The sequence below is a fragment of the Pseudonaja textilis genome, chromosome 2 (genome assembly GCF_049901715.1).
Source record: "Pseudonaja textilis isolate UNSWEBS1 chromosome 2, rPseTex1.2, whole genome shotgun sequence".
In the NCBI taxonomy this organism is placed as follows: domain Eukaryota; kingdom Metazoa; phylum Chordata; class Lepidosauria; order Squamata; family Elapidae; genus Pseudonaja; species Pseudonaja textilis.
This window is the reverse complement of record NC_141991.1, coordinates 67,289,448-67,361,536: the sequence shown is the minus strand read 5'-3', so window position 1 is coordinate 67,361,536 and position 72,089 is coordinate 67,289,448. Positions and strand designations below refer to the sequence as shown.

General features: G+C 37.8%; 1 protein-coding gene across 5 annotated transcripts; it reads right to left on the bottom strand.

Annotated features, from left to right (window-relative positions):
- Nucleotides 1-35,742: 35,742 nt before the first annotated feature.
- On the bottom strand, nucleotides 35,743-67,173 carry LOC113433855 (serine protease inhibitor Kazal-type 5-like). 5 transcript variants are annotated; one of them, XM_087924215.1, is made up of 16 exons: nucleotides 67,044-67,165; nucleotides 65,595-65,658; nucleotides 65,260-65,285; nucleotides 64,138-64,268; nucleotides 62,375-62,438; nucleotides 55,102-55,232; nucleotides 54,952-55,012; nucleotides 51,283-51,419; nucleotides 49,965-50,082; nucleotides 44,308-44,417; nucleotides 42,008-42,092; nucleotides 40,011-40,138; nucleotides 38,459-38,522; nucleotides 37,416-37,537; nucleotides 36,452-36,500; nucleotides 35,743-36,024 (listed from the first exon to the last, which is right to left on the bottom strand). In XM_087924215.1, the coding sequence occupies exons 4-16, from the start codon at nucleotides 64,260-64,262 to the stop codon at nucleotides 36,013-36,015; spliced, it is 1,206 nt and encodes a 401-aa protein (XP_087780341.1). In that variant the 5' UTR covers nucleotides 64,263-64,268; nucleotides 65,260-65,285; nucleotides 65,595-65,658; nucleotides 67,044-67,165; the 3' UTR covers nucleotides 35,743-36,012. The 5 variants fall into 5 exon arrangements, with proteins under 5 accessions (XP_087780341.1, XP_026552475.1, XP_087780343.1 ...); XM_026696690.2 differs by lacking the exon at nucleotides 65,595-65,658 and having other exon boundaries at nucleotides 67,044-67,173; XM_087924217.1 differs by lacking the exons at nucleotides 62,375-62,438; nucleotides 64,138-64,268 and having other exon boundaries at nucleotides 67,044-67,071.
- Nucleotides 67,174-72,089: the final 4,916 nt, after the last annotated feature.

Sequence of the window (72,089 nt, the reverse complement as noted above, 5' to 3'; positions counted from 1 at the left end):
TAATTTTTAATCACTTTTTCATCAGTACCTGTCAAAATCTTATCTAAGTCAGTCAATTTATCATAAAATCCCTCTGCTTTAGAATCTTTGACATACCTTGAATGTATTTGCGCATATGAAAACCAATTCATCTTTATACCTTGTTCTTCTAAATTTTGCATCATTTTAAGTTCACCCTTTTCATCCAATATTTCCCCATATCTAACTGTTTGTTCCTTCTTATATGTTATAGGATAAAAAAAGCTTCAATAGTTGATAACCAAATTGGGATTTTCAAATAGCATTGTCTCTTAATTTTCTCCCAGTTTAACCATAAAGACTCCCATATATAATGCCTTCTAAAATAGCCCTGCGATTTAGTTCCTTTATACCACAGAAAAGCATGCCAGCCCAGTAATAGATCATGTCCTTCTAGTGTCAACAATCTAGTTTTTCTTAATGTTATCCATTCCTTGACCCACATCAGATTTGCAGCTTGATAATACAACTCCCAATTAGGAAGGCCAAATCCTCCTCTAATTCTAGCATCTCGTAAAAGTTTTAATTCTAGCATCTCGTAAAAGTTTTAATTTTATTCTTGCCATATATATTTCAACACAATTTTATTTAGATCTTCAAAGTAGTCTTCAACTGTCATTGAAATTCTGCCTATCAATGACAGTTGTAGGTTTTCCCATTTCTTCAGATCAAATGCTATTTGCTGTTTGAGTTTAATATAATTATTCTCTTTCAATGTAGTGCATCTTGACGTCAAGTATATCCCCAAATACTTAACCTTATTCGTGACTTGAATTTTCAATAGGTCTGCCAGTTCTTCTCTTTGTCTTAATAATATGTTCTTTGTCAGAATCTTTGTTTTATCTTTATTTATTTTCAAACCAGCCATCTCACCATATGTCTCTGTCTTTTCCAATAGTTTTAAAGCTGTCTCTAGAGGATCTTCCAGAATAAAAACCAAATCATCCGCAAAGGCTTGTAGTTTAAATTCCTCCTTTTTAATTTTCATTCCTTTTATATTTTGGTCCTCTCTAATATTTCTATTCAACACTTCCAAAGTCAATACAAATAGCAAAGGTGATAATGGGCATCCTTGTCTTGTGCCTTTTCTTGTGTTAATAGAGTCTGTAAGTTTTCCCTCTATCATTACTTTTGCCGTTTGCTTATAGTATATGGCTTCTATTGCTTGGATAAATTTTCTGGCAAAACCCATCTGTTCCAGTAGTAGTAACATAAATCTCCAGTTCATATTATCAAATGCCTTTTGGGCATCTAGGAATATCAAAGCCATTTGTTTTTCAGGGTGCACCTCATAATATTCCAAAGTGTCCAGAATTACCCTCGAAATAGGTCTATAGTTCTTGATTTGTAATGGATCGGCCCCTTCTTTTGAAATAAGTGTAATGTAAGCTTCTGACCATGTTTTAGGTATCTTCTTATTTGACATAACTTCATTCATGACTTCTAGCAATGGAATGCTCAACGATTCTTGTAATGTTTTATAAAATTCTGCCAGTAGCCCATCTGGACCTGGTGCTTTTCCATTATTCTGTCTGTTAAGTGCTTCGGTTAGTTCCATCATTGTTATAGTACTTTCTAACATTTTTTCAGTCTCATCAGGTATCTTAGGTAGGTTAGCATTTTGTAAATACTGTTTAATTTTTTCCTCATCAATATCCTCTTGTTTATATAGTAGTCCATAAAAGTCTCGGATAATTGCCTTTTTCTCCTTATTACCATAGCACATTTGGCCTTGATCGTCTATTAACTGTAATATTTTCCTTGATTCTTTCTCCTTTCTCAGTTTATATGCTAACCATCTACCTGGCCTATTTGCATCTTCAAAATAGTTCTGTTTAGCACTTCTAATTTTTTGTGCCAGTTCTTCTTTCTCTATCTGACCCATTTTATGTTTAATTATGTCCATTTTAAGTTTAATATCTTTTTCTGTGGCATTTTCTGTAATTCTTTTTCCAGTTTTTTGTGGTCATCTTCTAAAGCTTTGATAGTTCCTAATGTTCCTAATGTTCTTTTTCTTTGTATAGTCTATTATTAATCCTCTCGCATATGCCTTCATTGTATCCCAAACATTCTGTATTGAAGTATCTTCTTTTTTATTTTCACTAAAGAAGAAGGCCAATTCTTTCTCCATCCATTGTGTGAAGTCTTTTTCCTTTAAAATAGTATTATTTAATGTCCATCTAGATCTTTTTTTTTGTCCTTTCCATTTAATTGTCATTGGATTATGATCTGCCCATGTACTTGTTTCAATATTTATTTCTTGAATATTAGATATTAATTCTGTTGAGGTCCAAATCATATCTATTCTGGACCATGATAAATGTCTATTTGAGTAAAAAGTATATTGTTGAATTTTAGCATTTCTTTCTCTCCATATATCTTTTAAGTTTAATTCATCTATCATTCTGAAAAAGGATTTAGGGAGAGTCTTTCTATTTTGTCTTGTTGCTGTTGCTGTATAGTCCAGTTTATTGTCTACAATTCCATTGAAATCTCCCATTATAACTATATTAATATAGTCCAGTCCCATTATTTTCATATGTAATTTTTTATAAAATTCTTCTTGTTTATCATTCGGGGCATAAATTGCAACCAGGAGTGTTTTTGTATTATTATCCACTATTTCAACCATTAATACTCTTCCCTCTTCATCAGTATGAATCAGTTTTGCTGGGATAGTTTCTTTAATATATAAAACCACTCCTCTTTTCTTAAAGTGGGTCAGAGAGGTAAATATTTTCCCTAATTTTGGTCGTGCCAGTAATTGTTCATGTTGTTTTTTAATATGTACTTTTTGTAAGCAAATTATATCAAATTCGAACTTCTCTAATTTGTGAAAGGTTTGTCTTCTTTTGGTAGCTGAGTTCAGTCCATTTATATTCATAGAAATCAGTTTTTTTTCCTCCATGATTATGTTTTGTATTTAGGTCTAGCAGCTCTTGTAGATCTTACTTCACGTTGTTCTTTGGTCTCCACTTGTCCACCTACTGCTCCTTCTTCTTTTCCCATCCCCATTTGGTCCTCTTGAAATTCAGTTGAGGTGGTCTCTTTTTCCGTCCCTATTTCTCTTTTTTCAAAAAATTCATTGTAGACTATTTCTGCTTTCTCAATTGAGTCAATTCTGTGTCTCTGTTCTTGGCATGTAAACATTAATCCTTCTGGAATCAGCCATCTATAATTCACCTCTTTTTTCAATAACATTTTAGTCAGGAATCGATATTGTCTTCTCATCTCTCTCACTTTTCTGGGTACTTGTTTTAAGACCACAATCTCATTGTCTTTATATTTCAACGTCTTCTCTCTTGCCACTTGTAGTATTTGTGTTTTAATCGTTTTTTTTTTTTTTTTTTGTAAATCTGACGTGAACCTCTCTTGGTAGATTGTTCCTCATCGCATATTTTGTGAAAACTCGGTATATCTCATCTACTCCATCAATCATCTTTTCCTCTGTTATTCCCAGAGCTCCAGCCAGGATTTCTATCATTTTTACAGCCAAATTTTGTCCTTTTTCTTCCTCTATATTTTGAAATCTGAGATAGAATTCTGACCTGTCCATCTCCCACTTTTACATCCCACTTTTGTCTTGTTCAACCATTGTTAATCTGCTATCAATATTTCCAATTGTCTCATCTCTTTGCTTATCTTTCTCTTCAATTTTTTGGAGTCTCTCATCATATTTCACCATCATTTGTTGAATATTTTCAATTTTTTCATCGGTCTTCCCAATTCTTTGTTCAATACTCTCTGTCCTTTGTTCAATACTCTCTGTTCTTTGTTCAATATTCTAAGCTCTTTGTTCAATGCTTTCTATTTTCTTTTCAATGATATCTGATTTTGTTTTAAGTTCTTGAATTCCTTGCATAATCATCTTTAAATCCACTTGTCCTTTATCTTGCTTTGACATTATCTGGGTTAAACATTGTCCTCCAGCTGTTGGTGAAGCAGGAGCAGAAGTTGAAATGCCAGAAGGTATGGATTTCTTACTCATTTAGGTAACTCAGGGTCTTCAAGCTCTTTTAATCCAATTAGTAGAGTGGTCAATTATAATCCAATTAGGAAAATAGAAAAATAAGAAAAAGACAATAAAGAAAAAAGCCCAAAATTAAAAAGAAAAAGTTCTTCAGGTTCTTCTAGGCCTTAATCCTATTGTGAGATAGTCAATATGATTCAAAATAAAAATTAAAAATGAAGAGAAAAAGAATAAAACCCAATATTATTAAAAAATAGTAAAAAGAAAAAAAGAATTCTTCAAGTTTTTCACACCTTAATCCAATTGGAAAATCTCAAAAATAAAAAATAGCCATAAAAATGGATCAAAAATGAAAATGGAAAGGGCAAAAATCCCAATAAGAAAAAGAAAAAGATATTCTGAGGCTTTCCCTTTATAAAGAAAAAAAAGTAAATGAATAAAAAATAAATATACAATTATTACAAAATACTATGGGATTGAAGAGGAGGGATAAGACAGCTAAGAAAAAAAAAAGAGCACACTGCATTTTATTTAATTGTCCAAGGCTCTTATTATGGCTTCTCCACAAATTTCAAAGCCAAGCTTCAAATATTCAATTGTTGATAGAAGTTCCAAAGAACACCTGTAAAAACATTCTCCAGTGTTCTTCCCTCTATCTTATCAAATTCCAGTGTCCTTGAGAAAGAGTTTTCCACAATTCTCTCAGCTTCAAGTAAAGTATTTTCAAGCCTCTAGTTGGCAGTGTTACCATGTTTCTTTAATCCACTCCCCCTTCTTTCCCAGAAAAAGCATAATAGAAAAAGAAGATATATATGTATGTGTGTATATATGTGTGTGTGTGTGTGTGTGTGTGTGTGTGTGTGTGTGTGTATCCTTGGTTATTCGGGTTTTCTCCCGCGTAAGATTCGAAGTATCTAGGCAACGTTTCGATGAAGTCTCATTCATCATCTTCAGGCTTCTGTCTTCGGCTCTGTGCTTCTCAGAGTGAGAAGCACAGAACTGAGAAGCACAGAGCCGAAGACAGAAGCCTGAAGATGATGAATGAGTCTGTTTTCTACATGGAAGTGTGGTGGTGGCATCTTGTGTGGCTCTCATGGGTGTGGGTCTGGTGTCATTCTTCATGTTAGGTACTCATCTGTTCATGAGGGCGGGTTTCCAAATGGCTGGAAGGCGGGAGGTGTCATCTCGTTTGTTCATGCCGTGTGGGCGTTTTTCTATCTCTATGGCTTCTCTGATTATTCTGCTGTTGAAGTGTTCGGTTTTGGCGATAGTTCTGGTATTTTTGAAGTCAATTTCATGTCCTGTTGCTTTGAGGTGTTGGACCAGGGAAGAGGTCGTTTCTTCTTTTTTGATTGTGTTCTTGTGTTCTTCAATGCGTGCACTTATTCTTCTGTTAGTTTGTCCAATGTATGTGGTAGGGCAGGCAGTGCAGGGGATTTCGTATATTCCTTGGTTTTCTAATTCGATTTTGTCTTTGGGGTTTCTTAGGATGGTGGATATTTTTCTGTTTGTACAGAATGCTGTTTTAATGTTGTGTTTTTGGAGGATCTTGCTGATTTTGTGTGTAGTGCCTTTTATATATGGGAGGAGGGCTTTGCCGTTTTCTTGTTCTCTGTCTTGGATTTTGGTTGGGGTTTCTTTTTGGATTAGGTGGGTGATCTTCTTTCTTTGGAATCCATTGGCTGTAAGTACGTTGGTGAGAGTGTGTAGTTCGTTTTTTTGGTGTTGTTCATTGGCTAAGCATTTTGTTCTGGAGATGAGTGTCTTGGCTACGGAATTGATCTGTGCTGGGTGGTGGTGTGAGCGTGCATGTAGATAGCGGTTTGTATGTGTTTTCTTCTGGTAGATGGTGTGTCCTAGGGAGCCATTGGATCTTTTGTATACCAAGACATCTAGGAAGGGAAGTTGATTGTTGGCTTCTGTTTCCATGGTGAATTGTATTTTGGGGTGTAGGCTGTTGAGGTGTGTGAGGAAGTTGTTCAGTTTTTCTTTCCCGTGTGGCCAGATTATGAAGGTGTCATCTACATATCTGAGCCAGAGTTTGGGTTTGTGGTCGTATTTTTCTAGAGCTTGTGTTTCAAAGTGTTCCATGTAGAGGTTTGCGATGACAGGTGAGAGGGGTGATCCCATGGGTGCTCCTTCTATGTCGCGTTGAGCGACCGGTCTGTTGTTTCGCCTTTCTGGTTGATTGCTGTATTCCTCTCAGAGAATAACCCTCGCAAGGGTGAGATTTAAAGTAGCCCTCGCAAGGGCGAGATTAGTCCTCGCAAGGACGAAGTTTAAAGTAACCCTTGCAAGGGTGAGAAAATAGCCCTCGCAAGGGCGAGGCTAGGCAAGACTCTCGCAAGAGTGACTGCCAAGCAAGCTCAAGAAATAAAACACACAAAACACAAAATCTTCAAAATGAGGCAGCACTTTGAGCCTGGGGGAGATGGGATTCCCCGGCTGCCCTGGAACAGATGGAAAATGTCCGGGCTTCTCTGCTTCTCCTCCTCTCTCCCCCCCAGGCTTTTTGCTGTCCTCTTTTATTGTGCTAATTCAAGGGAGGAGGTGAGAGAGGAATTTTACAGGAAGATAAAGAGATACAATGTAAATCTTTTAGACCAGTCTACGTGACATGAGCCACATACTCTGTAGCTGCTATTTTGTAACTGCTATAGACAGGCATATCTTATTTGAATACACATTCTTTGTCTGCGGTTAATCTTTTATTAACTCCCTTCCTGTCAGTGCTTTCCTTCTATAATGTTCTGAACTGAATACGTGCTTTTTAGCAAGATTTCTTCCTGTGGAAAAATACAGGACAGAACCAAGATAAAATAGTCACAATTCCTCCTTTTCTTTATTTTTTTGTGCTCATGACTCTAGGTAGAGTTCTTTCTCTTCCAGAGTAGTCTCACAAGATGGCAACAAGCCCTTCGGTTTGTTGATGCCTTGCAGAACCAGCTCATACGAGGAGAAGTCCTCATCCCCCGAGTCGTGGCTGGACCGAGTTAAGAAATTTTCTTTGGGAGAAAAGAAGTTATTAATGTCTATTTCCTCCTCTGGCTCTTGGTCAGAGTACCATTCTAACAGCAGTTTTTTGACCAGATCTTTTGATTCAATGCTGGATGTAAGAAAGCTAACTGTTTTTTTGAGTATTGTTAATTTCATTGTCAAGTGTTTTCAAACGATCCCTCAATAATTTTAGTAAACGTCCTATTACACATGGACCAATAGTACATGCAAGAAGCAATAACACAAGAGGACCTATTAAGGCTGATAATAGTGTTGTTAACCAGGGAGAAAAATTAAACATGCTTTGATACCATGACTGTCCTTGTTGTCTTTCATTCTCTCTATCCTTCAATCGTTTACGTAATTCAGCCATGGAATCTTTAACAATTCCTGAATGATCAGCATAAAAACAACATTCTTCTTTTATTGCTACACACTTCTATTTGTTTGTATTTTTGTCCACTGTAGGCGAAGTATGTATTGGATAGGCAGTGGTTGGTCAGATCTAGGATGTGCTTGGGGGGGTTGTATTTTTTTTGGATGGCTGTCAAGGCTTCTTTTATTGGCACTTGGGTGAAGAGGGATATGACATCGAAACTTACTAGTAGGTCGCTAGGTTGTAAGTTTTGTTTCTTTATGATCTCGATGAACTGGAATGAGTTTCTTACGTGTGAGTTGATGGATTCTGCATAGGGTTGTAGTTGTTTGGCGAGAAATTTGGCCAGGTTTTGTAGAGGTGAGCCTATGGAGCTGACTATTGGTCTGAGTGGGGTTCCTTCTTTGTGTATCTTGGGGAGACCGTAAAGCTTAGGGAATCTGGATGATTTCTCTCTGGGTATGATTATTTGCTGGATTTCTTCACTGATGGGGGAGGCTTTTATTTTGGATTTGGTAGTTTTTTCTAGGTAGGTGGTGGGGTCTGTCTTTAGGGGTTTGTATGTGGGGTCTTGGAGTAGGTTAGTTAACTTGGTTTGGTAGTCAGATGTGTTCATAACCACTGTCGCGTTGCCCTTGTCTGCTGGTAGGATTATTATGCTGGTGTCTTCTTTCAGGTTAAGTAGTGCAGTTTGTTCTTCTTTGGATAAGTTGCTTTTGGGTGGTTTGCTAGTGCAGAGGATGTTGGTGATTTCAAGTCTGATTTTGTTAGCATCATCAGGGTTGGTTTTGGTCAGGCTGGTTTCAACTCCGCATATGATGGTTTCTGTGGGGATGTGTTTGGGAGCGACAGCAAAGTTGAATCCTTTTGAAAGGACCTTGGTTTCAGCTTCAGTGAGGATCTTGTCTGAGATGTTGTGCACTGTTTGTTTCATGTGTGGCTGTGGGGGGGGAGGAGTTGGTTTCTGGCGTTGTTGTAGTTTCCTGAGTTTGTTGGTGTGTGTGTCTGTCTTGAGGGTGGTCTGTGTTTCGGCTCTCCAGACAGCGAGTTGTTTGGATTTGTCCCAAAGTAGTGGGTGAATCTTGTTGCTGAGTCTGAGGTGGAGTGTGAGGAGATCTTTGTTGATTTGGTCTAGGAGAAACCTTTTTGTGTGAAGTTCATTTCTAATTAGGGCCAATTCTGTTCTTTTTAGGATGCGTTTGGTGGCTGCTGTGTTGGTGTGGAATTTCAATTGGAAGCTTGTGGGAATTAAATTTTGATCTCGGCAGTTGCATAGGAATGCAAGGTCACATAAAATGGAAGCTCCTTGGACTTCAAGTTTTTCATAAGTCCTGGTCAGATGGTGAGTTTCCTCCCCGTAGAGGTGCAATATTTGTTTTCTGAGGTTCTCGCGGGTATTTGTATGTGGATCTTTGGTTGTTCGGGTTGTTTTGGTTGTTCATCAACGAACACAATACAGAAGCCTGATGATGGCAGATGAGATTCTGCTGAAACGTTGCTACAACTTTAAAAGCACAACTATAATGACGTGGGAAAATACCTGAACAAAGCTGAAACACACACACACACACACACACACACACACACACACACACACATATATATATATATATACACACACACACACACACACACATATATATATATATATATATATATATATATATATATATATATATATATATCCACTCATGGAAGAAGAAACTGATATTATTGTGATCTGCAGAACATGTTCCATGTATATACTTATGCTCATAGAATATCCAAACTATATATGTACCAAATGTAAATTAATTGAGTTACTAGAAGAAAAAGTAAAAGGTCTAGGGGAAACTCTAACCACTCTGAAACTCAACCCACGAAATGAGAAACCCCAAACCTTGAAAAAGAATATGCCCAAATTGAACATAATAATGATCAAACAACTTCTAAAAGTATTGACTCCTTAGAGGAAGAAGAAGACAGATGGAAACATGTCAACCACTGAAAAAAACACAAGCCTAGTACAAAACCCCTGTCCAAACCAACCCACTCTGATGCAGCCCCACTGGTGCTAAGCAATCAATTTCATAGACTTTCACTAGAAGAAAATATGCAGACACATAGAAAAGAAGCACAATTAAATGTTTCTTTTAAAAATACACCATCAAATGCTTCTTTGACAGATAGAAAAACACCCCAAACCTCCCTAGGAAAAACAAAGACGAGTGCTGGTGACAGGAGATTCAATTCTCAAGGGAACAGAACTTGCCATCCATAGACCAGACAGTCTATTCAAAGAGGTATGTTGTCTCCCTGGAACTAAAATCAAAGATGTGGCTGAGAATCTAACCAAAATAATAAAACCCACAGAGTACTTCCCCTTTCTATTACTATATGTAGGGACAAATGACACAAAAAGGACTTGAAAACAATATTAAATGATTATGAGCAGCTAGGCAAGAAAGTCAGGGACTTAGGTGCACACATGTTTTTTCATCTATACTGCCAATGAAAGGACAACATCTGGTAAGAGAACAAAGAATTCTAGAAGTGAACCACTGGCAAAAGAGTTGGTGTCACCCAAAAAACTTTGGATTCCTGGACCATAATCTGTACTATCTCCATGATGGGCTTCTGGCAAGGGATGGGTTGCATCTCACACAGATTGAGAAGAATGTTTTTGGAAAATGACTGGCTCAATTGATCAGGAGGGCTTTAAACTAAAATTGAGTGGGGGGAGGGTGACCAATCTTTAGGATCTCCAGGACCTAATTCCAAGCAAAAACCTCTAGAAAGCAAGTCAATAATGAATTAAAGAAGGATGGGAAGGAAGACAAACTTAAACACCAAATAAGAGACATAGGAAGCGCCAGACATAAAGATCTCAAGTGCCTATATACAAATGTGCAAAGTCTGGAGAACAAACAGGGTGAACTCGAACTACTAAGACATGAAGGCAGATATGATCTAGTTGGAATGGCAGAAACTTGGTGGGATGAAACCCATGACTGGAACATACTGATAGAAGGATATAAATTGTTCAAAAAAACCAGACCCCATAAAAGAGGAGGTGGAGTTGCACTGTATATAAAGGACTACTATATTGCTACAGAAATGCATGAAACCAAAGATGAAAACTTCCTAGAATGCATATGGGTCAATATATATATATAAAAAAGAATGACATGGCCATACGTGTGTACTATAGGCCACCCAGAAAAAAATAGATGTCCTTTTTGCCAATCAACTAATAAATATATGTAGGAAACACACTACAATAGTAATGGGGGACTTCAAGCACCCTGATATCAATTGGAAAACTAATTCTGCATCAAGTGAGAATCAAATAGGTTCCTAACCAATGTAGTTGACAACATTGTTGTCCAAAAGATAGAGGGTGAAACTAGAGGGACAGCCATACTGGACTTAATTCTTACAAACAGAGAAGAAGTGATAGAGGGAGTTGAAACTGCAGGAACCTTGGGTGAGAGTGACCATGTCATACTAAAATTCAACATAATGCAAACACAAGCAGTAGAACATAATGACACCAGAGTCCTAGATTTTAAAAGAGCTGATTTTAATAAACTCAGAGAGAACTTGGGAAAGATTCCATGGATGAAAATCTTAAAAGGGAAAACAACTCAAGAATCTTGGGAAATTCTGAAAAGTGTGATCATAAAAGCCCAGTCTAGCAAATTACCACTGAGAAAGAAAAACAAGAAATCCAATAAGAAACCAGCATGGCTGCACAAAGGTCTCTGACAAATTGAAAGACAAAAAGGACAAGTACAAAAAATGGAAACAGGGACACACAACTAAGGCAGAATATCATCAGATAGCCAGAATCTGCAAAGACGAAGTCAGGAAAGCAAAGACTCAGAACGAACGAAGACTTGCAACAAAAGTCAAAGATAATAAAAAAAATGTTTCCTCCAACATATAAATAACAAGAAAAAATCAAGGAAACAGTCAGTCCACTAAAGAGAGAAGACGGCAAGGAAGTAACAAATAACAGAGAGAAAGCAGAGCTGCTTAACTCATTCTTTGCATCAGTCTTCATACAAAAATAAACTATAGCCCAACCTACCAAAAACATAACTGTAAAAGACAGACTAGAAATAAAAGTTAAAATAATGAAAATGTCTGGAGCACATTTTTCAAAAATCAAATTCTAAAGGAGTATAACTTTCTGTATTGGTTTCTGTGAAATGTGTCATAGTTGTTCACTCTTACCACCCTAGTTTTCCTGCCAACTTTGTGTCATTCAACTAACACAAACTCTCTCGAAGATTTTTTGTACATGATAAGAAATGGAAGGGAGACCTGGAAGTTCCTGAATAGAATGTTGGTTTTAGGGACATAGTCAGATTGGACTATTCTGAAGAGATCTAAATCAAATGGGTCATTTATAGATTTCTGGATCAAGTACTCCATACAGATTTCTATCTAATCCAAATTAAAATCTTCCTCATCTATACATTGCAACTCAATTTCCTCCTGTCACATATATTTTTTTAAAAAACAACAACCTTCAACTGCAACAATACATTTAATACATATGGCATCTTTCTCCATTTCTTTACTGCATTCTCTCCTGGTATTTACAGAGTATCAGTCTGAAGTTTGTTTGAATAGATTGGGTGGCCATTTCTGCACAGAGAACCTTCTGCACAGGGGGTACCTTCTGAGCAGTGGTGGGATTCAAATTTTTTTACTACCGGTTCTGTGGGTGGGGCAGGGGAAGGACACTGTAAAATCTCCAGTCAGAGGTGGGATTTGCTGGTTCTCTGAACAACTCAAAATTTCCACTACCGGTTCTCCAGAACTGGTTAGAACCCGCTGAATACCACCTCTGCTTCTGAGATTCCCCAAATAGTTTGTTAGGTTTTATTTCCTGTTGAAGAAAAAATGGGATTGTTTGATGAACTGTGATTCTATAATACAATCCCATGGGAAAAAAAGTGGGCTAGCTTCATTTTGAGGAGATTTCAACATGGGAAGAATTTGAGGATGAGCAGGAGTAGGCCATCTTTTTAGTAAACTATTTAACTGGCATTCTTTCTCAATGAGAACTGGCTGCCTGGTCTGTAAACAGGCCAAGATAGTGAGATATACATTCATAAACAGACACACGTGTGCAAATACACAAGTTTAATTATATTCCCCACCCACAAGTTATGTTTTGATGGGAAATTTTGAAATTATGGGAAGCTGTGGTTTTGATTTATAATATTTGGTACCCTTTAAACCTATGGAGCACAGAGCACACATGACAATCAGCTTCTTAAGTGCTGTTCACTGAGAACAACACAATGTGACAGCACTTAGTAAAACATGATTTAAGCCAGAACAGGAAGAAAACTTTAGAAACAAACTCAATCTTGCTCTGTCTTAACTTTCTGGAGCATAAGCACCTCATAACCTTCTGATCAAAAAACGGTATTAATGTGTAAGTAGAGAATGAATTGGCATTGACTCTTCAGCATTTGATGATCTACTGAAAAATAAAAGGAAAAAGAAAGACAGGTTTGTGGACAAGAGGATATGTGTCTGATTTCTAATTTATTCCTTTATACTCTGACTGATCTAGAATATTTATAAAGATTTAGATCCTTTAGAAACCATGTGGTAAACATTTACGTTTGCATTATATGACGTATTGTATATAGGTAAACTATTTTTCTTTTAATGTAATTAACATCTGTTCGGGGTTTGACACAGTGGTAATATTCAAATTTTTTTACTACTGGTTCTGTGGGCATGTCTTGGTGGGTGTGGTATGTCTTGGTGGGTGTGGAATGGCTTGGTGGGTATGGCTTGGTGGGCATGGCAGGGGAAGGGTAATGTAAAATCCCCACTTCTACCCCACTCCACTAAACTGCTCCTTTTTCCGGTTCAGTGCAACAAAAGAAGACCAAGCCAATCAGATGGGACTCCAATCAGCTGGGACTCGGAAGGCAGCAAGTAGATGGGGGCAGGGCCAACCAGAGATGGTATTTACTGGTTCTCCGAACTACTCAAAATTTCTGCTACCGGTTCTCCAGAACCTGTCAGAAGTGGCTGAGTACCACCTCTGGTTTGACAGTCTTTCATTCCCAGTATGGCAGCTGGGTTGTGCAAGTTCTTGGTCCAATGACTGGAAGGGCTGTATATGAAAGGACCTTCAGATTAGAGCAGGGGTGTCCAACCTTGGAAACTTTAATATCTATGGACTTCAACTCTCAGAATTCCCCAGCCAGCATGTTAAAGTCCACAAGTTTTAAAGTTGCCAAGATTGGACACCCCTGTATTTTTGCCATCTGGATTGCTCTTCACTTCCTCCTTGCAGAACTGCAAGGCATATTTTGCAATGTTAAGTGAAGACTTAAGGTGGGATTAACTAGACCCCCTGCAAATCCTTTTAGTGCAAAGGTCTGCAGTCTGCTACTTTATGATTGCCCTGCTGAAATTTCAGCCTCAGCTGAAATTGGTGACGCTCCCCTACAGACTTCCACTTCCACTCACTCCCTTATAATCCCCACAGGTAGAAGCTACTCCCAATATCTGTTCCTTCAGTGTGGCTCTCATTATCAGCCAAAAACTTTCAGCAGCTTTCTATAAAGTAAGGCATCTCCCTTGTAACCCACAACCCTTCCTAAGACATCTCTCAGGAAAATTGCAATCTTGTTTGCAAGAGGGCTCTTCATCCAGGTTGAAGAAAAACCCGAACAACCAAAGATCCACATACAAATACCCACGAGAACCTCAGAAAACACACACACACACACACACACACACACACACACACACATATATATATATATACACCACACTTCCATGTAGAAAACAGACTCACACCCACTCAGAAGATGAGACACGACCATGGACCAGAAGCTGCACTGCAGCTGCATCACTACCCACTTCAAACCCCTTCGAGCCATACATGAAGCAAACCGACACCCACTATGAAGATGCAGCACGACCACGAACTCGAAGCCAAACAGCAAGATCACAGCTCATCAACTCAAATCCCCCAGCAACTAAGACTAACCTGAGCACAACCAAGCCCCCACCTGAACAGAACACGCCTCCAACCAATCAGAACACGGCCAACCCCAACCAATCAGAACACAGCCAACCCCCCACCAATGAGAACACACCCCCACCCAATCAGAACACAGCCAAGCCCCCACCCAATCAAGTCCCACCCCACTAGCAGTTAAAAGGAAGAAGCAGCTGCAATCTCACATCACTCTGAGAAGCAAGAGCCGAAGACAGAAGCCTGAAGATGATGAATGAGACTTCATCGAAATGTTGCCTAGATACTTGAATCTTATGCGGGAGAAAACCCGAACAACCAAAGATCCACATACAAATACCCGAGAACCTCAGAAAACACACACACACACACACACACACACACACACACACACACACACACACACACACATATATATATATATATATATATATATATATATATATATATATATATATATATTTTTTACTTATTTATTTATTTTGTCATGTCCAAGTGGTGTATATTAGAGGTGGTGACTCTTTGAGAGCAACGAAATTTCATTTTAATGTATGCCAATCAGTGTACATTCAAAGTGACAATAAAGTTATTATTCTGTTCTATTTATGCTATGAAAGTCAAATATCTTCAGAAGCTGTATGAGCTGAGATACTTTGAAAAGAAGATAAAACTGCTTCTTTTTCCCCAAGATGGAAATCAAACCACTTTATATTAAATTTTGAAAATAACTACAAATCCCTCGCATCCTGGACATAAACTGTTTCAACCTCTACCCTCAAAACGATGCTATAGGGCACTGCATGTCAGAACAGCTAGACACAAAGACAGTTTTACCCCAGCCCATCACTCTGCTATATAACTAATTCCCACAATACTCTTTCCGAGTGGTATACTGTCTCTGAGTGTTGGATCAAGGGTAAAACTTCTGAACATTGTGATGAGCAGAGGTTCTGACTCAGTTTACCTTCCCAATAAGCAACTGAGTAAGAAGATCATTTAAAAGCAGTTTATCAGGATACTCTGATAAAATGGGATCTCTCTATGAAAAAAGAAAGAGAGAACCTCAAGCCCCATGTTTGACTCTTTTTTATAGTTAGCACAACAAAGAAAATACAAGAGAAAAGTTGATCGGACAGGATAAAAGTAACCTCCCCTTTGCATAGGAAACCAATTAACATCTTTGGGACTTAATTCCACGCACAAACCCCAAGACATCCAATCAAACAATGAGATAGAAAGTGATGGGAAGATAGAAAAATAAGATATAAAGCAGGATGTCAAATAAAAACACTTCTTTAGTCTTTTTAGTTGTCAGCAGAAAGGAAGGGGAAAGCAGTGCATTCCTTAAATGCTTCAGATAATCTCTTTGACAACCGAAGCTTCTGGCTTCTGGTCTCATTGGAGAATATACATCCAGGGGGTGGGGGGAAGACCAGGGTCAAGGCTGAAATGAATGATGTGTCAGAGTCGGCCACAACCGGGAAATGCCAACATGTCAACTCCTAATAAATCAATCTTTTTTACTCTGAGAAATGCAGCTAGAGGCTTCTGATGTGAATGAGGGTGCATGTTGAAGTCTTGACACAGGAGACATAGGAAGCATAACTAGGTTCATCCATAAAGGACTCAAATGCCTATAAACAAATGCTCATAGTTTAGAGAACAAACAAGGTGAACTTGAATTACTAGTACATGAAGGCAAGTATGATATAGTTGTCATTACTGAAACATGATTGGATGGAACTCAAGACTGGAATGTACTGATGGAAGGATACAATCTGTTCAAAAGAAACAGACCCAACAGAAGAGCTGGAACTGTAGTATACATAAGAGATACTACAACTCTGCAGAAATGTATAACACCAAGAATGAAAGTCCTCTTGAATGCATATCGATCAATATAAAAGGAAAAAAGAATGATATTACCATAGGTATGTACTATAGGCCACTCAACCAAACAGAAGAAATATATAAATCTTTTGCTAACCTGTTAATGAACATATGTAGAAAACACGCCACAGTAGTAATGGGGGACTTTAACTACCCTGATGTCAACTGGGAAACAAATGCTGCATCAAATGGGAGATCGAACAGGTTCCTGCCCAACCTAGCTGACAACTTTGTTAGGAGGGGACAAGAAGGACTGCAATTCTGGACTTAATTCTTACTAGCAAAGAAGAAATAATAGAGCAGGTTAGTTGTAGGAATTTGGGGGTGGATAGTAGAATTCAATATAATGCAGACACAAGCAATAGAACATAATCAAACCAGAGTCCTAGACTTTAAAAGAGCTGATTTCAACAAATTTAGGCAAAGGGAAGCTCTAAAGAATATGATTATAAAAGCCTAGTCCACCACAAAATCACTGAAAAATAAAAATAAGTAATCCAAGAAAAAAAAAAACCATGTTTACACAAAGCACTCTGACAAACTGAAAGACAAAAAGATAACTACAAAAAAATGGAAAAAAGTACATATAACTAAAGTTAGAATACCACCAAAAAGTCCAAACTTGCAAAGATGAAATCAAGAAAGTTAAGGCTCAGAATGAAGTAAGACTTGCAATAAATATAAAAAATAAAAAAAAGTTTCTTTCAACATACAATATAAGAAAAAAGTTAAGGAAATAATTGGTAATAGGAGATGATTGGAAAAATAGTGGGCAGTAGAGAAAAAGCAGATCTACTTAAGTCATTGTTTCAAACAATGTTCATGGAAAAAGAAATTAGAGCCCAACCTACCAAAAACATAATGGTAAAAGATAGTTTAGAAATAAAACTTAAAATAAGAAAGTAAATGGTGAGAGAACACTTATCTGATCTATCTGAGTTCCAATCATCAGGTCCTGATGAATTATATCCTCGAGTTCTGAAGAGCTGACAATTATTATTTAAGAACCAATGTAACATCTTTCAAAGATCCTGGAGAATCAGGGAACTACATGAGGACTGGAAAATTGTGGTCCCCATTTTCAAAAAATGGAGAAAAAAACCAATTCAGGAAATTACAGACCTATCAGCCTGACATCAGTACCTGGAAAGATCCTGAAAAATATAACCAAGCAAAAGATTTGCAAGTACCTAGAAACAAAGTTATAAACAAAAGCCAGCACAGGTTTATCAAAAACAGATCATATCAAACAAATCTTATTTCATTTTTTGACAAAGTGACTAAATTATTGGACCAGAGAAATGCTGTGGACATAGTATATGTAGACTTCTATAAGGCATTTGACAAAGTAGACCACAATCTACTTCTTAGTAAAGTAGAAAAATATGTGACAGACAGTATCACTACCAGATGGATTTGTAACTGGTTGACTCAATTTATAGTCCTTAATGGAACTACATCTACATGGAAGGGAAGAAGCAGTGGGATGCCACAAGGTTCTTTTTTAGGCCCAGTACTTTTTAATAACTTCATAAACGATTTAGATGAAAGAATAGAAGGAAAACACATCAAATTTGCAGATGACACCAAACCAGCAGGAATAGCCAACACTCCAGAAGATAAGCTCAAAAACTAGATGGATCTTGATACATTTGAACACTTGGCTCTATCTAACAAAATGAAATTCAGCATAAGTAAGGTTTTGCACTTAGGCAAGAAAAACAAAATGTGCCAGTAGAGATTAGGTGAAACTTGGTTCAACAGCAGTAACTGTGAGAGGGATCTTGGAGTCCTAATGGACAATCACTTAAATATGAGCCAATAGTGTGTAGCGTCAGACAAAAAAGCCAATGCAATCCTAAATTGCACTAACAGAGGGATTCAATCAAGATCACGAGAAGTGATACCACCACTTTATAATGTCTTGGAAAGACCACCTTAGAATACTATATCCAATATAGGTCACTACATTATTAAAAAAAAATGTTGAGACTCTCAAAGAGTGCAGAAAAAAGCAACAATTGGGTAACTGACTGGGGACTGTAGGCTAAACCATATGAAGAAGAATATTTTCAGAAATTGAGTATGTCTAGTCTAGTGAAAAGAAGAATTAGGAGTATTATGATAACAGTGTTCCAACGTTTGAGGGGCTGCCACAAAGAGGGAGTCAAACTATTTTCCAAAGCACCAGAAGACAAGACAAGGAGCAATGGATGGAAACTGAACAAAGAGAGAAGCAACCTAGAACTAAAGAGAAACTTCCCAACTGTAACAACAACACACTAGTGGAATAACTTGCCTTTAGAAGTTGTGGGTGCTCCAAAACTCTAAGAATGGACTGGACAATCATTTGTCAAAAATGGTATAGAGCAGGGGTGTCAAACTGGTGGCCCATGGCCCAGATGTGTTATGTGCAGGCCATGCCCACCCCAACCTCATGAATGGAAAAAAACATTGCAATACATCATATGACAGCAACGTGATGCGGTGATGCAGTGAGTTTGACACCTGCAGTATAGTAGTCTACTGCTTAAGAAGTGGGTTGGACCACTAGAGACCCTTCCAATTCTGTTATTCTGTTATTCTTATCATAGAGTTTAATATTATCCACATGGAGGAGGTGACTGATGGTACTTCTACTCTTAAACTTGTATCTCAACTCAGTCGTTGTGATTATCTGGCTGAAGGACTTCAAGTCTATGCAGAACAGAAGGGGGACAGTGTATCATCTTGGTTTGTGCCTCATCTGATGGCCATTTGTTTGAGATGTCAATTCAATCTCTTGAATTGACTTCCAGTTTCCTTAGCCAGTAGGTCTTGCCTATATCTGGGCCAAGTGCTGGCCATATTCTTGATCTGCTGTTGGATGTCTACTACTGTGATGTGACTGGTTCCTGTTCTGAGTGATTGTTATGGTGTGCTCTCAGGTCCTGCAGCAACTTTGCATTGGTGTTATTTGCCCTCTCTTTTTCCCATGCAGATATAGGATTGTATTGTATTGTATTGACTCATTAAGCAAATTTGTATACTTCTGCAATGAGATGATCATCATCATTAGTACCCTGTTTCTCCAACAATATGGCCTCCCCCAATAGGAAGTCCCAGCATGTTTTATAGGCATGAAATGAAATTAAGCCCCTCTCCCCAAATTAAGGCCTATATTAAAAAATGCGAAATGAGGGGGGAATGGTGGGGGGGCTTGCCATTAGGAAGTACTTTTGTTGCACACCCAGATATGGTGCTGCCTGCGTTGACCCCGATACGAAGTTCCCCACCAACACCGAGGTCAACATCCAAGCTGTCACCACCTGCCCGAAGATGCAAGGGGGGTGGAATTAAGACGGCCTAGCCATTTTTTCGGGGCTCAAAAAAAAAAAAAAAAAAGACCCGGCCTTATTATATGAGAAACACGGTACATCATTCTTCCTCATGATGTACTTTCACTTTTTATTTGTGAAACACACACATTGTCCAGAGGACTAGTGCACTATTTTCCAAAACTCAGTAAAGATATCTGCTGCGATTAACTCAGACTCCTCCCAAACTATGTTAACTGTATGTACCAATTCTAGTCCGTGGATAGCATGTACCAATTCTAATCCATGGATGTGTTTCCCAGCACAGCAATTTCAGTTGTTCTGTAACTGTTTTGTGGAAAGTTCACCAGTTCAGGCCTTTTGGAGGAAGGCTGGGTGTATCCAGAATGGGCAGGAATCTTCTCAGTAGCCTCCATCTTCTGCCTCCAGTTCTAAGTCTGCCCTCTCGCCTCAGTGAAGAAGCTAGTTCAAGAATTCAGATATATCCTCTCTAAACTCACCATTTATTTGGCTTCTGGAAGCAGGAGAGATCCCTTAGGATTCCCTCAATCCTTTATGATGCCACCCAGCTGATAAAGAAATTATCAAGCCACATTGCTTTCCCTTTTCTTCCTTCACTGTTGTAAAGGAGCACTTTCATTTGCTCCCTTTTAATAGGCTGGGGGAGGGAGACAAGTTGCTGGCAAAATTTAAAGTGTTTCCTTGCAGAAGGCAGTTTGTCATGAAGAAGTTCATTGGACACAATTTGTATTATGCAAAAGCCCTGCAGAAGCCCAGATGCAGTTTGCAAGGCTATCCAATGACAGATGAATGAGAAGGAAGAAAGAGCAACCAGATTTCATTCTCACATTCCACTTCCTTATTCTCATGTGCCTCAAATCAAAGCAGCCAATCCCAATTAGTATGGAAGGTGTTGAGGTAATTCCCCGTTAGGAGAATGAGTGCACACAGGGCGGATGTTTACACTCAACATCAGCCAATTTTAGCATCGTTTGGAATCTATTGTTAACAAACTCAGTCCCATTATCAGTAACTAAAGTAATCACTTTACTCCTCATTTTTCTCTCAGCAAATCTTAGCCAGTTAAAGAAATGTTGGAATGTTTCTGTATTGTTTTTCATGAGATAGCAGAACCGTATCGTGAGTAATGGTCCATTATACTCAAAACATAGCAGGCACCTCCCAAACTGGGTTTCTTAGGACCAATTATGTCAGCAAACACAACCTCTAAAGGTTCTTTGGTCTTGCTTTTCTCCTGACTACAGGCATTACAGTGCATTGCTACAGGGTTTTAATTTTACTCCCTCTGACAATTCAACAGTTTGTCTGAGCATTTTGAAATTAATGTGCTCCAGATGTCTATGCAGCAAATGTATACATTCATCATGTGTCTTAACATTGTTATAAACTGAGTTAGCCTTCTTCAGCTGGTCATCATGCATCACATATAAATCATTTTCTAATGTCGCAGTAACATTTTTACCCTCTTTCTCTATTATACATTTATCTCCCCTAAAGGTTACTACATAACCAATATTAACTAAAGCCCTTACTGATAACAAATTAAATTTCAGTTTAGGTACATATAACATAGTTAAATTCTTGTTTATACAAGAACAATGTACAGTACCTTCACCAGACACTTTCATCTTCCATCCATTTGCCAATGATACATGTTGCTTACTTGTAGACATCTTTACAAACCTCTCTCTATTTTTAGTAATGCACTGCAATGCTCCACTATCAACAACCCACAAATCATGGTTTACAGTTGAATTGCTAGACATAGCTAAACTAACATTCTTCTTAGCCTTCTGGTGATTACCAGTATTCTGTCATTTTCCCTTCTTATAGAATCTAGCTGTATGTCCCCTAGCCCCACAAGAAAAACATTTCCTAACAGTATAGGCAGTTGAAGACAAATCCTCTTCTTGTGGTTGTTCCTTCCTCAGTTGGTCCCTATCCAGTCGTCTTCTTGCTTCTTCTAACAACCTTCTGGTTATGTCAGTCAATGTCAGTTTATCTCTGGGCAGGACTTCCAGTGAAGATACGTAATCATCATAACTTTCATCCAATGAGGAAAGAATGATATAAACTTGATGCAGCTCTGAAAATATCAGTTCTTTTCATGTAGCTTTTGAAAAGTTCTTTTCATGAAGTTCAAATGAGCTAACATATCTCCACCTTTCAGAAGACGTGCTCTAAACAGTTTATGTGTAAGATGTATGTGTGCACCTACACTGTCATGAACATAAATCCTCTTCAAATTCTCCCAACACCTAGCAGCAGACTCTTCTCCATGAATATGGACTAGCTGCTGGTCACTCAGTGTTAGTCCAATTATACAAAGAGCTCTTTCGTTGTTCCATTTAAAGTCAGCTAACTTCTTGGCATCATCCTCATTATCTGGATCCCAAGCATTTACATCCAGTGGATCTTGAACTGTATTCCATAACCCTTCTCTATGCAGAAGTAGACTGCACTTCATAGACCAGGAAACATAGTTTGTTCCATCCAACTGGGTTACCAGTGATAGACTTGTTGATGGGTTTTGTGCCATCTTTACCAGGACAGTAACCCACAATTAAACAGTAAACAGCAGTTCTGTGCATTCACACCAACTCTCAGTTATCTGAGCCTGGTATGGCCTGGGCCCATAACCAGTGTTAAGGTAATTCTGAGTTAGGAGAATGAGCGCACACAGGGAGACGTAGTGAGAGTAGTGAAGAATAACACACACACAGCACACAGCTACACTGTACAGTAAAGTGTAGGTTTTTACTTCCAGTAAAATGATTAAGCAAAGTTCAACAAACAGTCCAAGTCATTCACAGTTAAATCAGTCAGTGTTCAGTTCAGGGATAATCCAATAAGAAAGTCCAGTATCAAAAACAGTTTACTAACAGACTTACATCAAATCCAAGAATAACGATGATCAGTAACAGTCAATAGGGAAAAATGCAGGAATACACAATCAGCAACAACAGAACAGAACAGCCCAGCTTTCTGGCTCCATCTTATGGCCATTTGAGGAACCACACCCAATTACAATTTTAGCATTTAGCAAAGAAACAGTATTAAAATGCCTGGTTTATATATTTTCCAACCCAACTGTTAGGTGACTTACATTTCTAACAGAAGGGAACTTAAAGCAAGAGCTAAGCCTAAAGTGATGAAATTTAACCTTCTCCTCTCCTCACCACATTCTGGATTCTCTCACAAAACATTTCCTTACCTCTTACTCCAATACTTGGTCTCTTAAACACTGAAGCAGAATCTGTCAAGATACATTAGTTGCTGTCAATTTTGCAATGTTGCATTTAACAAGGCAATCATATGGCAATCCAGAGAGTGTGGCAGGGAAAGTATTATGGGACATTTTCACTTTCAATGTGGGCCTGTACTGTTGATACATGAAATGAAGAATGGGCTGTTTGAGCTTTGGGAGATTTCACATTTTCTGCATGCAATCTCTGTGCCTATACAGTTGCAGTTGTATTCCTGATGTTCTCCAGCCTCTGTTTTAGAGATTAATGCCATCAAATGTGCAATCATTTTCAGAAGAATACATGATTATATTCTTATGAGGGGATGATGAAGCAATATCATATCTGAATGCTTCTGAATAGAAAACATTTCCTCCTTATCAATATTCAGGAAAATAATGAAAAGGTTCTACCTAGAGGTAATGTAATTTATGGAGAACTTCTTTTTTTGTCATTAGGAAAGCTCACCTGAATTATGGTACATCGGTAACCAACTTTCAATCATTGTCACTTGCCAAACTCCATTAATATTCATTTCAAAAATAATTGTATTGCTTCGAAAATAATAACAGAAAGACAAATCAATAAATACAAAACAGAATTTGTATCAAATTGTGCAAATTTGAAGCTAGTGTGCATTTTAAAACACAGTAAAACTAGCAATGCTTAGTTGTAGTCCTGCTTAGGCATTAAGTCAGGTGGGTGATCTTGGGCTACTCAATCTCTTCCATCTCTAGGAAGGACAGAAGGGAAAACCCAGTGGTAGGATTCAGCTGGTTCACACAGTTCAATAGAACCGGTAACTTTTTCTTTTTTAGTTTGGCGAACCATTTATCCACTTGAGCAGGGAAGATGAGGAAGAGGAGGAGAAGACGAACATTGAGGCTGTCAGGCTTGCCTCTATTCAAAACCCAAGAAAGAGCCCCTCCCCCGACTCCACTGAAGTAGAGAAGAGGTATTTGTACTGAATTTGAAATGATACCAGAGAAAGAAAAGCAAGATCTGAGCCAAAAGGCATGAAAGTTACATATTGAAAGTTTTCCTAAATTCCTCCTCCCAGGGACCCAGGCTGAATGTCCAATCCACATCCCATGTAGTGTCATGTGGGGCACATCTTCAGGTGTTTTCATCCATCTGGAGTTCTAGGACGGTTGGCCTTGGCTGGGTGTAAACAACCCCACTCAGCAGTGCAGTTAATCTTGAGAGCAAACCTCCCTTTTAGTTCACACGGGTATTCCTCACATGAGTACACTTCCCAAACCCCAGTGATATGCCCCCCTCCCCATTACTATGGCAGCTGATAGCAAGCAAGCATCAAAGGGAAAACCCAGGCTGGAGATCCGGCTGACATTTGGCCCTCCTGCAGTAGAGGCATTAGCCCTAATGAAAAAACATAAGACAAAATAGACAGGATAGAAGCAATCTACCATACAGGGGAGCAAAATAACATTATGGCTTGTCAGGATATTTAGTGTGAAACTGTTGTAGGAGTTTAGGGACATCACAAGCATTCACCCATTCAGACTGTGAGGGAGGGAAATGTTTGCAGGCCACCAAATACTGTACTTTCCCCTTATACTTCTGAAATACAGGATTTCTTTGACCTCAAATTGTTGTTCACCTTTGATGAGGAGGAGAATTAGAGGGGCAGGTTGGCCTGGTCAAAGAGGAGATACATGCTCAGGTTTCAACAAGCTAATATGAAACACAGGGTGGATCTGCCTAAGGGTTGGGGCAGCTTTAGCTGTACTGTGACTGTATTTACTATCCTAACAATGGGAAAGGACCTACATACTTGGGCCCCAGTTTCTTTGATTTCTGGGTGGTCTGTAAGTACTTTGTAGATAGGAAGATCCTGTCCCCTACTTGGAACTCTTTCGGTTTTGCTCTTTTCTTATCGGCCTGTCTTTTATGAACTTGATGTGCCTGGTCTAGTGCCTTACTAGACGGGCCAAATACATTGAAGCTGTTCAATCCATTCCACTAAGGAAGGGATATGGGGCTTCCCCTGGGGCAGTTCTGGTATAGGTATGAAATCCTGACAAGAAGCAACTTTAAACAGGGTAAAGCCGGTGCTACTATAGATGGAGTTATTATAAGCAACCTCTGCAAAAGGCAGCAAGTTGGCCCAATTGTCCTTCTGGTAGTTTACATAACACCTGAGGTACTGTTCCAGCACCAAGTTCATATGTTCCAGCACCAAGTTTGGACATTCATAGGCTCTGTTAGTTTGAAGGTGATGGGCAGAACTTAGACCCTGGGCAGAGCCTGACAAGTTCAGCAACTCCCTCCAGAAGTGGGAAGTGAATTGTACCCCCCATCCAAAAAGATGTGGTCAGGAACCCCATGTAACCTTTACACATGTTGGATAAACAGGCAAGCGTTTTTGCAGAGGGGATCTTGGAGAGGGTACAAAGTGCACCTGCTTGAAAAATAAGTCTATGATCACCCAAATGATTGTGTTCCCTCTGCTCTCAGGTAGTTCAACAGTGAAGTCCATGGATATTTCCTTCTATGGTACACTAGGACTGGCTATGCTCATCAAGCTTCCTGGGGAGCTTCTTAGCAGAAGCGCACACAGGACAACTGGCCATGTAGGTTTCTACATCCTTTTTCAGTGAGGGCCCCCAGAACTGCTGTTTGACTAGGTGTAAAGTTTTTATGAAACCAAAGTGTCCAGCAGTTTTTGAATTATGGGCCCATTGCAGCACAGTTCCCCTAAGACTGGCAAGGACATAGAGTTTAGTGCCAATCCATGCTAGGCCATTTCTCATGGTGCACTTGTTTGAGCGGGACAGGAACCAGTCATCACTCTTCAATGCTCCTTTCAGCTCCTCGTTTAAGTCACTAAGAAAGTAGAGGTCTGCTTTCTCCTGTGTTCTGGTGACCACTGGAGCAGCCAGTTGCTTGGAGGGGATAACTGGGCTGATTACTTCTGGCCAAGCACTATTGTACTGGGGCAACCTAAATAAAGCATCCGCCATAAAGTTCCTGTACCCAGGAAGGTAGTGCAAGGAAAAATTAAAATGGTTAAAGTGTTGCACCCAACGAATTTGCTTGTGTGACAGTTTTTCGGATGTTTTTAAGTCTTCCAGATTTTTATGGTCAGTCCACACCTCAAAAGGATGTTTTGTTTATAGGCCCATTGGTCTTCTGAGTGTTGTTAGTAAATTGTATGCCAAACACCTAAATTATAAGCAAATCTAAATTGTATAAGGAAATTGACCCAGACAATGCAATGTATATTAAGCACTTATGTACATTTAAGAAAAAAATTATAAATATTTTTTAAAAAACAGCATTTCTTCTTCACAGGTGGAAGACAGTTAGTCCCCTCTGTCTTAAAACTCTTCAAGGCCAAAACATTGGTGCAAATTCTTTATGGGACACAAACAGGAATGTTCACAAAGAAAGACTCGCTAGAAATCATACAAACAAAATTCCTGTGAGCCATTTTAGCTGCACTCTCAGATTCAGGGAAGAGCCTGGAAGTTGATGATTATCCATTGGTTAAAAATTCATTTCTTTCCAGAGAGACTGGCACCTTTAATGTTGACAGATAACTCTCCCCCCGGAAATAGGCGATAGACAACAAGCTGGGCTCTTATGGGTTCTCCCTGACATTTTTAATACCCCTAGGCTTTTATTAAGCTAAGTAAGTAGTCATTAACAGAATAAAAGACAGGGAGTTTCATTCAGAAGTAAAAATATTGCCTCTCCATAGTAGGAACAGAATTAAACAGAGTGTGTGGGAACCATCAAGATATTTAAAGGACCTGATCTTCTCGAAACATAGAATAGCATTCTTCAGAGCCAGATTTAACATCCTCCCCTCAGCACTCCTCCAGGGCAGATATAACAAGACCCCAATAGGGGAACGAGTGTGTATATGTGGTAAAGGAAAAGTTGAATATATCATACATGTTTTATTGTACTGGGAGTTATACAGAGATTTTAGGTCAATGCATATTCTACTCTTATTAGAAGGATTACCAGGGAAGGCAGACGACTTTTATGTAGACTATCTCTTCTGGGACTCAAACCTGGCTACCACACATGCAGTAGCAAAATCCTGTGCAGCTGCAAATGATCACAAGGAAAATTCGATTACAGAATTAAATATGTTTATTTGCGCCAATTTTTCGTAGATATCTCTAACAATTTTTGGAGAATCTATATTTGCATACATACTTACCTTCTCTCCCATCATGTAACCAAGGGCAAGAGCCATACCGTTTGATACCATGTATTTTATTATTATGGATGTTACTATTATTAGTAGTAATATCTTTTAACACTATTGTAAACAGTGATAGTTCTTGTCTGTTGCTGGTCTGTGACCGTAATAAAGTTTTTTTAATAGCTACGGTATAAAATGTGGAGCTCTTAGTCTTTGAGTCTGCAAAACCTCATTTAAGACCCTTTCACCCACTGTAATGAGGAATCTTTTAGGAATTTGTCAAATGATACCCTAAGTATCCTAATTAAATTCTTGTACAACCAGACCTCTAGTCAGGTCAGGTGTGGTTTGCAGGGAGAACTTTCAAATCCTATCCCGATTAAGAACAGTGTAAGGCAGGGTTGTATTCTGGCTCCTCTTTTGTTTAATTTATTCTTATCTGACTTGGCCTTTCACATTGAACGTATTGAGTCCCATGCCCCAAAGTTGTCAACTATGAAGATCCCGCTTCTCCTTTATGCTGACTATGGGGCCCTCCTTTCATTGTCAAGGCCAGGTCTGAAAAGATTACTTTCTGCATTTGGGTCTTACTGTACTAAGAACCACTTGTCCATTAATTATGACAAATCCAAAGTATTGGTATTCTCTAGAGCCCAGAAATTGTATAACTGGACTATCAATGGTAATGCTGTTGAGCAGGTTTTCCATTTTAAGTATTTAGGTATTCAATTTCAGAACACCAGTGCTTGGACTAGACATCGAACCCAGGTGCTGAATTCGGCCTTCTGTAGTCACCAGCAGATTTTAAGGTTTTTTTATACCCAAGGAGGCCAGTTTATTCCTTCTGCTCTGTGTATTTACAAAGCCAAAATTTTGGCTCAAACTCTTTACGGAATTCCCATATGGAATTCAAGGATTGTATTGAAAGAACCCAGGCTGTCTTTCTTAGAAAACTTCTGGGTTTTCCTCCTTGTTTTGGTTTTGCTCTGATGTACCTGGAACTGGGCACTTGATCAGTTGAATATATGGCCTAGATTAACACCTTTAAATGATGGTTTTGGGTTCTCTTTCTGGCAGTTCCTGGTAGCTACCTCTCCCTGGCATTTGCTGGCTCTCATATTTCTCATTGGGAGAGGGAGCTGATGAAGAAATTACACCTGCTAGGTTTTACGGGGATGCCCTGGGAGATTATGGCCTTAAGGATGCCCAATTTAGGGTAGTCCAACAGCTTGTGGACATTGACTTGCAATATCTACGAGCCAGAGCTAACAAAACTTGCTCCTCTCTGATCTTCAGCCAATTTAATAATTACGGACTGAGGATGGCTTCCTATTTTTACACTAACCATTCCCAAGTATAGAAGAACTTTCTCCCTAGCTCGCTTTAATGTCTTGCCCTCAGCACTACTGGATGGGCGATTTAAGCAGCTATGCCCCTGTGACAGAGCTGAGGTTGAAACTGTGGAGCATGTCCTTTTATATTGCCCTATGTATAACACAGGCAGATTTAAGTTACTGTCTCTCCTTGAAACAGACCCTTCTAGACCCAATGTTAGTAATTTGTTCTTATATTGTCTAAGGGATGGCTCCTCATAGATCACTTCTCAAGTTTCCAATTTTTTTTAAGAGCTGTAACCATCCGAGGAGAATGCTGTAATTCCCCTTAGTCAAGTTTTTGGTGACCAATTGTTCATGATTAATTTTCCCATGTTCTTCTTTTGTTGTACTTGTGTTTTGGTCTGTGAAGGCAAATAAAGTATTATTACTATTATTACTATCCACAAGGGATGTGTAATGTTTTCTATGAAGTTTCCATTTTCTTGAATGTATCTGAAAAAAGCAGAAGCAGAGTGAAGGACAGAAATATTCCTTCACTTTTCCTTCACTTTCATTTTTCATAATACCTTACTTTTCTCTTTTTCCCCTCTTCATTCCCTTTTTTAACACTACTGTTGCATTAACTTTGTATTCCTTTTCTTGTTTATTGGGTCCCTCCATGGATTTAATTTTTACAAAGATTTTTTTATTTTCATTTTAATTTTTGTAGATAGATAGATATCCACGAAAACTTAAGAAAACACACAGACACACAGACACAGACACAGACACACAGACACACAGACACACAGACACACACAGACACACACAGACACACAGACACACACAGACACACAGACACACACACACACACACACACACACACACACACACATATATATATATATATATATATATATATATATATATAGTATTCAGCTTTGTTTGGGTATTTTCCCATGTCATTACAGTTGTGCTTTTAAAGTTGAAGCAACATTTTGGCAGAATCTCATCTGCCATCATCAGGCTTCTGTATTGTGTTCATGTGTGAGTTGGGCTTTCACAGCTGTTTCTGTTTTAAATTTGGTGCTAGCCTACTGCTGTGCCAGAATGGTTTTTTTCTTCATCCTGATTGGTTGGGAGTGTTGGTCTGTTATTTATTGGTCTTGGAGTTTGCTGTGTTCTGCTTGATTGGTGTTTCTAATATCTTCTGTCTGTTTTGTAGCATTTTTTTTGTCTTGATTGAATGGCTGGCAACATTGTGTTTCCTATATTGGAGGCTTTTAGTGCGGCTTGGCTCTGAGTAAATGGACGGATATCATTTATTAGGAAGCTAGGTTTCATCCGGGTGCCTGGTTGGGGTGTTTGAGCTGGAGGTATCGGGGGGGGGTCTGTTTGTGCCCAGGTATTTGCTTGGCTTGTGGTGTAGAGATGAGAGGGAGGGAGAGGGAGAAAAAGAGAGAGATGAGAGAGGGAGATAAAGATATGAGAGAGAAAGAGAGAGAGAGGTGAGAGAGACGAGACACAGAGAGACAAGGACAGTGGCGATAACTATAATGACAATCTCTCTAGGTAAATAAAATGGCCAACAAATTACAGTTAAGAATTCTACACCCAGAGAACAGTGTGTATAACTAGCTCTACTGTTAATATACCAGTTATGATGTGTGTAAATATAAAGTCCTCTACCTTTGCTTTTATCGGATTTGCCATTTCTGTCGAAGCGGTGTGTGGTGGGGTTAGTTAGCTCCATTGATGCATCTGGTACAAGTGGATGAAGCCAGCCACCTCTCTCTCCCTCTCTCCATTTCCTTAGGGTCTTGCGGAAATATCAGGTGGAACAACAACTGATGACTTTCTTTTACCGGACTATGACAGATAGCACCCTTACATATTGTGTTATGGTATGGTATGCTGGCTTGACAGCTGCAGACAAAAAGGCAGAGGGTGATGAGCCAAACGAATAGGCTGAAAAATAGCTTTTATCCATGGGCTGTCAGGCTTCTGAATGCAATATAAACACCACAATTAGGTTTAATATGATAGACTTGCAGGGCCAGCACCAAGGAGGCTCATTTCAATTTCAAGGTATCCTAAGGAAAGTGTACTGGTCACTGGTGGCCTTTTAGGATGGAATGGCGTTCTTGTTTTCGATGGTGCTAAAGGGCATCAGAAGGCTTTCGGAATGGATGGTGCTAAGGCATCTGCCTGGGTTGGGGCCTGCATCCGATCGACACTGACAAGTCTTGAGATTCCCCAACCCACGTCTGTCTTGAAGGCAAAGGGGGAATATCTCGGGCCTCTGACTACTTCAGTGTGCATTAGGGCATCAGGGGCATCGAATCCCAGCAAGAGCAAAATCTTGGCTTCAAGATCTAGGGCAGGAAATGGAGGAGCCATATGCTTCAGGTGAGGTATGCTGCTAGCTACTTCTGGTGTTGCAATGTGGCTGTGGTCATCTGGTATCCCATTCCATTCCAACACGGGTGGCAGTAGGAACTGGGAACTTCCATCTAATGACTCTATACAGAGTCCAGTAGCTTCCCTCCCTGCTGTGCGTCTTGGTGCGGTGCACTTTGATATTGTGAAGTGCACTTCTTCCTTCTGAACATCAAAGAGGTCAAAGAATGCGGACCTGGCTAGTGACCGATCGCTCTGAGGATCCTGTATTATGTACATCTTCACTGTTTCTCCTGGGCATCCATCTGGGTAGACTTTGGCTAAGCAGATCTGATGTCATGAGCGAGGGGCTGGTGTGCCATCGCACACCGCTATGCAATTGACATTGGCTCTGGCTGTGCTTCTGTAGCACGCTGAGGCTCCTTGTGCAAAGGAGGGTTACGAGATGTCTGCAGTGGTGGATCGTTGTCTGGATGCAGTGCGGTTGGATGCATGTCACTTTTGCAGATATGACATTGCACTTTGGCTGTGTAGTATTTGGGTGAGTGTTTGGATTCGCAACACTTGTTACAGAATTGGAGCTCTTTTATCAACTCTTTCCTTTTGGTTAGCGATTTCTCTGCAAACCCCTGGCACCTGTTCAGCAAGTGTCGAGTGTGGTGCAAAGGACAAAACTGGCTTCTCTTTGTAGTCAGAGATCTAAATTGGGTTGTATCTGATGAGTCCTCTCCCGAACTGTTTATGGAGGAGGTAGCAACCTCTGTGTCACGTGTGTTATTGTGGTTGTGATCTGTAGTGATTTGCAGGTGCAGTTTCGGTTGTGTTTTTTGTTAGTTGGGAAGAATCTGCGTCTGAGGTTTCTGAAGCTGTTGCAGTACTCTGTTTGCCAGACAACAAATTCTTGGAGAAGGGCAAAGGGTGGTTCTCTTTTGCGGTTTGCAGCCAGAAAGGCATCAGACAAAATAATCCATCATTCTAATATTTCTTTTGGGAGTTTGGCGATGATTATTTCTTGCGTTAAGAAGAGATCAAGGCAAGCCAGTCCTGGTAAGTCAGAACATTCTTTGGCTGTTTGCAGCTCCATAAGGATATTGGAAAAGTCCTCTAGTCTTCGAGTTTTGTGGATGGCGATACACAGGAAACTAAAGTCATTCTAGGAGCGAGTATTCCATCAATGTGTCCTCACCATATTTCCGGTCCAAAGCATCCCGCATTCATTTTAGAGCGGTGCCTGGGTCATTAAGTATGCCTGTGTAAATGTGTTTCACCATGTAGCTAGACCATGGTTCTAGCCATGCCAACAGAAATTTAAGTTCTTCACCAGGAAGCAGCTGTTAGTGTTGCTTGCTACACAAATTGTCACAATAGGAGGCATTGTTGCTGAGTCTGGAGACATGAGAGCAAAACGCAGGTTTGCCTGTTAGTGTTGCTTGCTAGGTCTGGAAGACACTGTTGCTAAGCACAGGTTAGGCTGCAGGTAGTACTGGAACCTTGCATTAAGTTGCTTAATGTTACCACAATAATTAAAAAAAGGAATTTTCATTGGTTAAACATTGGTTAAATTTGGGGAACTTCCTATAGTTTTTATAAAAATTTGTAAACAAGTTCTTATAAAAATTTGCAGACAAGTCTTTGAATTCTCTGGGAAATTTCTCCTAGACCACCAGATAGTGCTGTGGGCTGCTTTGCTTAAGTCTGTAGGGGGTGAGCCCCAAAGGAATTTATTGCTTCCTCGCTGGAAGAGAAATTCATCAAATGAATACAGCACTCCAAAGGCTGCATGCAGAGTTATACTTTTACAATTTTTAGTAAAGATGGATAAACTCTAGGTTTTTTAAGCAAAAAAGAAATTGCTCCTTTGTTCATATAGTTGCTTGAATTAGCTTTGTGTCTTGGGAGGGGGGGAATGGGCTCCTTTGCTTTGAAGATGGTCCTTCAACTAATGAATTATGACCCCCAATAAAATGGCCAGAGTGGTTGTAAAAATAGCTGGAAAGGCTTCTTTTATTGCCTCTGAGCTGGAGCATAGAGCTTAAGAAATGCTAAGCTTTTCAGTTTGAATGAGCAGAGCATATTTAGCTTTTCTTTTAGAACACAAGAAGATACTACTTTTGACTCTTCATCTGCATTTGAAAGGAGTTTGTAGGTAGTAACTGAGGGAAGACATGGGTACATGGGTCATACCTGGCTCCTCCCTTTGTTTTGCAAATTGGTTCTTTCTGAGTTAGGAGCTGTAACTTGAGACACAGCACTTCTCTCGCTGAAGAGAAAAGGGGGGAAATTTGCCCCTTGCTGCATCCACAATGAGGTTTGAGGTACAAAAGAATAGCATGCACATTTACTCCTGGCTTCAAATTATCTTTGTCTTTATCACAAAATTCAAATTACTTTTATTTCACTTTACTTCTTCCAGGAATCAAGATAAATTATCTTTCTACTGTTCTGCTTATTAATGTCTGGATGGCATAAGGCCAGCAGGGTCAGATCCACCCTAATCCCTGGGAGAAGGGTATTCCGGAGACAGAAAAGGTATTCCTCCTAATACCTGCCAGCTGTAATGTGACCAGGAGCATGTCCATCCTGCTGGACCAGATTAGACTGGTAGAAATAATTGGGAAAAAGGACACTCCCTCAGTTAACACAGTTGCACAACATGAATGGCTTTAAACTTTTATTACACCTGAAAATATACAATCAATCAATGCAGCCCCTGAAACAATAGTGGAGTAACCGACACCATTTACAACCAGGCAGATGAATTCTGTACCAGCTGAAATGTCCAAATGATCCTTAGGGGCAGCCCCATGTAGAGCACATTGCAATGGTCCAAGTGAGAGGTCTTTCACCAAGGTCTGCTATATCAACTATATTTAATGTTTTCATTTTTCAGGCAAATACTCTGATTCTGTAGTCATGGTTTAAAGACTTCTAACGTTGACAGAGAAATACCAACGTTGCCTGTTCTTTTCCAAATGTGCTTGGTGTGAGACTTGTTGACTCCTGAATGTCAGGTTTCCCTATTAAAGAACTTTAAACATTGCAAGATCCGATCTAGGATGGTCACCAGGACCAGAAGTTTACTCTTCCGAGCTTTTGGACTCATGCTGAAGCCTATATTCAGGGAATGTCTCTCCATTGGAATATATGCTTTGGCTATTCTATGAGTTGTATTTATGTGGTGCCTTCCTATTGGTTGATTTGGGTGTTAATGGCCGGCAATTGGCTTTAAACATTACCCAATCCCTTGCATTATTTCCACAAATATATGCACGTTTCACAGATGGCTGCTACCCAGCACCTATTGGCTCTCCCCAAGTTTGGGATAGCAGAGCTTTTATTGCAGCAGTCAGTAAAAAGGAGAAGAGAAGAAGAAAGAGACAAATATGAAGAGAACAAATATGAATAATTTGAACATTCTTGTTTGGAATTTTCTTTTTTAAGCCTCGTAAGAATTCATAAGAATTTCCTTGTTCATTGCTTAATTTAGATTATAAATTAAATACTGAAATATTAGCCACACAATTTAACTTCATTATTATTGATTTAAGACACATTCAATAATAGGAAAGGAAGAGAAGGAAGTTGAAAATATTCCTTTTCACTCCTATGGGTTGTAAGTATCTTCCTCAATCTTGGTCTTTAAACAGAGGTCTGGGAGTTTAAGGGTTCTGTGAAGTATCTAACTCTTCCTAGCATTGCATTCTTCTGGACCCAGAGCTCTGATATCATTCTGAGACCATCTATTTGAGCCACTTTCCCAGCCCTGAATCACAGCCCTGAGTGCTGCTGCCATTGAGATTGCTTTGGCCTTTTCTTTCCTTATCTCTTCTCCTTCAGACTCTGGTACTTCTGCAGTTTTTCATACTCTTCTTTCTGGTATTGCTGTCACTTGGTACCCTTATATCTATTGCCACCACTGTCTCCAATCCTTGTCTGCTTCCACAATGTCTGGTGAATTGGCTAATACCTGCCTGTCTGTCTGGATTTGGAAGTTCCATAGGATCTTGGCTCCATTTCTCCATGGCCTTATGTACAATCTCATGTTGTGAGACTAGTTTCCTTTTCCCTATACTGAAATGCTGGGTAAATGCTGCTTCTCAGCATGTGTGGATCTTCTGTATATCCATAATTCCCTCATACATTTCATAAATCCCTCTCATTAAGTCTACTGTTGTAGTAGCACTGTTGTAAGAACACTGCATCAATACCAGGTTCTCTTGTCTCATCCATGTATGTGGTTTTGTTCCAGTAGCCTATCTATTGTCAGATTGTCCTGATTTCTCCAGTTGGGATGTGAATCTTGTTAATCTGGGTGACACCAAGTCAACACGAATGTCCTAATTTATGTTACTCCTTTATTTGAAGCAGGCAGATGATAGCATACCAATTAGACTACATATATTTGTGTTGTGATTGGAAGGATCGGTCCTGTTGGGAGTTTTGACTCTGATGACTGTTAGATCGTGGATTGACGTCAGAACCAGGAAACGTTAATCTGAAGGGCAAGCCAGTTAATTAGCACGTTGCCTTAATGGGTATAAAAGGACACAGCTGAGCTGGTGCTTTTCGCCAGGAACAAAATGACTATTTTGAATGAGGACGTTACTGCAAAGAGCTCTCTGTTTGTTTGAATTTCGAAGGGGAGTCCTAACAGTTTCTGCCAGCCGTTATCTTGTTATTTCCTTCAGTTTGATTTGATTGTGAAACGGCTGCTTTCTGTTTGTTCGTTTGAATTTCCAAGAGGAGACATAACATATTTGTGTGTGTGTGTGTGTGAAAGAGAGAGAGAGAGAGTGCATGCACACTGATAGCTTGATATGTATAGCACATCAGTTCAACATTTGGACTGATGTGATATTATATGTGTGTTCAAATGCTAAATGGGATTCTTAACACCTATACATTTGCACTAAATTAAGTTTACATGAACAATTTATTAAAAACAATAACTGAAGAAAAAGTAATGACATTTGCCTGGAAAATATGGACAAAAATAAAAATGATAGAGAACTTCCTTGTTTACGTTATTGAATAGGAATAATGAGATTTATTAATGTGAAAAAATACTCAAGCAAGTCTGTGGTAGTCATGAGAATGAAACCACTGACTTGAGTAGATCTGATAACTTGAAATAGAACTTTGGACAATGTCTTCTCATTTCCACCCAATGTAATGGTTATTGTCCTTTTCTTATAAGCTTGTCATATTCTTTTTAAATATAGGATGAAGACTGATTTGATACCACTTGAGTTGTAACAGTTTTGTTGAATGTCAGTTCTTCACAGTTTCCTCTGGAGAAAACAGAAGGAATTTAGCACTAACCATTTGTCCACAAAATAATATATTTCTAAGTTGTTGTTTATAAAACTAATTATGATTATTTGGATTCACAATAGATATGTGCATATGAAGAAATCTCTTCCAAACAATATTGTGTAACTTACTATTACTTTTTTAAATATGGTAGAACAGACTGGTTTGTACAAAATGTGTATTGAAATCTTCTAAAAACATTTTTTTTAAAAAAAAATCATAAAATATACAAACTTTTCATTTTCTTAGAAACAATTTTCACTCTCTTTTTATTAGCTATATATATCATACAATCACTGATTCTGTTATTTCTGGCTTTATAACTATAATAAATAGGAGCATGCTACATTCTTAATTACTATAAACTGTTCTGGAATTAATCAATATTGAATGAGCAGAACAAACCTTGGGGCATGGTCCTATATTCTGTATGCCAATCTCAGATTTAGTTTTCCTGGAAAAACGAAGTAGAGATAGAAAGATCACAGATAAATCCCCAGTAACTTTAAAATTGAATAATATTGTGAATATTATGGCTATTTCTACAAATGTAAATCCAGCTTAAATCAGTTGAACAATATCCCAAACTTTTCCCAGAAGATATTTAGCATTAAGAGGAACTTCTAATCCACTATCCAAATTTAGAAGTGTACTTTATCCTAATTTAGTTCAAACATTTCAGTTGTATTTTTTCTGATGACTCTTTCTGCCCCACTAACCATGTCTTTTACAAATCATGACAGCATCTTCTTTCATCTGGAAAATCTGAGTTATATTATTGTCCTTATAACTGCATGAGGATAACAAAGGAGGGTAATAATATAAGTGTGTATGATAACTTCTTAAAAGGAAAAGACACTATATGCAGAAATAAATCAGACAAAGTAGTCTGAGAAATTTCAGTAATTGGTTTATATACTTCTTCGTTGTTGTTTTTAAATAAAATTTTGTTATACCTTTTTTCATTTTATTTTACAGCTTCAATTTTACAACCGTGATATACTGGTTGTATCAACATCATACATTCTATTATACCTCCTATGTTCAACCATTTAACTTTTCTTTATACAATACCCTATTTATCTTTCTTATTCCTATAGTTGTAACTGGAGTTTCTATATGTATATACTGCATTTTTAACTATCATTATACTTCCTGGTTGTTTTTGATGGGGAGGAGTGGTGGTAATTTGGCACAATGGTTAAAGGTGCAAGAGTAAAAATTGTGAAACAAAAAAAAAATCAATCCTTTCTTCAGTAATCATTTGTTCCAACTGGAAAAACCAAAGGCAAATACATTTGTCTTTTAGCTAGACAAAATTGTCCAAGATGACTATAGGTAAGGCGGAGATGTATAAGTATATACTCACATAATTTGATTGCAGAGTGCACATTCATTCTTATATGTCACACCATCAGTGCCACAAACTTCTGGAGGGCTCAGTTTGCAAAGTACTTGTCCTCTGGTTTGGGGATACTTGCTGCAATCAATCTAAAGAAAATTACTAGTATGGGCAACTTGTGGAATCCAACTAGATTTGATTCTTCTCTGTGTCTTACCACATTAAACATATTTTGCAAATTTGGAAAATAAAATGCAACAAGTCTAGTTATTCCATTTCATTCCACCACTAAAAAGGTGCATACCTTTTTACAGGTGGAATAAAATGAAATAACTCAAATATTAAGTTCTGCCAAAGTCTTGTTGCATTTTATTTTCCAAATTTGCAAAATATGTTGGATGGACACAATGGAACTGACCTCACTCTTGATATCCCTTAAGCTGAATTCAGCACACTAACCCGCCCCCGCCCCCAATTTCTTCTTATTTAAGAATTCTCTATGACAAGAACCATAGGTAGATATTATCTGAAGTTTTAATGACACTTGAACGTTTATCTTTTTATATCTATTGTTACTATCACAGCAAATTGCTTTAATTAAATTAATGTTTCCTTTAGTGTTCACATTTAGGGCTACTTGTTTCATAAATACTCTCTAATTCCAGGACAGCTGAGAAAAAACATTCAAACAAGAACCCTCCCAATGATAGTTTACAAACCTTAGTACTACTAGGTTGAATGCTAGGATTTCTCTTTGCTCAGTTGCACAAGGGTGATTGGAGAAGTCTCATAGGAGTAATTAAGTTTTTCAATTAGAGTTCTCTAGTTCATTCTATACATCTTCAAAGATGAGTTTGATATCAGTTTCTCTGTTATGGTTCTTCTCTTTATACCCATCTCTAAAACCTCTAACATCTTAACACCCAACATACATATTTAACATGACAATCTGTTGCATATTTTTGGGGAAATAAACTCAACTGAACTAAGTATTTACTTCTAGATTCCAAGCAAGCGTGCCAAGCATTATATTCCTAGTTCTGGCACCATCATTAAAATTATAGTCTTACCGTTTCATGAATGACTTCTGTACATTCACCTTCATGCTTTATTGCAGGGATATATTTGGCATTCCTGTAAACAACATACAAAGTGCTGTTACTATTAGCATATTAAGTGCTATTATTATCAGTTTTGATCATCTCAGCTAATTATTATGATAATCAGTCAAAAAGTCTATGGTTATGTTAGGTTGTAGAACAAATAAAACTCACAGACACACTCATATTTACAGAAGACACAAAAATGTCAGTTTAAAAGTGGAGGAATATTCCAAATCTCAGCTGAAGCATTGAGAATTGGGATAATTACACCCTCTTGAGTTAATATATGGCTTAGTAACCATTATAAACCTTGGCTGTTGTGCATAATCTAGCATGACAATTTGGATTCTTCCTTTCTAAATTTCTCCAGGTTTGTAAGATCATCAAATTTTGGAAGATCCCATTCTAGAATGCTGATATTTCTTGCAAAAACAAGCATCATGTATCACATTTTAGCTATTTTTTAATTTAAAACAATGTGAAGTTATCTGAGAGAGCAAGCATATCTCGGAAGGAAGATGATCACCCTAGTAACTACAAGCCCCATACTGCTGCCTTTTGACTTGTATGACTATGTTATGACCAGATCAAACACACAATTCATTATTGGCAAAAATCTTCTATCTCTAGGAGCTGCAAGGACTTCCCTCGTTTGCTTTAAGTTATCTTATTTCATTAGTCTTTTAAATTATGCTTTTAAGCTGTTATCTTCCCACCAACTGATGTGCAAAACAGAATAACTAACATTTAATGGTAAGAACAATGAAATTACAAGGGAAATCCCAAGCATTGTTTAGTACCGCTCTAATATATCTTTAAGGTTTTCAGGAAATAAAGTTGTCAGTTTTGAGGATTTATTCATGAGGAATATTGTTGGAAAGCTTATTGCTGGATGCTAAAACAAAGGGACTTCCACAGTGCCTGTGCAGTCTCTATACTTGAAGAACATTTTTGTGCTGCAAAACCCAGATAAATTTACCTGACACTTAAAGACTTGGCATGCAGACCTTTCAGATTGTCTATCACCATTCATTATTCAGTGGATGATACAATTTGTCAAGTCAAGTTCACTCGTCACTGTACGGATGCTTGGTATTTTGCATCAAGATTTTAGAATCTGTTCCTGATCCATACACAAGATGAGCTGATGTCTTTACATTTCTACAGTCATTGTTTCTTGTCAGCACTATTAAATTTAGAGTTTTTAAGATCATCTTTGCAATTCTCTGCCTTAAAATAAATACCATATACACTTCTTCATTATGAAACAACTTTTATCTTAACCAGTCATTAAACAAGTCTCCAAAGGCATAATGATCAAGATAATATTTGTAAGTGCATCTCATTTATCCTGCATTATTTTCATTTTAATTGATGTTTTTCTGTGTTTGTCATAGCAAATCACCAATCAAATATTAGATAGCTTGCTATAATGTAAACACAATTAATAACCTACTGCAAAGGCATACATGAGTCAAATTACCTTTATAGTAAAACAGGAAATAATGTTTATACTTACACAATTGCTAAGCACAGGAAACATGTATTGCTGTACGTTTTTTCATCAGTGCCACAAACAGGAGACCACAAAGCCTGGCAGGAAGTCTTGTTTTTTTTAAGGTTGGCTAGAACTATAATGCAATTCAGCTAAAAAGAAAAACAAAAAACAACCTAGGATCATTCCAAGCATTGGCCTGTTTTTAGATTTGCTGAAATAATGAAAACCAGCTCTAAGGACAGATATAGCAATGTAGTTCTTGCAACTGGCCTCAATTAGTAATGGAATTAGTACATACAAATAAGCTCATCTAAATATGTCTATTATAAAGCAAGTTTGCAGTCCTATCCAGTGTAGTCTCACACTAATAGTCTTCAATTCCTTGTAGAGAGCTTGAATTCCATAGATAGAACCTGCTGTCTACCTACATCTAAAAAGTCCCCAGTAGTATGAAATCAATCACATAGCACCTCCTGGTGGTCAATGTGGGTGACAATTCCACATAGAATATACATTGTGTGAAAGTAGGCATTGGGTTGGGAATGGAAGTCATGTAAAGAAAGCTCAATTCACATGACATAGTGTAACATCTTTATCTCTGCTCTAAGTGGTTAAAGAAAAGTGATCTGTATATATCATTCTGAGAACATCTAAGATGAAGAGTTCTTAGCATGATCAAAATCATCAAAATCTTGTTCCCCAAATTAGTTTTTTTTTAAAAAAAAAAACTAAAATGCTTTACGGCCAATAACTTGTGCACCACCAAATATTGCCTAGTTTCATCTTCCAGCAGTTCCAGCTGACATGTCTAATGGTAAAATATAGTGGGAGTCATTGTTCAACAACTTCTAAATAGCAGAGGTTACCTATTTAGGGCCATTATTTTTGTTAGAATTTTCTTTTATGTTGTAATTTGGAAGTTTTGAAATAGTTAAAAGATGTGTACAGTCACTTCTTTTAAACGATAACTCTGAGCAGCTCAAAATAACAAAACTACAAAAACATACAACAGTACTTTTTATTGTACTTATTATACATCAATATCACACCTGCACATCCTAACAGTTCACTGCTAGTATTTCTGATCAGTAATTTTAATGGCCTTTCTTTCCCCAGCAGCGATTTTCAGTTCAAAGATTCTTTGGACAATAGTACAGAATATGTATAGAAATGTTATTACTTTGTTTTGTAAATGGAGTTAAGCTTGTTTATATCTTTAAAACAGCTGTTACATTTAGTGGATACAAAATTTTATCTTTTCAGAGGGGGAAACTGTCAATGTCTTTGCTTTCTGATTCCTCAACTAGTCAGCAATATAATTTGAAGAGTTATATTATTTCCTACAGTTTGTCAAATATATGCCAGCTTTGTCAACATTTATACACAAGACTGCATTTCTATCAACAGCAAGTCTCTTAAAAATAACTGTCATTCAGCTGTTTGCAAACCAAAGAATGCAAATGTGGGAGAGATCATGAAACATATAGAAAGTTATCAACCAAAGGGATAACTGCTAATCTTCATACTTGCTTGATTAAAATGTCTTGAATTAGCTATAAACTCAAAACTGCCACCTGTTGATCAGACAACAGATTGTAGATTACTATCCCAGAGCATTATATACCAAGTAAGGCCAGATGGATCAATAAATCTACCTACCCAACAACACCTGCATTCTTTGTATCCAGCTGATATCCTGTGAAGAGATCATCTTTGACAGAACATCCAATAATTGAATAGATGATAGAACTGCTTTGATTCCTGCCACTAGAGGGCAACACTTCTGCCCAACAGTGGCAGTATCAATAAAACTGTTCTACAATGTATGGAACAGAATTGTGTGTCCATTTTTAAAGGTGTTTTGTACTTAAGCATAAATGCTATTTTTTCAGTACCAACTCTGGAAACATGAAACACCAATCTTTGCTAATCTTACTACAATTATATTGTCCAAATAATACAGGTTTTTGACCAGTGATAAATATTTATTCCATTTTTATATCAGGAAAGACTTTTACCTTGCTGTCAGTGGTAGCGCCACTTTTCTTTCTGTTTCTTAAAAGATCTTTTTGACAATTTACACTATATGAAGAGTCTCCTGTCCTAGAAGAAATAATATGTACATTTATCTAAGTTTTTTGAGAATGACTTAGGGCTAATGGTAAACATATATCCAATGATGATCTCACCGATGCCAAATGCTGATGTGGTCAAGATATGTGCAACATTGCATCATGATCAACACAGCATGTTCTAGCATGATTGGAAAGAATTGGCTTCAGATGCTAGCATTAGTAGGATTGTGCTGACATAGAGACTAAGTAACTTGACTTTGATAGAGATGTGCAGAAACTATTGCATAGGCAAAAGGGCCTGCAGGATTTGTTAAAGTCCGAGTTAACTATTTGGTAGTGGATCAGGAAAACACCTCCCTAATTCAGTGAAGTATAAAAAGGAGAAGGAAGTAAAGCATATCCAGGCTTGCAAGGTTCTGTTATTAGAGCTAATCTCAATAAAAAACAGTAAAATAGTTTTAGCCTTCCCAAGGAATTGGTTTCTTGGTCTTGTCTACCAAGGATTTGTAGCTTGCACTTTATAGCCTGAGAAGGGAAACTGATGAATCCAAGCTCACCTGTAAGGATTGGGTACTGGGGTCCTGTGTTTCATTGGTTCTGCTCTTACCTGAGAGGAGATACCTGATCAATGGGAAAGGGTGGTGCAGTGGTTAGGATGCAGTATTGCAGGCTAACTCTTCCCACAGTCTGGAATTTGATCCTGATGAGCTTGAGATTGACTCAGCCTTCCAGCCTTCCAAGGTTGGTAAAATGAGGGCCCAGATTGTTGGGAGCAATACTTTGACTCTATAAACTGCTTAGAGAGGGCTGTAAAGCCTTATGGAGCTAAATATAAGGATAAGTGCTATTGCTATTGGATTACTGCAATGTTCTTCACATGGGGTTGAAGCTTCCCTTGGGAGCTCCAATGGATACAAAATGCAGTGACCTGTATGTTACCAAATTAAAGGCATGACTTGTATATAAGACTCATTTTATCATCCCTGTATCGGTCAACAATAAATTTTCTGGGTATGATTCAAAGTGCTGGTATTAGTCTACACAGATCCTATATGGTGTGGGATTGAGGTATATTCAGAACTGCCTTCTCCAATAAAAATGTGGTTGTTCCAACAAGAACTTTAAAATTTAAGATGAAGAAAGACAAGTGACTGGAAGGGTTTTTTTTTAGTTTCAGCCATCAAATTATGAACTACCTCCTGCTGGAAATTAAGCAGTTAGCCTCATTGTCAGCCTTCTGGAAGTTATATTATTGGGGGGGGGAGTGTAACAGAAAGGATCATTGTGTATACAGCCTTGAGCTGCATAATAAAGATGGGAAATAACAAGATTTGGCAAGGGCTAAAATCAGAAAAGCTGAAGAATGAGACAGAGAAGCTAATTCTGGCTGCACAAAACCAAATCTTAACAAGTGTACACAAAGCCAGAATTGAGAAGAGAGCAATGGACAGCAAATACCACCTCTGCAAAGAAGCTGAAGAAACAGTAAACCACCTAGATAGCTGCTACAAGAAGTTCCCATAGACTGACTAGAAACAATGGCATTAAAAAAAAAAGTAGTAACAATGGTGCATTGGAAAATCTCAAGAAATATGGTTTGCCTGTAAACAATAACTGGAGGGAACACAAAGTAAATAGAAAGTAAGGGATAAGTGCTTTAGATGCAATTCCAAAACAACTGGAGCACTATTTGGACACCTTTGGCACTGATAAAATCATCATTGATCAACTAGAAAAGACAGCTGTACTTAAAACAGCCTACATCCTGTGATTATGCCTTTAATACCATGAAACAATAACACCTGTCTATCCCATGGTACTTAGGAAGGACTCAATAGGTGAATAAAAAAGTCAAATCCTGTTTAAATATCTTGCTGATTGTGCAACCAATCAGAACAGACAAATACTTTCTGGAGGGCCTTGAGAATAAACTGGCCCTACCTACATGTAATTATGACAGATTTACATTTTAGTTTGATTTTGGTTTTTTACTGTTTCATGTTTGTATTATGTGGTCTATTGCAATAATTTTGAAAACAACAATATGAGTATAAAATCTTAATAATTAAATCCAAAGCAAGTTCCTAGATTGTCTTCTGTAATATTTCATTATGCCAGGTGCTTTCATGAACTTAAATCACATTGTCAGAAGCCAGGTTGATAGAAAACTGACTGTTCTTTATGTTTCCTCCTTTGCACTATAGCTACTCTTACACTGTTCTTTGTCTGCTTAGCATGCTTACCCTCCACAATTGGTATTTGTTCTGTAATCACCATGTGGAATCTTCTCTCCTGTGCAGGAGTTATATCCCACATTGGGTTGAGTCATACCATCACGCTGATCACAATTTCTCTGTTAATAAAGAAGTACTGTATATTATTTCCTTGTGAACAAATGGAGACCTTGAGAGACAAGATGTGATTATCTTTTGTCCATCGAGACAGATGACCTTAGAAGTATTTTGTTATTTCATTGATGATGAAATTGCAATATTCAGAAGTTCAGAATTTTAAACAGCAACACTTGTTTCCTCCAACTCTTTTATGTAAAATTCATCTCTTATTTTGATCTTGGAAAGGCAGTCCTTGGAAACTTTCTGAGTTATGGATTATGTGTTCTTGGCTTAGAATGTCTCTATCTATCCAGTCCTCAGTCTACAATTTGCTTGAAGTCTCACATGGACAGCCAGAATAAGAGACCGTATATAATTGTTCCAGTGGTGGGATTCAAATTTTTTTACTACAGGTTCTGTGGGCATGGCTTGGTGGGCGTGGCTTGGTGGGCATGGCAGGGGAAGGATACTGCAAAATCTCCATTCTCACCCCACTCCAGGGAGGTTACCACCAGTTCTCCAAACTACTCAAAATTTCCGCTACCGGTTCTCCAGAACTGGTCAGAACCTGCTGAATACCACCTCTGAATTGTTCCCAGGTGCTCCATTCTCACCATAGTCATCAGCAACCATGGAAAGAGATCACTAATATGTCTGAATTGTTTTCATTTGACCATGACTCACAAGTTTTATATTTATTAAGGTAATCAAGTAATAGAACGGGTACTATGAGATAGTTAATGTATGTTGATTTTACATATGCAGGTACCTGTTTTCCATAACCAGTATTTCTAAGTATATTCTAATAGAGGTAGAAACTCCTGGGTGGTACAAATCATATCAGATTAATGTTGCAGTTGTTATGAAATCCTTGAGAAATGTCTAGAACAATCTACATTCTTAGGAAAGAGCTTGGTGGAAAACAAAAACAAAGAATAAAGCCAAAAAAGATGAAGAATAAACAAAAAAAAAGTAAACATGGAGGAGATTCTCATCCTAATATAGTTAACGGAATGAGATGTTAGATATAAAGATTAGTGGATCACAAACAAATCTGTCAAAATTGCTGAACCATATGGGTAGGAGGCCACATTTTAAATGGACTATAAAATGTCTCCTCCTTTAACATGTTAATACTTGTTACCTGTCTAAATTGGCAATATGCTTTATATAAGGCTTATTGTGGAAGGAAGGGGCAAGGTTCCTTAAGAGACAAAGTCATGAGAAAGAAAGCAATAATTTGTTGACATGCAACATTGCATCCTGAAATGAAAATTATTGTGCCTACAATCAAGATCAAGTGAGGTACTAACACCAGTCTATAAAGCCTTAGTAAGACCACACCTAGAGTACTGCATCCAGTTTTGGTCACCACTTTATAAAAAAGATGTTGAGACTCTAGAAAAAGTAGAGAAGAGCAACTAGGATGATTAGGGGACTGGAGACTGGAGACTAAAACAGGAACTGGGGTTGGTTAGTCTAGTGAAGAGAAGGACCAGGGGAGACATGATAGCAGTCTTCCAATATTTGAGGGGCTGCCACAGAGAGAAGGGGGTCAAGCTATTTTCTAAAGTGCCTGTAGGCCAGACAAGGAATCATGGATGGAAATTGAACAAGGAGAGATTTAACCTGGAAATAAGGAGAAACTTTCTGACAATGAGAACAATCAACCAATGGAAAAACCTGCTCTCAGAAGTTGTGGGAGCATCATCACTTGAGACTTTCAAGAAGAGATTGGACTGCCATTTGTCAGAAATGGTGTAGGGTCTCCTGCTTGGGCAGGGGGGTTGGACTGTATGACCTACAAGGTCCCTTCCAACTCTGATTATCTGTTATCTGTTATCTATTGAATCCCCTATGACTTAAGTATTTCAAAATAAGTAGGTAGGACATTTGGAAAGAAGACTTTGAAAGAGGTACCTCTAAAAAGGCATAATAGAGTTGGAGTGGTGAAAAAAATAACAAAAATGATTTACTGGTGGAAGCAACTGATATTAGGCAAATATTGACTGTTTCCTAGTATGATTTGATTGCTTATTTTATCCTATGACTATTATTAAGTGTTGTACCTTATGATTCTTGACTCTTGATAAATGTATCTTTTCTTTTATGTATACTGAGAGCATTTGCACCAAGACAAATTCCTTGTGTGTCCAAGCACACTTGGCCAATAAAGAATTCTATTCTATTCTATTCTATTCTATTCTATTCTATTCTATTCTATTCTATTCTATTCTATTCTATTCTATGCTATGCTATGCTATGCTATGCTATGCTATGCTATGCTATGCTATGCTATGCTATGCTATGCTATGCTATTCTATATATCAAGTTTGGGAACTTACTAATTAAAAAAAACAAGTTACACAAAATGTAATAAAATGTCCTTAAATTATGCACCATCTGGAGAAATTTGTTTGTTGTTCTCTTCTTTGTCTGTTATGAAGGAGCACCTGTTGGATTTGTCCACAAAAAGATCCAGCAGGAGCTCCTCCATAACAGACAAAGAAGAAAACAATAAATGGAGCAATGTTGTCATTCCATATCTTGCGGAAATATTTGAAAAGCTTGGGAGGATCCTCAGCCAACACAATATATGTGCACACTTTAAACCAGGAGCACATTAAGGCAGAAGCTTGTCCACCCCAAGGACAAACACACCCATACACAAACTGAACAAGTGGCATAGTCAATGCAATGCAGTGAGACACATAGACCTGTATATTGGGGAAACAAAACAACTACTTCACAAACACATGGCACAACATAGAAGACAAACTCATCAGGACAGGATTCAGCAGTCCATCTGCATCTGAAAGACAAGAGTCACTCTTTTGAAGATAGCAAAGTTGACATTCTGGATGGAAAGGACCACTGGTTTAAAAGAGGAGTCAATGGGGCCATCTATATTAAAATTGAACAGCCTTCCTACAGTAGAGGGGGAGGAATACAACACCATGTATCTCCTGTTTACCATGGAGCTCTTTCAGCATCCCAAGAAGGTTCCACACCCATTTGTATTCTGATTCGGGTGACTCTGAGGATACAGATAAACCCTCAAGTGGACTCCATGACTCTCAGAGTGCTAACAACCAGGTGACTACAAAGAATGTAAATCCTCCCATTCCTCACTGGTCATCTTTATGTCACAGGACCCTTTTTTCCATAAACTGAATGGAATTTGTAAACCAAACATTTCCTTTTAAAAACTACACTTACTGAAACTATCTCAAGATGACAATGAAAGGAGTTGAAAAACCAGCTTGTAGTCAAAATACTTCAGATCTCAGAAGATGAATATAAAGTTAATAGGCAAAGAAACAAAAAGAAACAAAAAACATAGCTTTTTTAAGAAGTAGGCACATAATCCGTCCGGTCCAATAGAGATGTATGGTTTTAGATTGTGTAGTGCTTTTTCAACATTGTCTTCTGTAAAATTGATATGTATTAGATCAGTTACATATTTTTGCCAATATGTATAGGTGCCCAGGATTATTTCTGTACTTTGGCGAAGAAATTTAAGAAGACTACTGTGAAGTAACAACACTGAAATTCATTTTTAGATTTCACACTATTGAAGCTAGGATCCATAGAGACGGGGAGAACTGAATTCTGCTATTACCAGCTTTTCCCACTTGGCGGCTACAGCTATGCAGCATTGGCTGAGAATTCTGGAAATTCTAATTGCAACATCTTGGAGAAGTTGAAGATAAAAATTCATTATTTTATTCCGACATAATTAAGAACCGGAAATGAACAACAGTCATTATGTCTGGATTTGTATGTCTTTTGACAGGCTCCCATGTTCAGACAAATTCTTTGGTCATAATTTTGGCACATTTACTTCTTATATTGCTGGAAGTTGACAGCACTTCTGTTTAATACTAGGAAGATAAATCTCCAGTCTTACTGCTACCTATTCTCATTCAATTTGAAGAAATAGAATTTGCTATAGAATGTCTTGAAAAAGAAAATGTTGGTAAAATTCTGGTATGAATTCTGTTCTTTCTTCACTTTTCTTTGCAATGTCTCTGATTCCCCATCTTTCAATTATATCTCAAGAGAAATCAGTATGAGAGAAATCTCCCTCTGCCCTGCTCCCATTTGGGTTTTTGAGCAATGACTCTAGTCCAGAGAAATCTGCTCTTGGAATAGTTGCTGGAGAACTATTTCTTCCCCTAGAGAAATTTTGAGCCATCCAATCCTCTTATTTCTCAGACCATCTCTTGAATGGGGAAAAAATGGAACAGCATTTGTGTTCTTTTCTAGTAATATTTCATGCTTCCTGTCCTCCAGCTTTCTGCAGTCTTCAGCCTGATCTTGCCTCTAAGCTACTTATGCATGTTGCATATGTACATGTACATTGCTCTCAAAATACAGCTTATATTATAAAATAGTTTGGGTCCAAAAGTTTCCACTTTCTGAAATGCAAATGGTGATGATTATCTCTCTTCAGCTCCAAGATAACTATTCATTTCCCTCTGAAAAGACTTCATTCAAAATAATCTTCTCAAATGTGGGCATTCCTCACCAAGAGCCACCACAAAAAATATGATTTTTCTGGAAGTTGTTGAATGTGAATTTCCACCATGCAAGCAAGACTCTCACAGGAGAATAGGAAGTGTCCATTTGTCCATTTTCAGATGTAACTACATTTTTATTTTAAAATAAATAAAACTTCTTCAGCATCAACCACAATAATACACGGGCAAATAATTGATATGAACGCAAGGTAAACTGCTTCAAACTTGATTGCTGAAACTATGACTTCAGCATCAGTGTGTTCAACACCTGGAATGCTCTCTCTGTTATTACAGCCTCAAACCCTCACAGTTTCAATCTCAAACTACTGTGGACCTCACCCCATTCTTAAGAGGTCCTTAAAGGGAGTGTGGATAAGCACACCAGCATGCCTACCCTCCCTGTCTTACTATCCCCATTTATCTGTATTTACTTCCTTTGTTCATGCTTATGTTCATACCTGCACTTGTTATCTTGTACATGTTTGACAAACAAACAAATAATAACTAAATAAATATCTTTTAAATGTAAAATCTGTTTGTGTTTGTATTTATTTGTTTAATAAAGAAAAACCTTTTATAATAAATAAATAAATAAATAAATAAATATCTTTACATACCGTCTATTTTCTCTTCCCTTATGAGGTGAGTCTTCACCATAATATTATATTTATATTCCTTGAAACTGAATTCGGAATTTTCTTTGTTATGATATCTCCCAGCATATCATAATGTATTTGGTTGATCTTCTAAAATACTACTGCTTGCCACATGATCCCAGACTGCCAATCGTGAACTGCTGCAAAGGACCATTTTTGATATGATGCCTCTGTTTTCCTTTGAAAATAATGGAATTTCCTTAACCTGAAAATGCTTTTGAGGCTATGATTGTTATGATGTAGTATTTGAGCTATCTCTGCCACAAATGTCACACAAATGCTACAAACAAATGAACCATTGAAAACAAAACAAAATGAGAAAAAGAATCTGTTTTCACGGTTGTGGAAGTAATGGCCAGGTAGAAGTTTGAGTAATATTCCCTCTCACCTCATTCAGGTTTCCTTGCCTATAATCCCCTTGAGTAGCTGTGTTGCCATTTGAATATGGGCTTGGTTGTCCTTTTCCATTTCCACCAAAAAGCTTCCCTTGTCTTGCTTCTCTTTTGCTAGAAGACACAAAGATCAGGATTTGGTTTTCATAGTCCAAACACTTGTTGGAACTCAAAATGTTTAGTACAAGAGCAGTATAAAAACACACCAAAGCAATATACAAAAATGGAAACAAAGAGAAAGACAAGACCAGCTTAAACAGCCCATTAAAAATCATTAGTTCTTTGCAAAAATTATTATTATTGCTCTCCCTCAGAACACCGTATATACTGAATAATAGAATTGCTTTGGAAAAGTCTCTAGGAATGTCTTGAGTTCTATTACTTGGCCAAAGTCGATACTTCAGGCAGAGATTTTTGTAAGCAATGAATGGACATTGAAGATAATGAATTAATGACTCTTGTCACAGTCCATCCTGGGACTATATATGCCTGGAATGCAGATTCTAATAATTTTTCCCTCTCTTTCTCTCTGGGTGAAAAGGCTGAGATCTAAAGGCATTACTAAACTTCCATTCTTCACAGACTTGACTATATTGTTTTTTATGTACTCTTCTTCTATGTATTGTAGAAAATCAGCACCTATCCCCCTCCTAGAAGAATGAAATATTTTGGAGAAATATTAAAAAGGCAGAATATTATATTTTCCCAAAGGGAGAAAAGGAGAGATATGTTTTTTTTTAAAGGCAAAGCAGACTCAGTCTTTCAGAAATACAGATTTGGTAATCCATTCAAGACAGTATATTTTGAAACTCCCTGCAGCAAAGCCCAAACAAAGGCAGAATTAAGTAGAATGGCAGGATTAGTGCTCACTCAAGATCCAACACAGGACAAAGCCATTAAGCCACAATAGGACTTGGCCAATATCCTTTCAGAACACAAGCCCTCTCATTGTATTACCCCAAATTTCAACCAAACCTGGGATCTCAAACAAACAGCTAGGATTTACATTTCCCCTTTTGCCTATAGAGCTAGCTATGACCCCTACATAACTCCTACCCCATGGGAGTAGCCAATAGAGTACATGTTCTTGCACAGGAACAGGAAGTGCAAAGTGCAAAGCCCAAGAGAAGGTATAAACCCCTCTCACTCTCAACTCCATGCGGTCAGTCACATATGCTTGGTGGTTCTGTTCTTCATTAAACCTTCTTTCCAATCAGCTTCCATGTTTCCAGTGTCCTTCTCCCAGCTTGGAACTTAACCAGATGGATATTTCTTCCCACAGTATAAATATCATTATTTAGTTAAAGCACTTACAATTGTTCTGCACACATGATGCATTTGTTGCTGTGAGTCTGGCCAGAATCATCACGTACTGGATCATTCTCACGTGTGCAAGTGAGTTCTCCATTTGGCCCTATCTGTGACCGATATTCATAGCAATTGTCAAACTTCTGGAGAAAAAGAATATGAAATGATTTGTACTGATTCTTAGAAACTATTATGCAAATGCATCTTTGTTGTACATTAACTTTGTATATTGTAAGGTCAACCATGTCACTAGTCACTGAGAACCTTCCATGGGATCATTAAATGCATCATTTGGTCTTGTCTTGATATCAAGTCGAATTATCATTCTTTTGAAAGGGTACTCAAAGTGTGCCATTGATCCAGTTAATAAAATTTATTTCAGCAAGCTTGAAATACAGTCAATTTTCTCTAATCATAGTAGCAATTGCTAGGTAGGCAATATCATGAGAATAATCCAGAGAATGCGCATCTCTGCTTCAATTGCTGATGAAAATATAAGTGTTGCAAAATAAATGCAATGAATATGAATAGGGCCCACAATATGAACTTCATGCACTATGACAGATCATTATATACTTGTTGCTTTAGATAGAAGATGGAAATGAAAATACAGTATAGATATATATATTTTCATGTTGAATTATAACAGATATCATAAATAATTAGACAAAGATGCAGATTTAAAAATGATACTGAACTTATTTAACCTAAGCTTCCCTGTTAAACCTACATAGTACCTGCTACCAAGAAGGATAATTCAGTCTGTATGTAATTTAATGAATGAGATTTTTTTAGTACCTTAAACAGGACGTGCATATTTTTTTAAATACAAGATGTATATAGGTAGTCCTCAATTTACAACCACAATTGAGCCCAAAATTTCTATTGTCAAGTGAAATTTGTTAACATTTGTTAAGTGAGTTTTGCCCCATTTTATTTGTCACAGTTGTTAAGTGAATCTGTGCAGTTGATAAGTTAGTAACCTGGTTGTTAAGTGAATCTCACTTCCCCATTGACTTTGCTTGTCAGAAGGTTGCAAAAGGGGATCACATGACCTTGGGACACAGCAACAGTCATATGTATGAACCAGTTGTCAAGCATCAGTTGTCAATCTTGAACTATGACTCCTACGGTTGGACTTAAGCATAGTACACAAAATTATCTACTACAATGTCCTACCAGTCAATGACTACTTCAGCTTCAATCGCAACAATACAACAGACACAAACTCAATGTTAACTGCTCCAAACTTGATTGCAGAAAGTACAACTTCAGCAACAGAGTGGTCAATGCGTGGAATGGACTACCTGATTCTGTTGTTACATCCTTGAACCCTCACTCCTTTAACCTCAAACTATCCACTATTGACTTCACCCCATTCCTAAGAGGTCTGTAAGGGACGTGCACAAGTGCACAATCATGCCTCCCATCCTATTGTCCCCATTTAATCATACCTATGTCCTGTATTCTTGCTCATGTTTATACTTATACCTATTATCTTGTAAGCAATTGACAAATCAAATAAATAAATAAAATAAATAAAAATCTGAACTTTGATCACATAATCATGGGGATGCTTCAAAGGTCATAACTGAAAAAGTCATAAGTCACTTTTTTCAGTGCCGTTGTAACTTTAAATAGCCACTAAATGAATTGTTGGAAGTTGAGGACTACCTGTGTGTGCTAGTATGCTATATATGCCCCCTGGTTGTTACATTAAGACAATAGAATGTTGGCTTGCAAGATGGTCATTAGATTAGGGATCCTAGGCTTTAGAGAACACCTTTGGAGTATACTGGTTTTCGATTGCATCTAGTAATATTGGACTATTGGTCTATTGATCAAAATGGCCTATTGGTTTATTGGTCTATTGATGAAAATGTTCCCCATCCCAAACTAACGAATGCTAGATATAGAAGCTATCTCAAACAGAGTAAAAAGAATTACGTTACAGACCGCCATGGAAGGTATGGAGTTCTCCCTAGAGGAACTCTTAAAAAGGCTCTGGGTGAGAAAAAATGAATGCATAAAAATAATTGCTGCTTAAAATGGGAAGGAAATATATGTTGTTTAGGAAAAGATAATTGCAAATACTGTAATAAAAAAGAACGAGTAATTTCACATTATAATAAGCAGTGGAAATTCAGAGGCATTTTGATGAAAGGTGAAAGGGAACTTAAAGAAGGAACCCCCAGCAGAATTAAGAATTGAAGAGATGAAATGAATTGGAACTGAAGTGTATTTTAGAGATTGATATGGGGATGAGATTGATGTCATAGAATTTAATTAAAATGAATGCTATGTATGTTAATGTCCATGGGGAAAAAATGGATGGAAAGGAGATAACCAAAATTGTGAGAATGGTGACAAGTGGTAAAGGATTTGCATGAAGATGGTATCTCTAATTGGAAGAATACCCTTATTTTCCCTTGTACAAAATGAAAGATAGCAGGAGTGAATGCAAAAAATACAAGGGAAGTTGCACGGCAGAAGACTGGTTAAAGGATACAAGAGGTGACACTGGGCAAAATTTGGAAAGTGAATAGGCCTTTGTGCAGGGCAGGAAAAGTTCAAACCAGATGTTTCCTGTACAACATGAAATAAGAATGGGCTGCAATTTGCAAGGATAGAAAAGTGTGGAGAAGTATAATGATTGGTTTGGGTATAAACTAGCTTTAGTTATTGTTTATTTTTCACTTTCAATGGTTTTAATTTCTTTGGTTTACTATATTTTATTTCTTTCCCACACTCTTTTCCCCTGATATAATCTAATTCATATATGGTGTAATGTAATCAAAATCTTTGAGTGTGTGCAGGACACTGAAATCTCTTGATGGTGTGTAGCATGCTAGAACAGGGGTCACCAACCTTTTGGACTTCAGGGACCACCAAACTCATAATTTTAAATCCTATGGACCAGAGACCCTGGGAAAATCCCCCCAAAATTCTGCAGGAAAATTCCCCACCCCATTTTCCTACCAATCGATCATTCTTTATTTGGAATCGTAGGATACCATCTCCAGATCCATTCTCCAGTGGGGAGAGGGGGGGAAGAGACTTTTGGCTTTGTGCAAGGAAAGCAGAAGAAGCAGCAAAAGCCTTTCTTTCTCTCCCACAAACTCCACCAGAAATGAGTCATTGCTGATGCAGCCTCCTGGAGTAGGATGCCTTGCAGTGCAGGGTTCCAAAGATTCATTTCTGGTAGAGTTTGGGGGAGAAAAAGAAAGACTTCCGCTGCTTTCCTTGCATGCAGCCAAAAGCAGAAGAAGAAAGAGGTAGAAAGAAGCAGCCCGGTGGCCAGGAGAGGCATGTGGGGTGAGTGGGGCAAGTTCCCCCCCTCCACCCTTTCCCTCCTGCCCTCACTACCTCATGTTGTTCGAAATGCAAGGGATGCAAGTCTTGTGTTCCCGCGGGCCATGTGGACAGCACAGCCTTGTGTTCCCATGCAGCCTGGATTAATTGCTTTGGGGGGTGCTTTGGGAATGACACTTCTTTGCAGACCACCGAAATTTTCTCATGGACCACCAGTGGTCCCTAGCTCACTGGTTGGCAACCACTGTGCTAGAATATGTCTGGGATGCATGTAGTTTTTCTTCATCTTGGTCATTGTGAGCAAGAAATGCAGAAAGGTAATGGTAATGGTGATAGAGAAACCTGGGTAAAATTTGATCTCACCTCATTGTTTCCATATTGTGGCTGTCTCTGTTCAAGAGAATTCATCTTACCTCCATTTTTGCTGCACAAAAAAGTATAAGACATTTTTTAACTTTTCAGCAGACAGTAATCCAATGTAGTTGAAAACCAATCACATTATCATCTACTCACAACTGCTGTAGGCACATCATGCACTTATTGTTGTGTTGTTTGCCTGAAGCATCACGAACTGGGTTAAGTTCCCTGGTGCAGAAAAAAACCCCTTTAATGAAGTAAAGCCAATATTCATGGCAACTTTCATCCTAGGGTAGAGAAAAACAAAGCTTTCTTCTTTTTGTACTCTCAGTTAAAGATACTTTTTATTATAAGTCACCAACTCTGTACTAACTGAGTTGCACTAAGGAACAATGCAGAATAATAATGCACATAATTATACTCTCTTACAAAGTGCCCCAATTGCTGGTTTTAAAATTAGGATTAAATACATGCTACCCTTTCCCATACAAGTCAATAGAACCTATTGTTAAAAAACTCAATTTCTTTCTCTCCGTCAAATTGGTTGGTTGGTTTTAGATAGATAGATAGATTGATAGATGATAGATAGATAGATAGATAGAGGGAGAGATAGAGAGATAGATGCACTTTTAACACTTCATAGTCACTGTTGTGATTTTTTTTACTTTAAAAAGGCAATTTTAATACAGAAGAAGGACTAATTCCCTATCTTGCCTACTTGTATCAGCTAGACAGCTAGATTCATCCGTGTGGCATTTTGTGTGAACAATTGTGCCATGAAAGTTAGCTTTGTGATCCTAACAAATGAGATCAGATTAATTAGAATGAATCCAAATTGTGCTGTGTAGAATCAAAGAAATTGAGAAGGAAAAGGTCACTAATGAAACAATTTGCTGTCTAAACGAGAAAAGGCAGGGCCAAGATAAACAAGTGTGCACATGGTTCCACACCTTGCCCTAACTGGAGCAATCATAGCTTGTTCATTACTCAATTACATATTAATGGAGTGCCAACAAACTGCTTGGAATTTTCTAAATAGGCAGCTGCAGCTCTGGCTCTGCCCAGGCAAGTATACACAGCATAGTTGTATGTGTTGTTTGTGTGTATTCAGAGTTCTAAAGGCCACTGAATTCAATGAGATTGACTTCTAGTAAGTATATATCATCCAACTTCAGTTCGAGAAAAATCACAAGAAAAAGCAAAACAAACTCCAAGAGTGCTGATTAACATATATAATTATAGCCTCAATGCATTTAAGCCCTAAATGACTCCCCAAAAAGGATTATACCATATAATGATTATTTTAAAATAATTCCTTTAAGGTGAAGCTTCAGAAAGAGTAGCTCTTCTGGGAAACAAATCTCTCATTAATGGACCTTTAGGATGGGACTGTTGAGAAGCATATTTCTTTTTTTGGCTTAATAATATAGGGTAATGCCCAAAAATTCCTGATGATCTGGATCTTGTTCAGCTTTGTGTCTAACATGGATTAGGGACCAAAACAATTCTGATCGATTATTTATGCTTGGAACTGAAAAGCAGTGTATGAATGAATGAATGAATGAACGAATGTATTCTTTATTGACCAAGTGTGATTAGACACACAAGGAATTTGTCTTGGTGATTATGCTCAGTATACATAAAAAGAAGAGATTCATTCCTCAAGATTCATAAGGTACAACACTTAATGATAGTTGTGGGATACAAATAAGCAATCGAAGGAACTTTTGAATGTTTCAGTAGTGTTTGATCTTACTGTTCAAAGTATGCTTTTGAGAACTCTGGCAAGGATAAACCTCAGATGTGCAGTTTTGAATATGTATGCCACAAAGGCCATGTTTCATATTGTAATACAGGGATTTTCCATCCATCCATGTGATCTGTTCCATGCCAGTATGGTCTATCTAATTCTTGAAGATCTACAGTCAGTAAAGTATGAGACGTAAGGCTCATTTCTACAGAGTTCTTCAGAGGAATTATTGAGTCTATCATCTGCACCTCTATAATTGTCTGGTTTGGTTCTGCAACCCAACAGGAGAGACACAGACTTCAGAGGATAATTAGGACTGCAGAAAAAACAATTACTATCCACCTGTCTTCAATTGAGGACCTGTATACTGCACGAATCAAAAAGAGGTCTGTGAAAATATTTACAAACCCCTCACATCCCGGACATAAACTGTTTTAACTCCTTCCCTCAAAACGACAGTATAGAACACTGCACACCAGAACAACTAGACACAAGAACAGTTTTTTCCCAAAAGCCATCACTCTGCTAAACAAATAATTCCCTCAACACTGTTCAACTATTTACAAAGTCTGCAGTACTATTACTGTTAATCTTCTCATCACTCCTTATCACCCATCCCCTCCCACTTGTGATTGTAGGACTGTAACTTTGTTGCTTGTATTCTTGCGATTAATATTGACTGTTTCCTAGTATGATTTGATTGTTGATTGTATCCTATGACTATCATTAAATGTTGTACGTTATGATTCTTGATTCTTGATGAATGTACCTTTTCTTTATGCATACTGAGAATATTTACACCAAGACAAATTCCTTGTGTGTCCAATCACATTTGGCCAATAAAGTATTCTATCTATCTATCTTATCAGCACTTAATATTTCAACAACTTTTGTCCTATGCTCATGATGACTTGAAGCTAAGCCAATTTAATAAAATCTGTCTGGACTGAGGTGCTCTAGCAACAGGGGATTCACTCTTTGATAGCCTTGCAAACTAGCCCAGAGAAGAAGCCCAGCCAGGAGTACTAGCTCTACCCTTATTGTTAGCTTACATTAACAGAAAAGTGTGAAAGTACATCTTTCTCCCCTTGCTTTTACAGCCTAAGAAACTAGGGAAGGTTTCTTCTGAGATGGTTGCAAACCTTCATTCCTTCTGTGGGACTTAACTGCCACTTATCCAAACTTTGTTTAGCCTGCAGCATTTCTATCTGTCTCCCAAGGTCATTCCTATATACCATCACAGTCCGGACTGCAGGCCATTGTGTTCTCCCATTGGACAAGTCCCCTGTACTATAAGGGGTGCGCATACACACACAAACACACACTACACCAAACTATACTAAGAGATATATAGATTTTGCAAGCTTTTACCCAAGGCCCCAAATAACTGAAAATTATTTGAAATTTTCTGAGCGTGAATGCTTTTTATTACAAGGGACTGGCAAATCAGTTAAATTGGGAAATTACAGTAAATACAGAAAAATAATAACAATAATAAAGTGAATAGAAAAGGAGAAAACTCAGGAAAAAAAACCCTGGTTTCAAACCAGTGACATTTGGGTTACAAAGCCAAAGTTTGTAAAGATTGTATTATCAATAGCTTAAAAGAGAGTTTAAAAATATTAGAGTTAATGCTAAGCGTTGGCTCAGTTGCAGAGGTGGTCCTTTTTCTGCGAAGTAGCTGAAGAACTGCTGAGATTAGAATGCACCAAAATAAGAGCACTCTGGCTGAAATGGATAGGAGCATTTAATCTGATGTTGAGTGAACAAGCATACTTTTGAACTGGAGCAGGAAAATGTGCACAGATCTGGACTTTCTGCTTTCTCCATAACTAGTCAGGACTGCTCACCACCTGCAGAGTGCAGAAATGTGGCACCATCTTCCTCCCATTCCCAGGCTATGGCAAAAGCATCCCAAGCCCATGTTTTCCAGCTTTGGTTCATAACTAAGTTCCTTGACCCGAGCCTTCTTGAGCCTTCCAAAGAGAATGGTCTTCAGTACTTAATTCTGCTTTGGTTGTTCTGATCAGTTCTGATTAACTGCAGAACCTGGCATGTCCCTGTCCCCGGATGCTGGTTATAGGCATTAGAAGGGACTTTGGAGATCTAGGCCAACCCCTTGCCCAAGGCAGGAGTCCTCGTGCAAATCTCAGACAAATGGCGTCCAATCTTTTCTTGAAAACTTTGGCAATGGAACACCCACAACTCCAGGAGACAATTGTTTAAAAGTTCTCACTGTCAGAAAATTCCTCCTTGATTCCAGGTTAGATCTCCTTCTGATGACTTCCACTCATTGTTCTTGTCCTACCCTCAGGTGCTATAGAAAATAAATTGACACCCTCTTCCCTGTGGCAGACCCTCAAATATTGGAAAAATGCTATCATGTTTCCCTTCAATCAGAAGATTAAGCTAAACAAATCAATTTCTTTAGCTTTCTTCATCAGATTTAATCTCCAGACTGCTTATCATATTTGTTGCTCTTCAATGCACTCTTTCAGCATTTTATTTGTATTGTGGTGACCAGAATATTAAATGTGGTCTCACCGTACAGTATTGAGTAGTACTATCACTTCCTTTTATCTTGATACTACTTCTCTGCATTGGCTTTTTTGGCAGCTGCAACACACTACTGATTCACACAGTACTTGACTTACGACCTGTATTCAAAGTTATGATCTCTCTCCAAAACCTTTATGGCCTGTTGCAGCATTCCACAGCTTTGTGATCATGATTTACATCATTTTTTAAACAGATTTAACAGATAATCAGAATTGGAAAGGACTTTGTAGGTCATCTAGTCCAACCCCCTGCCCAAGCGGGAGACCCTACACCATTTCTGACAAATGGCGGTCCAATCTCTTCTTGAAAGTCTCAAGTGATGGCGCTCCCACAACTTCCAAGGGCAAGCTGTTCCATTGGTTGTTTGTTCTCACTGTCAGAAAGTTTCTCCTTGTTTCCAGTTAAATCTCTCCTTGTTCAGTTTCCATCTATTATTCCTTGTCTGGCCTACAGGCACTTTAGAAAATAGCTTGACCCCTTCCTCCCTGTAGCAGCCCCTCAACTATTGGAAGACTGCTATCATGTCTCCCCTGGTCTTTCTATTTACTAGACTAGCCAAGCCCAGTTCCTGCAACCATTCTTCATATGTTTTAGCCTCCAGTCCCCTAATCATCCTAGTTGCTCTCCTCTGTACTTTTTCTAGAGTCTCAACATCTTTTTTATAATGTGGTGAAGAAAACTGGATGCATTACTCTAGGTGTGGTCTTACTAAGGCTTTATAGAGTGGTATTAGTACTTCCCTTGATCTTGATTGTATCCCTCTGTTAATACAATTTAGGATTACATTAGCTTTTTTGGCTGCTGCTGCACACTGCTGGCTCATATTTAGCTGATTATCCACTAAGACTCCAAGATCCCTCTCACAGTTACTGCTATTGAGCCTGGTTTCACCCAGTCTATATGTGCACTTTTGGTTTTTCTTGCCTAAGTGTAGGACTTTACTTTTCTCTACATTGAATATCATTTTGTTAGATATGGCCCAGTGTTCTAGTCTGTCAAGTCAAATGCCCATTGGAACACATTGATTCATTTAATCACCATGGTATTTGCTTAACAATTATGGAGTTTAATTAACAACCACCTCAAAAAAAAGTCATCAAACTGGGTCTGGTCATGTAGGTGCTTCAACCTACAACCATCATAACTTATAATGGAAATTCTAGGTTCCATTACGGCCATAGGTTGAAGATTACCTGTATTTAAGTGGTGGCCCATCAGGACATCTAATCCATCTTATAAGCACTAATGTTAAGTCAGGTTCTGCCTATGCTGTACCTATGAACCTGTTTTTTTTTTCCTGCCTAAGTGAAGGACTTTACTTTTCTTGCCATTGAGCTGCATCTTGTTGGATAGGGCTCAGTGCTCAAGTCTGTTAACATCCTTCTGAATCTTGAATTTATATATCAAAGTATTAGCAATTCCCTCTGGCTTGGTATCATTTGCAAACTTTATCAGCACCCCTTAAATCCCCTCATCTAGGTCATTTATGAAGACGTTGAAGAACACTGAGCAGAATCTTGCGGTATCATGCTTCCCTCCATGTGGATGGAGTTCCATTGAGGACTGTGTGTTGAGTAGGATTGGTCAGTCAACTGCAAATCCATCCGGTAGTTTTATGGTCTATCCCACAATTATCTTACCAAGAAATAGACTATGGTGTTTTTTATCAAATGCTGAGCAGCCCTTTCATCATGCACTGCTAGGCTGCTATGGCCTCTGCTAGTTGCTGTTTTTAAAATAATTTTGCAATTGTCAGAACACACTTTGGTCACCTTCTGGGTGGATTATTGCAATGTGCACTACATCAGGCTACCCTTGAACATCCAGAAGCTTCAGTTGATCCAATCAGGCAATTATGGGAATGTCTCACTATGCCCATATGACATCTTTGTTCTATGGCTTCACATTTGCTTCCAGGTGCAATTTACTTATAAATTGCTATAAACTTTATAAAAATATAAAGATCTACATGACCTGGGGACCACTTATATTCCATGTTTTCTACTTGGCTCATGACGTCAGGTTGGAGGAAAATGCTCTGGGTCCCATCTATTAAGAGTTTTCATCTAGAAGAACCTTTTCCTGGCCTCTTGACACCTTTGCTTACTCTTTGACTCTGCTCAATTTTTGGAAAGCCTTGAAAACTGGCTTTTTTTCTCAGGCATAGAATCCAGGACAGAGACCATGCAATTGGTGGATGGTGCACTCAGAAGCCTCTATGTGTTAGTTGGTCTGGGGTATTCTTTTTAAAAAAATAATACATGCATTGTATTTGTATTGTGTTTTAATTCTTATTAGCTGCACTGAGTCTCATTAGTGAAAGAAGGGACATATAAATAATAATAATAATAATAATAATAATAATAATAATAATAATAATAATAATAATAATAATGTTAAAAGTTCTGCTTTAGTATAGGAAAGGAGCTAAAGACAGCCACATATATAAATACCAGGGAAACCAAAAGAATGGCACAGGGCTGCAAAAGGAAATAACAAATCCTAACGCAGGCCAGGGTAGAAGAGAAATCAGCTAACTCAGGCTTAACTTGCAAGAAAGTAACCGAAGGGGAACCACCAATCTATTATTGTGGGACCATGGTCCAGAATGAGCCCCAACCCTAGCCCATAGCCAGACCATTGGATCTGTACTGGAATGTTTGGAGTTTGGCTGAAAAATAGCTGGGAGAAGCATGGGAGAAAAGCTGCTTAGGTTGCAGGATACAATTGCCTTTAGACTGAGTTCTGTCCTCCATAAATGGCCATCAGCCACTTCTGATATAAAGTAAGAAGTAAGTCCAGACTGATTTGTAACCGAATAAATAACATAATTTATATTCTGGATAAGAAGGACGTAGTATTAGTTAAGGAAATGGCCAGTCTATTATTATTTTGTACTTTTCCATATAAACAATAGAGTTGACTATAAAGATGGAGTATAATTCAAGTTTCAGAGATGTCTGAAGCTTTCATTTCAACAAAAAATGATTCAAGTTTCAAAGATGTCTGAAGCTTTCATTTCAACAGCAAAAAAGCCAGAGTTGATGTTAAGTTTTTGGTTCAGAGTAGTGTGCTTAAGATTTAGTATATTTTATATTTTAGTAACAAGTCCCTTCATACCACTCCAGAAGAAGAATCTTTAGACCAGCCACTTCCATTACTGCCAGCTATTCCTCTTTTTCTCCTGCAATAAAGAGATGGGAAAAATATATGGAGAATGAAACTGCTACCTCCCTGTAAGGCAGCATGTTAGGCTTTAGCTACCAGCAAGGTAGCTATCAACTATTGTGGTCCAAAATCATAAGGTCATTATCCCTTCATTTTATAAAATGAAGTTTATAAGCTGTAGCATTTAAGCCACCCCCACCTTTCTTTTATTTCCAAAAGAGTTTCTTCTTACAGAATTCTCAGTACCTTGAATTTCATGATGACAAAAAGGAAGAATGAAAATGTGCTATAAATATATGCAAAACGAAAAAAAAGATGTTAACATAGGTAATGATGGATGTTTTGGGTTTTGCAGATATACAGTTTCTCCTCTCACTGAAGTCTTTTGTGGTTATGTCTCAATTCACACTGAGAAGTCTAAGATGCTAACATTAGTAATGAACTCAGTATTTGAACTCAAACTGATTTCAAAATTATCCTTAAAATTGAAAGTGCTGACAGTTATATCTTATGGAATAAACAATTGTAATATCCAATAATGGAACATCAATAGATGTGTCTATAGAAATGTTGCATTAACTCTTTAGACTGAAGTGGAAACTAAAACCCCCAATATCTTATTCTGAATTTATTGGATGCCCTCAAAGAATGTATGAAGTGTAGACTTTCTTGCTGGATGATATAAGAAATTTGAGGCATATTAACTCATGATTTGGTCATCTGGTTTTTGGTTTCCTTTTTTTAATAATATTGCAACATCTACAAATAGTTAAATGTTGCCATGTGAAAGATATGAATATTATTTTAAATTGTGATAGCTGACCATTTTTTAGGAATTTTGGTTGAGAATTACATCAAAAGAGTCCAAAAGCATTATTATTTTGGATATTAAAGTCTGGATTCAAGAAATGTGTAACTTATCAGTTTTTGAAGAGGCTATTTTTTTTCCTATTAATCAAGATGAAGCAACATCCCTTTGCCATGTATTTCATAATATTTTACAAGAACAGGCAGTTTTTACATGTAATTTAATAACTGGAAGTAATTTAAATCTGCTGATCTACTGAAACTACTACCTTCCTCTCAATTATAGTCTATACTCTTGTTTACCCAATCTGTATGAATAATGCAGGTTTCAAGCTTCATATTATACACACACATATATAAATATATATACATACACATACATATATGCACAGTGCATGTGTGTGTATGTTAAGTTAATCATTTTAAAGTGAATTTTGCCCCATTTTACAACCTTTCAAGCCATAGTTATTAAGTAAATCATTGCAGATGTTAAATTAGTATCCTGGTTGTTAACTGCAACTGGCTTCTCCATTGCTTATCAGAGGATCGCAAAAAGTGATCGCATGATCCTGGGACACATCCGAAGTCATAAATATGAAGCAGTTGCTAAACATCTGAATTTTGTCACATGACCATAGGGTTGCTGTAAAGGTTGTAACTGTAAAAATTGGTCATCAGTTATTTTTTCACTGCCGTTTGTAACTTTAAACGGTCACTAAATGAACTGTTTTAAGTTGAGGACTACCTGTAAGCTTCTTTGTTTGTCTTAGCAAAGCTTTTCTGCCAAGCAGAAGACACCAAGAATGTAGTTTTGCAGTAGGAGGAGAAAGTGCAGTGAAAATATTCAGTGTACTGCTTTCATCATATCATCAGCGTCTCTGAAGCAATCACTTATTTCAAATACTTACAAGAGTTCTCTGCACATGACACACTTATTGGTATGAATCTTGCCATTAGGGCCAATAATAGGGTCAATGTCTCTGTTGCAGTATAAATTCCCATTGATGAATAATTGTTGGAATTCCCAGCACATACCCTCCTACAGAGATAAAAGAGTATTAAATGAAGCTTTCCTGCTTCAGGAACTTCTATGGAGAACCTCCCACAGTGTGGTGAGCATTCTAACTTGGTGACCTCAATTATTATTTTTTAATCTAGAAAATAGACTCCCACAAACCCACTTTACAGTTTGGTTCTGTTGCTTGCCTCTGGGAGGAGTTTTCAAAGTATTTCTAGCAAGACTACCAGATTGTTCCCTATGCCATCCATCTGGTAAACTCACAAGATTCATTTTTTTTGCCATGTACATGAATACATTCAAACTAGACTTTGTTGTTTCTCTGTGTCATACAATATATGTTGGTGTGTGTGCATAATTTTATTTATTTATGATTTATTTTTTGTCGTGTTTATGTAGTGTATATTGGAGGTGGTGATCCTCTGAGAGCTGTATGCAACAAAATTTCATTTTAATCTGTGCCTATTAGTTTATATTTAAAGTGACAATAAAGTGATTTTAAATCTAATTCTAGTTCATCCTGCAAAGAATGTGATTTTGCAAATACTCCTCCTTATTTATGGAATTTAATGTGAAGAGTCAGATATTGGATTTCCCATTTGTAAAACTGTATGTTTTTGTTACCAGAAGTATTAATTTAGGAGTTAATTGAGTTGAACAGGACGTTAGGAAATGCTAGGAACTATCCCTCTCAAGGCATGCTAGCTTTTCTTATAATTCTATACCAAGTTACACCAATATGTGTCATAGATGTTAATTTTGACCTAATTTTGACTGTTAGTTAATATTACCTGCAATAACTGACAAGGCTTTGAGGTTTTCTCATCTCTACTTTAGATGGATAAATTGAACTTGCAATGAGAAATATGCTTTGTTTTGTCACCAAGCACCTCTGGTCTTAATATGCCATAGGTAAATGGACTATGAAAATAACTCTGAAGAAACACTGAGCAAGGACAGAAATGAGCAATGCTTGAAAGGACCAGAAAAGAACAGATAAATCAAAACTAACCTGGTATTTAACTTGACTGGTTACATCTGCAACAAAAATAGAGACACAGATCTATTTATCTTGTTTTGTGGTTTCATAGAAATGACTATATTTTACTTAATATTAATATTTACTTAATATTCAAAAATATTAAAAGATGATAGATAGTTAAATCCTCCAATCTGGTTTTTGTTAAGCTTTGTTGCATATGAGATAAAGATAGCCTCAGACATCTTCAGGATTAGATCCAGGATTAGATTCAAAAATAGTCCTGCCTGCCTCAGACTGGTCTACGAGATAATCCATTCCAAGTGTTTCTGGCTGATTGCATGAAGCAAGAAGAAAAATTGCATTACCTCCACCTTTCCTAGTAGTATGGTAGCTGCTCCAAGGTCTCCCAAACTGGATGATGACTTTAATCTAAATTTGGAAAAAATTGTCCTAAACACCTGACTGTATTACCATTCTTTATTTGATTATAGTAACTCTCAGTTTAGGCAATTTATTTAGCATTTTTAAACTTCTGAATGACATTTGCAAAAAGCTTGATTGAGAACTGTTTCCACTTTCCCCTTCCTTTAGTTCTCCAGTTAGTTTCCTGCACGGCCCTATCAGTATCCAAGATGAGCTGTCTCCAAAATATGACTACCCATCTAAAAGGGTGTGATTGGATGACCAATGGTTGACTGGGAAGATATTTTCATCTGAGGACATGCCAGTGAATCAGAAGTCATGAACAAATGCAATTACTTTCTAACTGGTTTTGATTAGAGGAGAAGATTTTAATCCCACATATTCCCAAAATAAAGATAGACTTCCTCAGACAGCCCTTGACCTAAGTGAAATTTGTCTAAATACAGTCCTGGGAAAGACCATGAGAATGGACCACTGATTCAGAATTGAAATTGTTTGAATCTGTATAGGTAAGTAAGCCTCAAGAGAGAGATCCCTTCAGTTTCAAACAAGCAAATCCACTGGTCTAGAAAACTAATCTAAAATCCTAGAAAACCAGTCTAAAATCAGTCCACTGATCTTTCCATTGCACTGACATCCTGCTCTTTATACCCATTACTGCAAAGTCGAAGACATCAGCTAATAATACTTGCAAATGAGGTGTTGATGGCAGGCATTGAAATTTTAAAAAATCCAATAGCTGAAAAAGACTTCTAGACCAGTTTAATTTAATGCTGGATTTAGCAGTTTTTCTAACACCAAAAATCCACATATTTATGCAGAAAAAAATAACAACTTCACCTCTCTTAATTATAGTATGGCTTTTTATAATATACTGTACATGACTGAGTTTTCTAAATTCAGCAGAACACCCCAATTTTCTTCCTATCCTCTGTAAAAACAAATTGTGTTTCATATTCCACTGATGCACTGATATGAAATTCCAAGTGTTTTACCCTTACTTAGCACCAACAAAAAATGACACCACAGCAGTTTTGGCTGCTTTTTTTACCACTCACAGTTGGGCTCTAATTCATGTGACATTCTTTGGTGGAAATAAATAAATAATAAACTATAATAAACCATCCTTTTCTTTAGCAAAATAAATAAATAATAATATTTATAAAGGTTAAAAAGATCATTTATCCATATCTTAAATAATCATGCCAAAAAAGTTGATATAGCCTGAATAGAATCAAACCAGTTGGTTTCTTTCCAGCCCCTTCTGCAATAATTTTACATTGTTGTATCTTTGTAGTACAGATGATACCGAACCCGCCCCACATGCAAAAGCGAGATACTCAGTCCAACTATCACACAGATCTGTATTTGCTACAACAAATGAAACTTACCTTCAAACTGAATGTAAAGTGCCAGGGTAAAAAAGAGAGCGATTGCTTTCATGGTTAGGATAATAGAAACTCAAGATACTTTGACTCTACGTGTACGTTACTCCTAAGAATCCTCAAAAAAGAATTCAAAGAAGAACTTCTAATCGTATAAATACACGCAGGAAGCCAGTTTCTCCACCCACCTGTTGACATAAACTTCAAAACAGCCCTCATTAATTGTGCAAACCAGTCAGATGAGAGTTGATTTTAATTCTAATAAGTCTGTCAACAAAACATCCATCAGGATGCAACAGGACTAGGAAGCACACCCTGGAATTTGTCAAAGCATTTGCTAATAAGTTGTGACATTTTTCATCTCTGGCAGAAAATGCTAGTGTGTGATATTCACCTGAGGTACATTCAAATCAAAGATGTTTTTGTAAGATTATAATAATATAATTGAAGAGAGATAGGAAATATGTACAATAGTAATGAATACTAGCTTCAGAAGACTGCATTTCAATACCAAAGGATCTTACAGTTTAACTTATAAATCTAAGACCAACAGATCAGAATAGAGCTGGAAGGGACCTTGGAGGTCTTCTAGTCCAACCCTCTGCTCAAGCAGGAGACCCTGTACCATTTTAGATGAGTGGTTGTCCAGTCTTTTCTTAAAATATCCTTGCTTCTGTCTATGATTTGCTTCCATTCATTGTTTCTTGTCTTGCCTTCTGGTGTTTTGGAAAGTATGCTAACCCCCTCTTCTTTGTGGCAGCCCCTCAAATACTGGAATACTGCTATCATGTCACCCCTATCCTTCTTTTCTCTAGACTGCCATACCCAATTCCTACAAGTCTTCTTCATATGTTTTTGTTTCTAGGCCCTAGAATAGAATAGAATAGAATAGAATAGAATAGAATAGAATTCTTTGTTGGCCAAGTGTGATTGGAATTTGTCTTGGTGCAAATGCTCTCAGTGTACATAAAAGAAAAGGTATATTCATCAAGGGTCAAGAATCATAAGGTACAACACTTAATGATAGTCATAGGGTACAATAAGCAATCAAATCATACTAGAAAACAGTCAATATAAATCATAAGGATATAAGCGACAAAGTTACAGTTATACAATCACAAGTGGCAGGGGATTGGTGAGAAGATTAATAGTAATAGTAGTGCAGACTTTGTAAAGTGTTAAGGGAATTATTTGTTTAGCAGAGTGATGGTGTTTGGGAAAAAAAACTGTTCTTGTATCTAGTTGCTCTGGTGTGCAGTGCTCTATAGCATCGTTTTGAGGGAAGGAGTTAAAACAGTTTATGTCTGGGATGTGAGGGGTCTGTAAATATTATCACAGCCCTCTTTTTAATCATCTTAGTTGCTCTTCTTTGCACTTTATCCAAATTCTCAACATCTTTTTTGTAATGTGGTGACCAAACTGGATATAGTATTCCAAGTATGGTTTTACTAAGGCTTTATAAAATGGTACAAATATCCGTGGTTGGATTCAGCTGGTTCTCACTGGTTTAAACAAACCGGTTGTTAAATTACATCAGCAGCAGCAGCAGCAGCAGCAGCTTGCTATCAAAGTGGATCCTGGGTGCTGTACTGTGCTGCAATGGAGAAACCAGCAATGGAGCGGCCTGCACAAGGGAAGGAGAAGGCCATTTTCCCTCTTCTCCCTGCTCCTCCTTCTTCCCTCATACTGGCCACTCTATTGCCCATTTCTCCATTGCAGCACAGTACAGCACCCAGGATCCACTTTGATAGTGTGTGTGGGGGGGTTAATTTAACAACTGGATCACCAAGTTCAGGTTGGCCATTGTAGGAGGCCTGTCCCACATGTGCGGTGGAGCTGGAGAATGGGGATGGGCCACACCTCCCCTGACAGCCAACCTGACCCTGGGCAAACTGGTTGTTAAATTATTTGAATCCCACCACTGACTAATATTTCATGTGGTTTTAATTCTATGCTTCTGTTTATACAACCAAAAATTGTATTAGCTCTTCTGCCTGCTGCCACACACTGCTGGCTCATGTTTAAGTAATTGTCCACTAGGACTTCAAGGTCCTTCTCAATGAAAGTTGAATGCAATTTTTATAGAGTGCTGATAAATATCTGATAAGGAATTGGTGTCTCATCTAGAACTTTTCAGTTTTGTAAAGTTACTGGTGAAAATCATGGAAGAACATCAAGCACCTGGACACTGCAGAAATTCCTGTCTCCCCTCTTCCCTGAAAGAAGCCATTTTAGGAGCTGATCAACCAATGACAGGATTCTATATGCAACTTTGAGACATTCCATTTTGTGCAGTAATTAGTCTTTTCTATTCTGATTCTAAAGAGTGTGAATATAAATGACTGACTGACTGACTGATTGACTGAAACAGCTTTTGCTCATCCTCCAAGCTAGAGGTTTGTGACCATTTGGACCTGAAATGGGAAAGGAAGTGTGGACACTTGGATTTCATCAGTGATTCCTTTAAAAGCCACAGTTTGCACAGTTGTACACTTGCATTTTTCTGGAATCATATAGTTACCAATTAGAGTAGCTTTACTTCTGCTCTAACTATTTGATTCACACATAAGGACATGTGGCTTATTACAATTAATAATAAAATAACATTAAAATACATTCGTTTTTAACCTTATACACAATTTGTTTCAATAGTCCTTTCAATCCTGATTGTCTTGTTTTGTGTAAGAAAGAACATTAATTAAATAAAATTTTGTATCTGCTCCAGATACAAAAATTATAAAAAATTATAAATTATAAAAAATTATAAAAAAGGAGTTGAAATTAGAAAAACTCTTTAGAGGAAAATATTTTTCTTTTTTCTACCACGTACAATTCTGTAGGGGATACAACAAATTTAATTTTCCTTAAAGAAAGGTGCTAGCAATCTGTGGCCCTTCAGAAGCGACTGAACTACAGCTTTCAATGATTCTTAATTCACAATCTCTATTTAGGGAACTAATGTAATTTGCTTGCAAAGATTATGTTATGATTTACCAATCACCCAGAATATTTCCACAAGTATGTAAAGAACAGTTTTTCAAACAAGAATAGCTTGTCTATATCTTTAGTTCTCTCAAAATCTGATGAAATTTCTAGAATGTTTTACTCAGCCTACTCTAGTATGTGGTCACAGATTTTAATAATTCATATCTAAAAGGTGGAGATAAAATGTAAGTGCAAAACATAGGCAATGCCAGGAGCTGTCATCCCTTGAGAATAGTCACTTGATGGCACATCCTCACGACACTGAAGAACCATTTCTCTGGCACAATGTTATGTTTTCCTCTTAGCTGTCTTTGAAAACCAATGCAGGAGGACTCCTTATCCAAAGCAACAATACCCCTGTGACTCTGGACCCAGAAATAACAGAACATGTGCTTCTGAGACCTTACTTCACCATTTTGTATAAATACCCATGGCCCTAAGGACAATTTCATACCACCCTGCTGCTTTCAAATACCAATCCTGCTTCAGTATACAATGTTGTCAGGTTCTATGCAGCAGTGCTCAAAATTCATTGTGGTGGTGTTGATGCAGCCACAGGTTTTCCAAATTTCAATCCTACAGGAGTAATGGGTCTCAGATTTTGGGTGCATTCTATAACTTAGCCCATTTGAAGTACCCTGGCCTATTGTTGCCTAGTAATTCACCAATTTGTGTAATTGAAGATTTCAAACAGATAATCAGACACAAGAATTTTAGTAGTATATAGATATATGTCCCACAGATAACTATAATAATATAGTACATGTTCAAAATGCTTCCCAAACATAGTCTCAGTAAACATCAAAGACATCACTATTCAAATGTATCCTCTCTATGCAGGAGCATGTTCATTAAATAAGCAACAACATGTATTTAGTTATTATTTATTGAATAAAACACTACAGCTGGCTTCTTTTAATATATAAATAGAGAAAGGACACTATGACTTAATATTGAATATAAACCCATTCAAGTTCCTCTTAGTCTAGCTTCTTCCTCTTTCAGTTAAACTCTCCATAATTCCCCGCATATTGTACAATGTTTAAAAGTTAAAAAGTTCAGGTCTTTATCCTAATTTGTCTGGTCTTTCCTTCCATTTGTAAAATCTATGGTGTAGGTCAAGCTATATTGAAATTCAGCTTACTATTTGTATAAGCCTCTGGATATAAAGTATAATTTGCTTTAGCCCCACCTGTGTCTTCCACCCCAGGAATAAATTTATATTCTAATTTCCTAGGTGCTTGTTTTTAATCTTGCTTATATCATTGCAAACTGTCAAGCCTTCTTCTTGAGGGAAAGCCTAGACCAGTGGTGGCTAACCTTTTTGGACTCCTGTGCTGAAAATTGGGCACTTGCGCGCTTGTGTGCCAGCACCCAGAAGGCAATGCGTACAGGGGCCCCGCATGCCCCCTGTGCATGCATGCGCAATTCCCCCCACCCCCTTATCTGCACTGGGCATGCGCATGCCTTCCAGCTGATTTTTGGCTCATTTGAGGCCTTTTTGGCCTCCCAGAGGCTCGAGGGAAGCCTCTGAAGCCTTTGGAGGCCAAAAAAATGGGCCCGTTTTGTCACTTCCAGTATTTCCAGAAATATAAGAAAAATATATAATTTGATTTTTAGTAAGACATACAAGGATTCATGCACATCCAATCTCTGAATGAAAATAACTCTGGAGTTTTTGAACTACTATTGTAAAGAACTGATTCACTGAAACAGTTAATAAAGGAGAATAATACTTACACATAAGACTGACATCAGTAGTGGTATGCTATCAGTTCTGCCCAGTACTGCTGAACCAGTAGCGGTGATGAGCAGCGGAGACTGAACTGGTTCTCTCCGCTGCTCTGCTGTTGGGCCCACACACACACCCGGGCTCCCATACTCACCTTTATCTTCTGCTTTTGAAGCACAGCTGCTTTGCGTGGCACAGAAGAGTGCCGCACGGCAGCTGCTGAAGCAACCAGGAGAGTGCAGGCTTGCAGGAGGTGTGCATGTTTGGTGCACACAGCCATGTAAAGTGTGTGCACATGCACGAAGTGCGCCCATCAAGCCACACCCACCAAACCA

What these genes read in the sequence shown, in the direction of transcription:
- LOC113433855 (XM_026696690.2), bottom strand. Translation starts at nt 67,095, where the DNA reads ATGAAAGCAATCGCTCTCTTTTTTACCCTGGCACTTTACATTCAGTTT. An exon ending in AAGATTCTTCTTCTGGAGTG is followed by an intron (nt 55,233 to 62,374) that starts GTATGAAGGGAC and finishes TCTCTACCCTAG; the next exon opens with GATGAAAGTTGCCATGAATA. An exon ending in GCGCTACCACTGACAGCAAG is followed by an intron (nt 40,139 to 42,007) that starts GTAAAAGTCTTT and finishes TTTTCTTTTTAG; the next exon opens with CTGAATTGCATTATAGTTCT.